Source organism: Gouania willdenowi (assembly GCF_900634775.1).
Source record: "Gouania willdenowi chromosome 24 unlocalized genomic scaffold, fGouWil2.1 scaffold_320_arrow_ctg1, whole genome shotgun sequence".
Taxonomy (NCBI): domain Eukaryota; kingdom Metazoa; phylum Chordata; class Actinopteri; order Blenniiformes; family Gobiesocidae; genus Gouania; species Gouania willdenowi.
The window spans coordinates 1,031,227-1,103,315 of record NW_021144848.1 but is presented as its reverse complement, the minus strand read 5'-3'; the positions used below and the strand labels follow the sequence as shown (position 1 = coordinate 1,103,315).

At 36.7% G+C, this 72,089-nt stretch overlaps 3 protein-coding genes and 1 long non-coding RNA gene across 6 annotated transcripts in view; 1 reads left to right on the top strand and 3 right to left on the bottom strand.

The window, feature by feature from the left end:
- vta1 (vesicle (multivesicular body) trafficking 1) overlaps window positions 1-13,229 on the bottom strand; it is a 54,769-nt gene extending 41,540 nt beyond the window's left edge. For 2 of the 3 annotated variants that reach the window (XM_028440477.1, XM_028440478.1), the window contains exons 1-2: window positions 13,139-13,229; window positions 6,102-6,196 (exon numbers count right to left, since the gene is read on the bottom strand). In XM_028440477.1, coding sequence (XP_028296278.1) covers window positions 6,102-6,196; window positions 13,139-13,229 — 186 coding nt within the window. The other variant, XM_028440479.1, reaches the window with a different exon arrangement.
- A 3,194-nt stretch (window positions 13,230-16,423) lies between these two features.
- gje1a (gap junction protein epsilon 1a) lies at window positions 16,424-25,168 on the bottom strand. Its single transcript, XM_028440715.1, has 4 exons — window positions 25,130-25,168; window positions 24,854-25,036; window positions 21,677-21,874; window positions 16,424-17,671 (listed from the first exon to the last, which is right to left on the bottom strand). The coding sequence occupies exons 1-4, from the start codon at window positions 25,166-25,168 to the stop codon at window positions 17,474-17,476; spliced, it is 618 nt and encodes a 205-aa protein (XP_028296516.1). The 3' UTR covers window positions 16,424-17,473.
- A 4,018-nt stretch (window positions 25,169-29,186) lies between these two features.
- LOC114458181 (uncharacterized) lies at window positions 29,187-53,658 on the bottom strand. The gene is made up of 3 exons (XR_003672995.1): window positions 53,626-53,658; window positions 46,534-46,536; window positions 29,187-29,296 (listed from the first exon to the last, which is right to left on the bottom strand). It is a non-coding gene; the product is annotated as an uncharacterized LOC114458181 (long non-coding RNA).
- nmbr (neuromedin B receptor) lies at window positions 30,987-66,892 on the top strand. The gene is made up of 5 exons (XM_028440476.1): window positions 30,987-31,607; window positions 40,363-40,504; window positions 44,658-44,873; window positions 60,974-61,212; window positions 66,745-66,892. The coding sequence occupies exons 1-5, from the start codon at window positions 31,207-31,209 to the stop codon at window positions 66,890-66,892; spliced, it is 1,146 nt and encodes a 381-aa protein (XP_028296277.1). The 5' UTR covers window positions 30,987-31,206.
- The last annotated feature ends 5,197 nt before the right edge of the window (window positions 66,893-72,089 follow it).

Here is a 72,089-nt window from a genome sequence, read left to right as displayed (position 1 = left end):
CAACCAAATGTTTAAGTGAATTAAAGGAGTTTTGTGAATTTCTGGACAATCAATCTAATTTCTACCTGATATGTATATGAATGTCGATGAGGTCATTGCAGAGAGAAGTGAGCTCATCTATATTATAATATAGAAAATGTGAACGTTCCGCTTCAGTAAGAAGTCCATTACTGTGTGAGTCCAGTTTTCCAAATGATCTAATATACATATATTTACTGAAATATATGGACTTACGTATACAGTCGAGCTCAAAATTAATCATGTTAACTGAGTCCAATGTTTTTTATTTAATATTATATTGAACAGGCTTTTTATTTATGATTCTTCTACGTGTTCACAAGCTTCCTGCACGTCTCCTGTAGGACGTTGGTGTTTCTTATCACACCACATTGTGTTTAATCAAAAGCTGTAATTATTATTGAAGGGATCTTCCTCTGTTTTTACAAATGTGGCCCAAAACTAGGGCTGCAACTAACGACTATTTTAAAAGTCGACTAGTCATCGATTATTAAAACGATTAATCGACTAATCAGATGACAAATCGCACAATTATTTGCTCTATGTTGCTACAATCTTTAAAATTTGGCTTTGTTCAAATTACGACAAATAAAAACAACAAATAAATAAATATAAAAATTCCCAATTTAAAGTGTAAACAGGTTCCTTGCAAACATAAATTTAACTGAATACATCATCACTAGAATGTGATTCATTAATAGCATTTACACATTAAAGAAAAGCTACAATATCTGCTGGGCTGATATTTTATGAAACATGTTTGTGCATACAGGTCACTCCATTAGTGTTATTGTATGTCATTTATTTATTTCCTCATTTATAATGAAATTATTTTCTAAATAAAAATAAGGCACATGAAAAGGTAATAGTGTTTTTACTGTTTAATATAAACTACTGCTGCTGAATCTAGTTTATTTTATATCTGATAATGAGTTACATAAATATCTCTGATTTAATATAATCAAACCAGATCAATTGATGATTTAATCATTAATATATTGAGAAAATTACTAATGGGATATTCTGGTGTAATAATCACAATATTTACATTACTGTCTAATGGGACCAGTTTTGTTTGTGAAAACGTGAAATATAATGAAAAATATTGTGTTTCACAAGTTGGGACAGATGAATAGTGACAATAGTTTTATGCCAAAATTTATTTCACATGACATGTGACATGTTAGCATTTATCTTTCCATAAAAGTGTTAAATCTGACCATTAATAAATCTGTGGCCCTTTGTGGTTTAATGACCATAAGACGTGGACTTTTTACTGGTCTCTTCCTCTCATGAAGTGGTTAGTATCCTGATACATAGGTCACGATACGATACGATATTTCCCAATATTAAAGTATAAGGCGTTTATATAATTTTTTTTATATATATATGACTTAAGAAACAACTAATCTGTAATTGTGTACACCTTTATGAGAACATTGTGGATGAAATATATTTTATTGGCATATTTTACACTCAAAACATTGGCTTTAACATGCCATGTGCCAACAACTTAAAATAAATAAATAACACACAATCTGCCTGTGGCTTTTGAATACAACTTTGACTTTAGTGCAACATGACTTTAGTGCAACTTAACTGAGGTATATGTCTATAACAACAAATAAATGCAAAAATTAGTACTTTCTTTTTAGATTTTATTGAAAAAACACAAGCTGGTCAACATGCCCAGGTTTCAGCACTTCTTTGTGCAGTTACAATGTCTCCTGTAGTGGAAGATTTTCCTGGTTGAATAAAGGTTAAAAAAAATGTATATACAGTATATATATATATATATTTTTTTTTTTATTTATTATTAATTTTGTTTTTTTTTTAAATAAAATAAATCAATTTGGATGCATCGATCTGCGCACCGCAAAATTGCGATATATTGCCAAATCGATTTTTTCCAACACCACTACCGGTTTAGAATTAGCTCTCAGCCCAGTCTTATGTGTCGGCGGATTAGCTTAGCTTAGTTAGCTTTAGTTCTCTTTCCCGGTAAGAGCGCTGAGCTCACGGTAAGAGTGACATATTCTTACCAATGGGAGTGTTTTTGATGATATATGTCCCTCTAACTTGCATACAGCTCTGAGCACAGATATATAGACGGTTGGATGAGCCACTCCTCATGAAAAACAATGTAAAGCTCCATCCGCAGCTTGAAGAAGACGGTGATGACATAACCGACAATTGTCAACAAATACATTTGTCAGTGACTAATTCTGTTATCAATTTTTGTCAACAATATCGACTAATCGTTGCACCCTTACCTAAAACTTTTGAAATATACTTATTAGAAGATCTATACCTAAGAACACTTCATTTTCAACCATATTTGTTTTATTAACTTTTAAAAATGGGACTACTTTACAGTTTTAGAACCTGTGTCAGCGCACTGTTTAAAAAGGGAGTTAAGGCCCCTTAGGAGAGCTTTTCTTCTCTGCTTCATTGTCTATTACTAAACCGCAAAGTTGGAACTGTTTTATAGCCTGTGTTGCACCATCTTGAAATGATGTGATTGTTGATGTCACACTGCCCCATTCACTGTAAACATCCCATTGTGACCCGAAAACAATTTTTGAGGTTTGATAATCGAGTATTAGGTTTGGTTGGACACACACAAGCATTAAAAAACACAAAATGAAAAAGAAAAATTTACAAAACAACAACAAAAACACAAAAAAGACCCAAAAAAGTGATACGCAAAACTAATACCAAAATAAGCAAAAAAAAAGAAACACTTAAAATGAAAGAGTCAGAGAAAAGCCTTTGTTTTTAAATATGTTAAAGTTTCATTTATTCACTTTCATTTAGTCTGAAACAAGGTTATCTACCTATCTACCTATTTAAACAACTGTTCTTCAGGAAATTGACTTTGATCTCCTGACCTGTTTCAACGGTCAACTGCCAGTCTTCTTCAGAGGCGTCTGCTGATCGCTTTGACACGTCCAATGACTTCCACGTAAAATTTGCAGCAAGATAATTTTGTCTTCTTGAAAAAAATGTTAAGGTTTCATTTATTCAGACAACTTTCTCTCAGGAAGTTTACTGAGATCTTTCAACTGTCAACTACCAGTCTTCCTCAGAGGTTTCTGCCGATCACTTTTTAAATGTGTCCGATGACCATAATAATTCCAGCAGGTTAATTTTGTTTTCTTTTTGAATAATATATTTTGGTTTCATTTGTTCAGAACATTTTTTTTTAAAGAAATTGACTTTGATCTTTTGACATGTTGATAAATATTTCCCATCACTGCCTGAGAAAAACTGACCCCATAGTGTTTTAACGAGTCCAGGATTAAAGGTTTTGATGTCTTGAAGCGTGTATTTTTGTCTTCACAAAAAAAAATGAACAGAATATGGAATGCTACCACCTCGGCGAGACGCAGTCGTTCCGACGAGAAATAATCAGAGTCAAATGTGAAGGATTTCAGCCACTGGAGCTCATGTTTATTCAGAGCTTCAGCTAAACGTGTCAGGAGTGAAAAACTTTGGCCTTTCACAAGTGATTTGTGGCTCTCAAACTTTCTCTACCAACTTCACAGTGAAGAACTTCATTGGAAATGTGGAAAATAAGAGGCCTTGTATGTAGTAGGAGGTGAGATTACTGCATCTTCTGCTATTTTGATGGAAATCAAAGCAGACATCAAAGGAATGACAATCATTCAGATAGACATTAAAAAAAGCAATCTTCCTCCAAGATGATTTATACTTTAATAAGACTTTCCACCTTTATTCAGGTGCTGATGGAGAAGTGGGAGCCCCTCGTTCTTGGTTTGAGCAGAAATCAATAGATAGGCAACACCCGTTTATAATGGGAAAGGTAATACATGGGACTTTGATCATGTCATAATCATCAAGAGAATACAATAATGACCAATCTGAGCATTAACACAAGAAACAACTAATGTGGGGTTTTTGAAGCCATTTTCTGTGTTTTGGGAGTCATTTATGTGTATTTTTGTGTTGTTTTTTTAATATATTTTAGGTGTTGTTTCATGTATATTTAGTTTATTATTCAGTTATTTAGAATAGTGACCAACAGAACAAAGAGTTTCTGTTTTTGGAGCCATTTTCTGTTTTTGTTGTATATTTTTGTTGTTTTGTGAATATTATACAAGATTTTCACTCATGTTTTGTGTTTCTTTGTCATTTCATGTATTTATGGAGTCATTTAGTGTATTTTTCTGTCATTTTGTGTGTTTTCAGTGTCATTTGTGATGCCTTGTTTCTGTATCTTTTCTCATTTTGTTTGTTTTTGTAATAATTTTGTGTATTTTTCTTTTTCTTTTTGTAGGTTATGTGTTTTCAGTGCCATTTTTTGTGTTTGTGTTGCCATTTTATTTGCTTTTGTAATTATTGTGTGCAGGGGCGGATCTAGAAAAAAAAAAAAAATCAATGGGGTGGCAAGAGGGGGGCAGGAATTTTATCGCGATAATCAATATAATGTGTGAAAATTAATCAACGATACATCACATTAACTGTCACTGAAAAAATTCAGAATTTATCTACTGCAATGAATCCATTTCACAGGAATTATAAAACATTGTCAATCAATTTCACATGAATGATTGTTAATGTTTGTGCAAATTAACTTTAAATCATTAAAAACAAAATGAACATGCTAATGCTAATATTATCAATTTCTCTGTCAACATGAACACATATCAGTGCTGTTTAACAAGCACATGATTATATTTTCTTCATCTGTGAGATCCACAAAGTAGCTTCACCATGTTTTCTTTAACAGACATTGATTTATAGACACACAGAAGTGAATAGACACGAACCTCCTAGACAATAGCTAAACACCGTTATTATCTACTGTAGTGGAGACTAACATCCACACAGAAAAACTGCTTCTGTCCATGAAAATAAACAGGATAATTATCACATCCATCACATTGAAGAACCATTCTGTAACATTTAACAAAGTGTAAGACTTGGAACTGTGTGAGTGATAAAAAAAAGTGTCTATTAGTTTTATTTAAATTACTACAGTGGAAAATGTTTTTAATTTTACAAAAATATGGCTTTAAAACAGTTGTTTTCACTGTAACAAACTGTAAGCAGATGGGGAAAAAGTGTCACTGGCTTGTTGTTATTATTACTATTATCATTTTAACATTGACACGTTAATGATGCCACACTGTTATATAACTTAGTATAATAACTTATTTTAAGGGACAAATGATGAATTTGTGTAAAGCAAAAATAACCACACCCTTTATTTGTTATTTTGATTTGGTTTTAAAACGGAATAACCAAAGAACGAAGAGTACACAGATAATGATGCTTAATATACAGTACATATGCTCCCCAAACCTGTGCACATTCAGCACACACTGGACACACACACGTCAGTGCACATTGCCTCACGCACACTCAAACCAGTGCACATCTGTGAACACACAAGCTGCAGTGCACAAAACACACTCAAACGAGCAAAACCTGAGCACACACACTCACCGCTGTCTGAAAGCAGTGGAACGTCAGTCACGGAGGGAGGGAGGGGAGAGACAGTCCAGGGCTGTTACTCCGTTTTAGAACGACTTTTTTTTCTGAAACAAATGTGTGCTCACTGCTCACGGCAAACGTGTAAGTGTTAGCAGATATGTTTTTACCTCTTTCCTCTCGTGCGCCAATGTAAACAACGTACTTCTGTGCCGCTCTCACGATACTTCTGTGTCTTCTTTGTTGGTGTTTTAGAACGTTGGCTCCGTAGTCAGGAAGCGTCAGCAGGGCATTACCGGTCAGCGCATAGTTACCGCGACCGCATAGTTCCGTGCTCGTGTGTACAAATTAGGGTGGCAAGGCTGCCACCTGATCCGCCCCTGATTGTGTGTACTTTTGTGGTCTTTTAGTGTATCTTTCTGTCATTTTGTATGTTTTTGGAGTCTTTTTTTGTGTACTTTACTGTATTTTTCTGTCATTTTGAATGTTTTAGCAGTTGCAAAAAGCCTCAAAGGCTCAGATCAGTAGCAATGCAGGTTTTGATTAATGAAACATTTATTTAATACAAACACAAAGTGAATCAGGCATGTATCATCACCATCACACCTTGTTTTTTTGCAACTCACCGTCTCCAGCTGGTCCATCAGTTTGAGCAGAAACTTCCTGCACTCGGGGCTTTTGCTGTCCAGCTTCATGCCCGTCTGCATGGAGTAGAGCAGACCTGCAGGAGAACAACCATTAAAAGATGGTATTCACAGAGGTCACTGTAACCAGGCTTCACCCTCCAATGTTTGCGTGTTAAGGACCGATCGTTTCTGGCCGATGTCTGTTAAAACAGATCGATCTTTATTGTTATGTCCATACAAGTTGCCATGGTTACGGGCACTTCGCAGTCTGCAGTCTGAGTAAAACACATTGAAAATCAAGGTTTAATGAAAAGAAAAAGACTGAAAATGTGGGTTCATTATTGCACGCTGAACAAAAAAGATTTCCCTGTGCCGTGTTTTATCAATTCATAGCAGCAGCTCTACAGGAGGATCTATTTAACGTAGCGGACTCATCAAAAGGTAACCTCAGGTTAGGATTAACAGTTTTCTTTGCAAAACTCTTTTAATCTAAATTATGTCAATTTTCGACCTGTAAATCCAGGTTGAAAACTGTAAGTTTGTCCATTTAATAACAATAATATAAAATGTAATTTATTTAAAAATAAAGCGAGTAGTAGTGAGCTTAATTGCATGAATGATACGCAATAATACTTACAAAATAAAGTACTTTTATTTAGCTTAATGTTTAAAGGAAACTATTTCTTACTGATTTATTTTGTTTCAAGCATTACTTTTCTACAGCTAAACATTTTTTTTATTTTTGATTAGTTGTGTATTGCTTTTTAAGTTAAATATAAAATGTTATTGTTTATGTGTTTTTTGTGTAGTTTTTAAAAATATTTTTGGTATACATATCTCAATTATTTAGAATAGTAACCAACAGTAAGAAGAGTTTGTGTTTTTCTTGCATATTTTGGTTGTTTTGTGTATTTTATACAGTATTTTTCTCTCATTTTGTGTTTTTGTTCTCATTTTATTTGTGTATGGAGTCATTTTGTGTATTTTTCCATCATTTTGGGTGTTTCTAGTGACATTTATGTATTTTGTATGTTTTGTAATCTTTCTGTGCCATTTTGTGTGTGTTAAGAACATATTTTTCTGTATTTTTCTTTTTTGTAATCATTTTGTGTAATTTTGTCGTCCTTTTGTGTGTTTTTTGTGTAATTTTTATGAATGTATTTTGTTGTTTAATTAATTGTGTCTGACTTTTTAAGTTAAATATAAAATGTCATTGTTTATCGGTTTGTTTTACTTCAAAATTGATCTAAAATGCACTGTTTATTTAGGCCTTTTTTTACGTAATACCTCGTGTAAAATAATTTTTTGTCAAATCCTCCTGTTTATTTGCTTTGTGACAGAGATTTTGGTGTCACATAAATCTTTTAGTTAAGCCTGAAAAACACATGATTTCTCTCATATGATTAATTGTTTAATCAATAGTTCTCTCTGTGAAGTCCTTTAAAGGCCTGACTTAGTGCCTTTGAGCATCCATCAGACACAGACAACATAGATGGAGAAGTGCTGATAATATGAGGTGAGTCTCAGCTCATTAATCACATCAGTGAAACGACGTGTGCCAAACGCCGTCAGTGGGAGAGTTACATCATCACCGCCTCAATAAAGTGAAACTAATCAAGACGTAGAGTTAACTCTCCGTTTCAGGGCGGAGTCCACGGGAAATATTGGCTGATTTGGACCTAACGCAGTGAAGTGGAGGAGAACGGGAACGATGGAAAAATGAAAGATTCTGATTGGAAAAAGACAATTGAGCCCCTTTATGGTCACTTAGAAGAAATAAAAAGGAAAAAGTAAAACATTGTTTTTTTTGAAGCCATTTTCAGTGTTCTAGGAGTCATTTATGTGTCCGTTTGTAGATATTTTTTCAGATTATTTAGAATAATGACCAATCTGATGATTAATACAGGAAAGAACAAAGAGTTTGGTTCTTTTACAGACATTTTTTGTCATTTATATTTCTCAGTTATTTAGAAAAGTGACCAACAGAACAAAGAGTCTGTGTTTTTTTACGACTCTTTATATTTGATTTTTCTATCTTTTCTACCTTGCACATACAGTATATTTCTTTATTACTTTTTAAATTACTATCATTATTGTTGTATGTGGAGAGCAAAGTAAGAAGTTCGTTGTACAGGGAAACATGTTTCCCTAATGTACACATGATAATAAACACTTTAAATTTCTCTTTGAATCTTTTGGAGCCATTTTCTGTTTTTGTCTTGTTTTGTGTATTTTACATAGTATTTTTCTATCATTTTTTTTTTGTTTTTATTGTCATTTTATTTGTTTATTCAGTCATTTTTTCTATTTTTGTGCCAATTTGTGTTTTTAGTTTAATTTTTGTTTGCTTTTTATAATCATTTCGTGTACTTTTGTGTATTTTTGTGCATTTTTGTTGCCCTTTTCTGTAACTTTCACTCATTTTGTGTGTTTTTTTGTAATTTTATTTGATTATCGAGTCATTTTGTGTGTTTTAGTGTTAGTTTCTGTTGCCCGTTTCTGGATTTTTTCTCATTTTGTTTGTTTTTTGTAATCATTTTGTTTGTTTTTTGTAATCATTTTGTATACTTTTGTGGAATCTTCTGTCATTTTCTGTACTTCCAGTGTCTTTTTTGTGCATTTATTTGCCCATTTCTAAATTTTTCACTCATTTTTTTTTGTTGTTTTGCTGTCCTTTTGTATATTTTTTCAGATTATTTAGAATAATGATCAATCTGATCATTAATTCATTAATACGGTTAAGAACAAATAGTGTGTCTTTTATTGGAGACATTTGTTTTGTTTGTTGTTCTGTGTAGCATCCAGTGTGGACAGCAAAGTAAGATTTTCATTGTACAGGGAAACATGTTTCCTTAATGTGTACATAATAATAATAAACACTTTGAATCTCTCTTTGAATCTTTTCTGTAATGCACTTATTATTTTATTTACAAAAAGTGATCGCATTTTAGAGGGCCTGAACATGTTCAAAAACAAAAATTTGAATGCATATTAGGACTGATGAAAACGTTGATATTTTGGGAGAATTACACATGTGAATGGCAAAATGACTCAATAGCGCCACCTTGAAAATGTACCTTTAGTGGAGTTAATACAATTAGTTTCACATACAGCTACAAAATTGGGTGCACATATGTATCACAAGACAAACAAAAATTCCATATCAACCCTTTACCCAAAATGCAACAGGAAGCCGCCATTTTGAATGAAATGTGAAGATTTTGTTCATTTTGTTTGTTTTTGTAATCTTTCTGTATAATTTTGTTGTGCTTTTGTGTAAGTTTCTGTCATTTTCTGTGTTTTCAGTGTCATTTTTGTGCATTTCTTTGCCCTTTTCTGTATTTTTCACTCATCTTTTGTGTTATTGTCATTTTGTGTGTTTTAGCAGTCCATTTGTGCAGTCGCTAAAATCTAAAAAGATGCTGCATAAATGTGTGTACACGTGTTTTCACAACAGTACTAACTTTCTTTTTGAGAACACACACCTAACTTTTTTGTACTTAACATAATCGAATAGAAATCACTTCCTTAGGCACCTATGAAATCTGCGTTAATGGAATTGCGGACGGAATCACCGAATCAACCAATAAAAACGGTTAAACGCGGAAATGGAGAGAATCGGCATGAAACACAGTCCGTTTCGTCCTTTAGTTCTGTTTATGCCAGCCTTTTGTCCGTAGCTACACATTCACAGTCAGCTAGCTACCTCAAGTACAACCGTTTCAGTGGAAACTTCCTGTTTACAAAATAAAAGTCTGTTAGAGCAAAGTTATTAAAATGTTACATTCTAACAACATCTCATCAGAGCTACAGAAGATAGGATCAATTAATGTAGGTTCATTTAAACTAAGTTGATCAAAACTTAATCATTAAACCTGATCAGATTCAGTAAACCATTGATCCCTGAAAGGAAATCATGTGACCTTAAAGCTGTTCTCATACATCTTTATATGACAAATAAATAATTAAAAAGGAGTAGTCAGAATAATCCATGTCACTACAACTTATATCTACTTTTTCTTTATTTTTGACATACGTATTTGTTTAATTATTGTTCTTTTTTTTATTATTATTAGTATTTATTTTGTTTCCTCACAGGAGTTAAAACCTATTATTTTCTTCAAAAAATGATAAATATTTCTAAAAAAATAAACGGAATTTAAAAAATTTAAGTGGAAAAAACGGAATTTGGGAAAAAATGAAACGGAATTTGGGAAAAAATAAAACAGATTTTATACGGCCTTACTTCCTTGAGCAGAACAATGAGCTGACTGACCCTTCAGTCCACAATAGGATCACAATTCACAAACGTCTCACACTGCTACGTGAAAAGGGCGCGACTCATTCCTCACCTCTGACACACACACGCACACGCACGCGCACACACACACACGTATGACTAATATCAGCTAATATTTAAAAGCACTGTTGGTATAAATGATGAGGAGAAAAGTAGCAGCCTGTAGAATATGTTTCATGCCATTACTCAGCACATTTACAATCTTAATGACTCGTGAACACTACAGTGTAACTATGAGCGTCTTTAATAAGACTCTATGGTGATTATAGCCTTTGATTTAATGATGCAGATAAATGGAATTTCTTTCTAACTAATCATTTGAATTTTTCTTGCCAGTAACCGTTTCATTAAAAACAATATTTTCTCCATTGAGTTTGACTTTTAGAACAAATCCAGGAAGTGTTTTTATGAAGCAATTTACATAACTAATGAGATATTAAAAATCCCCACCAGTTACAAATATGGATTTTCTCATTCTTTCTTATTAAATCTATTTGAATATATGAATATTTTTCTAAATTTGGGAGTGATTAGAGCCATTAAATACACGTGTAAAAAAATAAATAATTAATAAAAAAAAGAGTAATGGATTGTCTTAAAAAAAACGCTTTAAGGTCCCAATATTTAAGCTGTCAGTGACATTTTATGTAGTCAATAAGTGATTTATATTTATTTAATTTATATTAATCAAACAAAGATGTTGTTGTCATTGTGTACTTAGAACAGGACGTTGACAAAAAGTCAAACTTTAAATATTTAAGTGTTTAATCACTATTTTCTTGTTCTTTATAAATTTTAATGATTTTTCTTTGCTATAATTTTTTCAATTCAACATTTTTTTCCCCGAGAGTCAAATTAAAAGTCAAATGCAAGCAGCATTCACAGTGAAAGAAAAGGTATACGTAGATTATGGGGCGGGACTTTGAGTTTTCATTTGAAATGTTCCTGAATTCCATTTCAGGGTTTACCCATTTCCATTTTATCAGCTTTTACTAATTTGATGCAACTACTGACAAAAGAAGCGTCTCAAAATCATGCCAAAAATGCACAATAGGGATTAATTTAAGTTATATCATGTACATTATTTTAACTGTTGATGCTTCAGAAGTCAAAACAGAATACGCAAATCCAACTGAATCTTGCAAGATCGAGCACAAACGAATGGTCTCGTAGCGCAAAATTTTGCATTATATTTAATGAATAAATTTGTGGAAATTATAGTGAAAATGTGGGATATTCTCCCTAACATGTAGCAGTAAATGATGGTCCATTGTTCTATGAATCTGTGATAACCACATTTATTTATTCATCTGAATAATATCCACTGTTATCCAGGAAGTTTATTATTATTTGCTCAATATATATAGTCATCTTAAAGACCGAAATAATTGTTTTAATCAGAAAAACAAAAGTGGGTTTAAATTGACCAAAAATAGTGAAAACTGTGGTGAAATGGAATTATAAAAACCACAGAAATTAGTTAAAAGTTGCAAATGAGAGTGGGTAAAAATGGACAGAAAAAGTGGTAAAAAGGGTTCAAAGTGTCATTATTGGAACATTTAGTGATTAAATTGTGAACGTGATTAAATTGGCAAAAACAAAGCATGAAATACGTTGAAAAGAGTTTAAAAGTGACAATAATGGGTCAACATATGTGACATTAGGTGGAAAAGTGGCGGAAAGGGTTTAAAAAAGTCTTAAAAATGTATTGAAAGTGGGGGGAAAAAAAGTAGGAAAGGCATTGGAATTTGATTTAGTGTCAAAAATGAGAGTAATGTAGCAAAAAAGCATTAAAAGGAGCAAAGATATAGCAAGAAAATGGGATGAAAATAGGTTAAAATATGTCAAGTTTGGTGTAGTTGAAGAAAAAGGATGAAAATAAGCAAAATAGGCTAAAATAGTTCAGAAAATATTCTTAGATTCTTGAAGGCATAATAGTTAAAGAAAGTGTGTATTTGTACGATTGCCATACAGACAACCCCCAGTGCTGTTGGTACGTTCACCGAAGTACGTAGCGTCTTAGTATTAGGGTTATAATCCTATATTGCAAGATTTTTTAGGATTAGGGTTAGGTTAGGTCTAGTCTTAGTCACGTCACCTAAACTGGCCAATGAGGAGCGCTGCGTATGGATAGAATGTCGGTATATCTATACGTCTACCGCACGAATAGCCACTGTCATATTTAAATGGTAAGAAGAACCATAATTTTATCAGTTTTTTGTATTAAGTTTGTATTAATAACTAACTATGACAAATATTTCGATTAAAATTGCAAATAGATGACTGTTTTTACTTGTTTGAATATGTATGAATTGGTCTTTATAAACCAGAAGTTTATGACAAATGTTCAGAAACTGCCATTTTTATTTAAATATTTTCAGATATTAAAGGCAGAAAGAAATTAAAGCGGTGAAAGTGTAACACAGTTGTATTCCTTGCTGTTTTTGTAAAAACTTACAATCAAATACGTTTACAAAAAACATCAGGCTGTTAAATGTTAATGTATGTTTATGGGAGACATATTTTTATGGTGAGAATTAAAGTGTACGATAAAACGTGATTAAATGTCAATGAGACTTCAGGTAGACTTTAACTGGCTGGTTATAGACAAACTGTAAGTAGTTAGCTGTGAGTTTTAGGGAGTTGTGGGTTAGTTAGCAGCTAGCTCAGGTTTCAGGTACATTATGTTGACATGCTAACAGCAGCAGCTAACGCTAACATCAATGCTCAGACTTACAGTAATACGTAACCACCGGGTCCCGGTTTTCGTGCTCCTGTGCAGTCCGCATGTGGTGATGGATGGCTCTGAGTTGAGCCGGTACCGACATGGTTATACCGTGGCGCCGAAACGAAGGATCAAGAAGTCCGTGTGAAGTCTGTCTGTTGTTGTTGTTAGCGCAGAGATCACAACGCTACTTCCGCGTTGTTAGTCCAATAGGAGCGGTCAAACGGGTTGGGCTGTGACGTCACGAACCGGTGCAAAAAAAGTAACAGGAGAGACAAAATAAAATAAAATAATTTTAATTACACAAGGTTTTACTGTTTGGCAAAGAGTTAATTTAGGTCAAGTTTTTTCAACCTTGGGTTCGTGACCCTCTGTGGGGTCGCCTGAAATATCTAGCATTTTATATAATAAAATAAATATTACTGATTAAAACTATATTTTTGTAATTTTTCAAGTTATTATTCTTTCTGAAATTAAAACATCACACACTATCTCAAATAACAGTGTTCTATTTTTCACTTCCTCTAATATAAATCTAGATAAAAATGAATAAATAAATAAATAAATAAATAAAATCCAGTATAAAAATTCAATTATTCAATATTAAATTAAATAATAATAAAAATGATATGTATATTTTTGGATTTTTTTTTTTTAAATAATAAATATTTAAAACAGTCGGAAACAACTGTATTATATACTTTCACTTCTTCAAATATGAATCTGGTTAAAAATAATATTTCAAAAAAATCATGTATAAAATTTTTAAAATAATTATTTAAAACACCACACAATCTCAAATATGAATCTAGTTTAATTTTTTTTTTTTTAAATCCAGTATAAAAATGTAATTATCAAATATTTAAATATAAAAATATACATGTATATTTTTTTTATATTTTTAAAATAATTATTTAAAACACCACGCAATCTCAAACAACTGTATTCTAAACTTTCACTTTGTCAAATATAAATCTAGTGAAAAAAAAAAAAAAACTATATACACAGTATACAAATTTAATGACTAAATATTTAATTAAATAATAATAAATATATTAATATTTTTGGAATTTTTAAAATAATTATTATTAAAACACCACACAACTGTATTCTATACTTTCACCATCTCAAATATAAATTTTAAAAAACAGTATAAAAAATCTGAGCTGGTGCATCTCGTCACTATAGTGCTATGTCACAAATATGATCAAAAACTTCAAAAGAAAAGAAAAATAATTAAATAATGGCTATGGTTGCTTTTCGGTAAATAAAATGTAGAATTATGGACATAAAGCACAGCTAAAAACACTGAAATTTGGCTCCATTAAATCATTATCGCACACAAAGATGAAACAAATGCAGTTGTTGGACATTTTTAATGAATCATGTCAAGTGGACAAAATCAGTATTAACAGACACACGTCGATAATGGGATTGTCCTGGTAAAAATAAAAGTCAATAAACTCATTAAAAAAAAAATCATAAATAATAATGATAATAATAATAGATTTTTTTTCCTAGTGATCTTTGTTGGTTGAGGGGTTTAAAGATGATGATGTGTTTGATTGTACCTGAGATGATGATGACCTCATACAAGCGATGGATGGATGTCTGATTAAAGAAGAACACGAGCTGGAGAAAACATTTCTAAACACAGCGACAGACGGCAAACACCACTAAATGTCAAATCTAAATATCCATTAAGTCCTGGGTACACCTTAGCCACAACATTATGACCACCTAGCTGTCAAAGCACAGGCTGCTGTAAACTTCAGGGGGTGTGCCGTGGTATCTGCAGCACTAACTAGGATTTATTAGGTCCTGGAAGCACATCCCAATGATAGTGGCCTACAACTCAAAAAATGAAAACAGTATACATTTAATTTTTTGTTTGAAAAATCAAATAAAATAGCTTTTTTTTAATTTTTTTTTTAAAGTCCTTAAAACAAAAAATGCAATTAAATTATCTCCACGAAAAATGAAAAAGATGAAGAACTCCTTAAAGATCATAAAGGAAAATCTAAAAATGTAGCAAAATTGTTTTAATAATTTCTGAAAATTAAATAAATTATTGAACAATTTAAAACAATTTTTGGGTGTTTCGTTAAACAAATAACGACAAAATAATCATAATTGCTTTCTTATTTTAAACTACAATTTTTTTTAAACTTCACCAATAAAAATAAAATTAAATAAAATTAAGTAAAATTAAATAAAATTAAATACAAATTAAAATTAAAATAAATACAAATAAAATTAAAATTAAAATTAAAATTCTTAAAAAATTAAAAGTATTGTTTAGACGTTTTTTTTGTAAACAAATATAGACAAAATAATAATTATTATAAAAACATTTTTTTAACTACAATATTTTTTTAAACTTTACCTTCAAAAATAAAAAAATCAACTCCTATTAGTTTCTTATTTAAACAAACTGCTTAAAAAATAAAGAAAAAATATTTAAAGCAAAACAATGCAAAAATGCTTCTGAACCAATTCAGCCGTGGTTGGATTTTGTTCAAAGTAAAAAATGAGTTTACTGCTTAGGTGGTCATAATATTAAGGCTGGTCTGTCCAAATCCTTAGTTGTATGTCTCTGAACTAGTTAAATATTGATATTATTGGTAAACCTTGGGTTTCAAACGTCATCCTTCATCGTAATCATTTAAAAACACTGTTGAAATCCTTTAAAGAACTTTTTTGCTCAAAAAACAAAACAAATGTACAGTACATGTGTTTCTGAGTTATATTTGTTGCAGAAACTTAAATAAAACTCAGTATTGTTTGTATTGTAGTCTATGACAAAGGTTCTCAACACAGGGGTCGGGACCCAAGAAATATTCAATATCAAAGTACATCTAAACTGAATGTTACCTTTACAAGTTTTTGTTGGTATTGTTGTGGTTGTTTTATTTATTTTGTTGTTCTTTTGTGACATTTTGGAACAATTTTGCATATTTTAATTGTCGCTTTGTGTATTTAAGTTGTCGGCTTCTATGTTTTCTGAGTCATTTTGTGTGTTTTTAAATTATTTTGTGTTTTGTTGTCAATTCATGTTTTTTTGTTGTTTGTATTTTTTATTTTTTGTCATTCTGTGTGTATGTTGTAGTTTCGTGCCATTCTGTGCTCTTTTATTTGTTTTTGAAGTCATTTTAGTCTTTTATAAATTCATTTTGTGTAATTGTGTTGTCCTTCCATGTGTATTGTTGTGGTTTTGTTGTCCTTTTGTATGATTTTTGAGTCGTTTTGTGTTTTGGCTGTCACTTTATCTTATGTTTTTGGAGTCGTTCTGTGGGATTTGTTATCAAATATTGTGTTTTGTTGTCATTTTGAGGAAGTATTTTGTCTTTTGTGTGTTTTCAAGTTTTTTAACATTTATTTTGAGTATTTTAGTTGTCGGTTTGTATGTTTTGTTATTCGTTTCAGCTGTCACTTTGTGTTTCTAAAGTGACTTTAAGTGTTTTTGTTGTTGATACATGTATTGTTGTAGTTGTTTGTGAATTTTTGTAGTCATTCCTTGTGTATTTGTTGTGGTTTTCTGCACTTTTGTGCCATTTGAGTTAATGGTATTTGTTGCCAAATATTGTTTTTGAAGTTGTTTTGAGTTATTATTTTGTCCTTTTGTGTTGTTTAAAGTTATTTTGTGGGATTTGTTTCCAAATATTGCGTTTTTGTAGTAGTTTTGAGTTATTATTTTGTCCTTTTGTGTGTTTTTGAAGTCATTTGGTGGGATTTCTTGCCAAATATTGTGTTGTTGTAGTCGTTTTGTGTGTGTTTCTTTGTCGTTTTGTGTATGTTTTTAAGCCCTGAAGCCACAGTCGTTGTAAACTCCTTCTGTTGAGAAGGTCTTTGCATTTGAAGTGTTATATCTGCAGAGGGTAGAACGGCTGCTGTTGAAACAGAGGTTAAATCGTTTTGTTCTCACTCTCCTTCTGACACCCTTCATGACCCTGGGTGTGAGTGTGAGCCTGTCCGTCAACGCTTATCAGGAACTTGGAAGGTTCATTGACATTCATAGGAAATCATGCTGACAGCCTGCTGGCATGCAGCTGATCCGCTGCATCGGTCTTCAGTGCATGGTGAGGAAAAGGTGTCGAGGAAACACTAAAATGGTGCTTCAACACATGCTGCTTTTTCCCAGGTTGCAGTTTTTCAAGAGTCGGCCTCCAACAAATCCCATCAGTTACGGACATTTCTCTTCATACGTCACCTGCTGTGACGTCAGGTCTGAGCTACAGCAGCAGGGATCACCAGACGCCTCCGGATCAGGTCAGTGACAGTAACAGCTGAGGTTTCACTCCCTCCTCCTCAACATCATTTTCATATAAAAGTCCAGTCGTCAACACGTCATTGGTTGTTGAGGTAACCGAGTCGTCGGCACAGTATCTCAAAGATCTCGGCCATGCACAGGAGGATGGTGATGATGGTGAAGGTGTACATGGCGCTGAGGAAGATGGTTTTCTCAAAGTGTTCGGGCACCATGCACTTGGTCACGTTGAAGGTCTTCTCCAGAGCGCTGGCGTCGCACGTGTACAACGGGTGGACCTGAGATAGAGAGAGGGGAGAGGGACAGGAGTCAGATATCAGCTGTACAAGTACAACACAGTAGTATATCACTGTAGTACAGTACTGTAGTACATCACTGTAGTACAACACTGTAGTACAACACAGTAGTACAACACTGTAGTACAGTACTGTAGTACATCACTGTAGTACAACACAATAGTAAAACACTGTAGTACAACACTGTAGTACATCACTGTAGTACAACACAATAGTAAAACACTGTAGTACAGTACTGTAGTACAGTACTGTAGTACAGTACTGTAGTACATCACTGTAGTACAGTACTGTAGTACATCACTGTAGTACATCACTATAGTACAACACTGTAGTACAACACAGTAGTACAACACTGTAGTACAGTACTGTAGTACATCACTGTAGTACAACACAATAGTAAAACACTGTAGTACAACACAATAGTAAAACACTGTAGTACAACACTGTAGTACATCACTATAGTACAACACAATAGTAAAACACTGTAGTACAGTACTGTAGTACATCACTGTAGTACATCACTATAGTACAACACTGTAGTACAACACAGTAGTACGACACTGTAGTACAGTACTGTAGTACATCACTGTAGTACAACACAATAGTAAAACACTGTAGTACAACACAATAGTAAAACACTGTAGTACAACACTGTAGTACATCACTGTTGTACAACACTGTAGTACAACACTGTAGTACAACACAGTAGTACAACACAGTAGTACAACACAGTAGTACATCACTGTAGTACATCACTGTAGTACATCACTGTTGTACAACACTGTAGTACATCACTGTAGTACATCACTGTAGTACATCACTGTTGTACAACACTGTAGTACAACACTGTAGTACAACACAGTAGTACATCACTGTAGTACATCACTGTTGTACAACACTGTAGTACAACACAATAGTAAAACACTGTAGTACAACACTGTAGTACATCACTGTAGTACATCACTGTAGTACAGTACTGTAGTACTTATTTCTGAGTACATTGATGGTTTTTCTATTCCAGTATTTATTATTTGGTCTGTTTTCAGTGAAGTTTATGAGTTCTACAGGAAGTTGAAGGAGGAGGAAATAAGGAGCAGTGACATGAAGGCTGTGTACCACTCAGCTCATACAATAAAACATTTAGAACCATTTCATTTCATCCTTTTGTAGTCTATTTAAAGGGGACATATCATGCTAAATCCACTTTTTTAGCCCTTAAATGCATTTTGTTGTATATGTAGATTGTTTAGAAGTACAGAAAAGTTCAAATTAGTCTCTTCAGGTGCTCCATTGATATCTTTATATTCTGTTTGGTCATATTTTTCAGTCTGTTGCGATTTTTCTATTCTCGATTACGTTTTTGAACAATAACGTCACAGTATTTGCAGCAAAACTGCCAAATTAGGACATCGACGCCATTTTTATTTCTCGCTTTTATTTTGTAGTCCAAGCTCCAGGATGCAGAAGTTACGAGAGGATAAGTCAAAATGTTGTGTTGTTGGATGTAGTAACCCACACGCTTCATTACACCGTCTCAAAGCATCAGAACCTTTTCAAAGTGCCTGGTTGAGTTTTATTTTTAACGGAAATGTCATTTTTGTGTGCGCGAAGCACTTCAAGGATGACTGCTTCATCAACCTCCACCAGTATAAAGAAGGATTTACAGAAAGACTTTGTCTGATTGAGGGTTCAATTCCTTCTATCTTTGGAGACGATGAACAGAGCACTTCGGTAAGCTGTAAATAATGCTAAAAAGTGTGATGATAAGACGTCCCTGTCATTGTTTTGTTAGCATTAGCAGTTGCACCGTCTTTATATGTTAGCGCTATGCTCGCTTCATTTTCATCTCGCTCCGCCGGGTCCGACTCTGGCTGGAACATGAAAGGCTGGATGGACAAGTCTTCCGTTGTTGACATTTTGTAAATAACGTGAATAAAAAGTTTTGTGGCGCTATAACAAAGGTCAACGCGTTTTGGCCAATAACTCCCACACCGTTTGTAGCAAATTTAAAACCATCATATCCACAGATTCTTTGAATAGCACTGAATCACCTGGGCTAGGCCACGCCCATTTCCGTCTAAATTTTTCTCAGAGCAAAATTGCAAAAACTGGAAAACCTACTTTTTCGAACTCCTCCTTGGGGTTTTGTCCAATCAGCGTGAAACGTGGCACGTAGAGTCTTCAGTTGGACGTAATCTCCAGTTAACCCTATGAGTTTGTTCGGGTAAATTATGCGCAAATTATTAACGAGTAAATTTTTCTAGCTCGCTATAAAAATGCAAACTGGTGCATATCTCGGTCAAATTTAATGCTAACAACACCAAATCTGAGATCCATAGTTGGCATGTGACTGTGAGGAAATGCACCAAATTTGAACGATGTAGACCACTAGGGGGCGCTACAAATAATGAATATTTATATCTCTTAAATGGCAGACCAATTTTTACCAAATTTGTAGGGTTTGATCTTGGGTCCCTCCTGAGGCGATATCTCAAAGTTATTCACGATTGGTCAAAGTGGGCGTGGCTAATGAAATCATAACACATAAATAAACATTTATTTCTGTTGAATTATTATGTTGAGGGCAGTGACATTTACAGGGTAGATATAGAAGACCACACAGACCACCCATACCAAAAATTGCGCCACTAGGTGGCGCTATAATTGCAAAAACATTTTGGCCTTTAACTTTTACAATTTAATTCACATCTTCATAAAATTAATTTCCACATGTTCCCTACATAGAGTCGCATTTTCTGACAGAGGCCACGCCCACTCCCACAGCACATTACTCTTTGTAAGTCACGACATATCAAAAACCTACTTTTTCAAATTCATCTTTGGGGTTTTGTCCAATCAGCATGAGACTTGGCACGTAGAGTCTTCATTTGGACCTGATCTACAGTTCAGCAAAATTTGTTCGGGCAAAATATGTGCAAAATATTAACGAGTAAAGTTTTCTAGCTAGCTATTAAAACGCAAACTGTTGCATATCTTGGTCAAAAAAATTGCTAACACCACCAATTCTGAGATCCTTGGTTGGCATGTGACTGTGGGGGTTTGAGCCAAATTTGAATAAATTAGGCCTCTAGGGGGCACTGCAATTATGAGAAATGTATATCTCCCCCAAATGGCACAACCGATTTTTACCAAATTTGGTGGGTATGACCTTGGGTCGCTCCTGGGACCGTATCTCGAAGTTATTCGCGATTGGTCAAAGTGGGCGTGGCTTATTACTACATAACATATAAATAAACAAACCTTTATTTCAGCAGAAGTATTATGTTGACTCCAACTACCAGAACAACTTCCGTTTTTTTTGGTCCGCACCGGGACTTGAACCGACGACCCTCCTTACATCATATAATATTATATTATATTATTTTAAAGTTACATATTATATATTATAATATCATATCATATATTACATTAAATTACATTACATTATCATTAATTATATTGTTATTTTATATTATAGAATATATATTAAAATTACATATTACAATATCATTTCATATAACATTACTTCATATTATATAATTTAATAAAATATAATACACAACATCATATTATATTATATTAAAATTACATATTATAATATCAGATATTTGCATTATATAGTGTAGTGTCGTGTTATGTTATATTGTATTATATTACGTTACATTATATCATATATTAAATCATCATTATATTAGGTTAGAAACTATTTAATTAATAATGACAATTTCCAAACTAAAAAATGTCTCATGCACATTTTTCACTACAGTTTTATATTCCTTGTGTATTTTTCCAGGTTAGGGTTGAAGGAAACGTCAAGATTAATATTTGCTTTTCAGGTAATGTAGACGTAAATGTAAAGAACTGAGAGTAAGAACTAAATGTTTGGGTTAGATTAGCATGTATCATTTAATATTATACTATATTATTTATTTAGCTTCTTTTTTAATATAGATAAATATGAATAGATGCTGAGGATGTAGATCAGACCTGGAAGCCAAAGAGGTGACTCTGTAACCAGAAGGCGATGACCTCCAGAATAATACGCAGGAGAACTGAGATGATGTAGAAGACGGTGTATGTGGGTCGCTCCAGGATCTCCTCCTGGTCGATGTTTTTACAGGCGGCGTACAAGTGGAACACGGCCCCAGGAACCAGCACCGTTACCAGCTGTAGGGCCCAGAACACCTGCACATGCACACCACCCAGGAGAAGAAGAAGAAGGAAGAAAAAAGGAGAAGAAAGTGTTTAATTATGAGTTTCATCATTTGGTTATTACATTATCAACAGTAATGTCAGAAATATAAAGAGTACTGATATATTCTACACAAGTAGAACTACTGTTACTTGACAGAAAATGTGATCAAGTACAAGTAAGTCATACATAAAATACCCAAGTATAAGTAAAAAGTAGCTCAAATACATACAATACAATACAAAGTTACTAGTTACTTTTACCCAAACACAGTTATTTTTGATAATAAATCTTGGTACGGTTCCCTTGCATACAGTAAAAATCTCATGTATAAACTTGAAAAAAAAAAAAAGCAAAGAGTCTCTGTCTGTTTGTGTGTGTGTGGCTGAAATATCTCTGCGGTTCAGGGACAGACAGAGCTGAGACTTTCAACATGGCTGCTGCTCGGTTCAAGGGTGTGCAACGTTGGATTTGTTTGGACTGCGATGATACCGTGAATAAATTATTTCATAAAAGTGTCCACCGGGAGCGGACAATTTTATGAAATTTTAGAAAAAATTGTCCACCGGGCACTCCCTTGAACCAAGCAGCAGGCATGTTGAAAGTCTCAGCTCTGTCTGTCCCTGAAACGCAGAGATATTTGAGCCACACAAACACAGACATTAGCATTAGCGTTAGCATTAACAATAACCTAGCATTAGCAACAAATTAAAGAGGAATTAAACCATCCATGGAAAAGGCACTGCACTAGTCTGTATAAAATAAAAGGTTTGTCATAACACATTTTTTATTTATTTTTAAATAAAATAACACCAATGAATTCAATTCAAATTAAAAACAATTTTCAGGATCTAAGTATAGCTAATTTTTTTAACTCTAAAACTGAGAAAAATAATGTCATTTTGTGTGTTTACTGTCATTTGGTGAGTTTTTCTCACATTTTGTGTATTTCTATTGATTTGTCTACTACTAAACCACAGAGTTGGAACTGTCGCCCCCTGCGGTAACAGATTTTTGTCAGGTTACAACTGTTTTCACCCTCTTTCAGTAAACAAAAGAGGTTTACATCGACATCTTTAACTTTTACTGATTATTTAGATCAGGGGTCTCGTCACCAATGAGTTCCATCTAAAATCTGATTTACTTGCCAGGCTTTAAACCCACACAGATAAAAACAGATGTAGTTAGTGCCTCAGTAGAGTTACATACTGCTGCACTTTAAACATTTTTCTATTTAATGAACCTTCTTTAAATGTTTATTTTCACTAGAACTTTGTGACAAATGTTTTTAGGTGTTACAGATTTGGTGTATGGGTTGTGATAAGATATGCTTTTAAAAAAATGCAAAATATTACACAATGGTTAAATTGTACAATCAGGTTACGTGTTTTACGATTATCTAAAGTTGTTGTGAAATAGGAACATGAGGATTTTCTGTGAAACATAATGAAAATTAAACAAATGCATAAATTAGGCGAAATAAAGAGTTGTATTTTGAAACCTGAAGTGAAAACATAAAAATGTAGTATTTCATAAGTGCTTTTTAAACCGGTAGCCCTTCGGATTATTCACTAGATTTGAAGTCGCTCGCAGATTCAAAAAGGTTGGTGAGCCCTGATTTAAAGCAACCAAGAGCAGCAAAAGTTTTCATTTTGATGAAAAAGCTGCTAGATGAACTAAAACCTGCTAAATCAGGGGTCACCAACGCGGTGCCCGCGGGCACCAGGTCGCCCGTAAGGACCAGATGAGTCGCCCGCTGGCCTGTTCTAAAAATAGCTCAAATAGCAGCACTTACCAGTGAGCTTTTATATATATATAGATTTATTTATTTAGCTATTCTTGTTTAAATCACACTTACATGTAACTTAGAAATGACAATACATATATATAAACACTTAAAATGTAAAGTGTTTTTTGTGTTTAATACATACTTGCCAACCCTCCCGATTTTCTCCTGATTTCTGCCCGACATTGTCCGGGCGGACCATCCTTCACTGAGCGTTGTTTCCAGCCGGACAATAATAACGATTACACCGCATAAGAAGAGGAAGAAGACTCTTCTTCCTCTTCTTATGCGGTGTAATTATATTATTGTAATAATAATATTGTTGTAATAATAATAACGATTACACCGCATAAGAAGAGGTGTAATCGTTATTATTGTCCGGCCGGAAACGACGCTCAGTGAAGGATGGTCCGCCCGGACAATGTCAGTGAGGAAATCGGGAGAAAATCAAATCCAACCATGTGTAGGGAAGTGTTTCTGTTATGGTTATAGCCGTTGTTGTATAGGCTATGTTTAATTTTCCTTTTGTTGATTATTTTTATTTCAAGCATAAATTGCATAGATTGATGGATAATTTATGCAATGTATGCCTTTTTTGTTTAATTTTATGTTATTTATTTTATTTATTCTACTACTACCACCATTTACCATTTGCACGGGTACTGTGGAATTTGTTCTTTACTTTATGTGTTTTTCAAATAAAAGAACACTGTGAAATTGAATTATTTCATTTTCTCTTTAAAAAGCAAACTACCCCCCCCCCCCCCCCCCCCCCCCCCGCTTTATTTATTTAAGTGTGTATCAAACTGGTAGCCCTTCGCATTAATCAGTACCCAAGAAGTAGCTCTTGGTTTCAAAAAGGTTGGTGACCCCTGTGCTAAATGATCTAAAAATCAAAAAATCAGGCTGAATGTTTCACTCCAATAGAAAACAATGGGACGTTTACAGGCAGTGGGGCCGTGTGACATCATCAATCACATGATTTCAAGATGGAGGAACACAGGCTCTAGAACTGTAAAGTAGTCCCATTTTTAAAAGTTAATGAAACAAATATGGTGAAAAATAATGTTTTTTTTTATGCCTAGATCTACTAATAAGTACATTCCAAAGATCCCTTTATGTAGGACCGTTTGCCCCCCCTCTGGGGCGAGGCTAGGATAACCCGCTCATTGTTGTTTGGTCCTACCTGAGGAGTTATGGGTCTGAACTGGTTGTAACAGAACAGGTTGAGTTCCCGCCGGTCCGGGTCACAGCTGAAGTGCAGCGCCTCGTTCCCGTAGACGGCGAAGCCGAGAACGCCGAGGAAGAACATCCGCACCGAGCCGAAGAACAAGGTGTGAAACTGGCCGATCACCGTGGGAGGCCTGAGCTGCACACATACACAGAGAGAGAGAGAGATGGCGGGGGGTGGAAGACGTTAACGGCGTCCGTCAGCGCCGCCCTCGCCCCAATCACTACTCACACATCCTTCATAGAAGTTTTTAATGTAGTTCAAAGACATGGTCGGCCGCTGTGTTTAGCTCCTGGGCTCACGTAAACCACCTTCATGGCCACATTGTAAAAAAAGGACACCATCACACACACGCACGCACACACACACACACACACACACACACACACTGTTTCCAAAAGCCCATGTCACTGCATCTCTTTGGCCTTTCATCCGTCCACCGATTGACCAGAACAAGACAACAGAGACAGTGGGTGGGGGGGCAACAAAAGGTCGGGGGGGCGGGGCGGGGGGGGGTGGGCGTGTGGAGCCTGTGTTATAATCCCTGTACAACACTGTCAGCAAAAACAACACAACCATCACCTCACAATGCAGAGAGAGGTGGCAAACGCGCGACAATGCACCCTGTGAGGGCACACTGAGGGAAAAAAACCCATCAACATCTTCATTTGATCTGAATTATTGAACAGATACAAACACAAACAGTACGTCAGAAACACTTTTAATCAATACTATAAATTACAACAGTCAGTGATGTCATCCCTAAAGAAACAATGTGGATATTTGTACAGTAGTGTGGCTCATTCTTATTTTTATTTTTTTTTACAACGACTCTTTCAAAGGCTTTTTAAAGAACTTAAAACAATATATAAAATATTTGGACACTCTAATGTCAAATCCTTATTTATTGCTCAGAATTTAATATCTGAAATGTGTTTTTAAAATGTGAATTTAAGCCTCATTTATACATGGTTTAATATGTGTCCAAAAAAACAAACATTAAACATGTGTCTGAGGTAAAAATCACATAAACATCTTCATTTGATCTGAATTATTTAACAGATACACACACACACACACACACACGCACACACACACACACACATGCACACACACACAGTATGTCAGACACATTTTTAAACATTAACATAAACGAGAACAGTCAGTGATGTCATCCCTAAAGAAAAAAAAATGGATATTTGAAAGCAATATGGCTCATTTTTAATAATTAACAACTTTTTCAAGGCTTTTTAACTCTCTTATTATCCTCAAATATTACTAACAAATGTGACCCTTTAGGTCAATCTGACCCCAGACGAACACAAATGTGTGAAATATGTAAAAAAATGTCAACAAATTAGCAAAAGTCATGAAATAAAAAAAGTCAGCTATTATATTTTGAATGATGAAAATGGGGTCAAATTGACCCCTAAGATAATAGAGGCTTAAAAACTTGTATGAATATATTTATATAAACAATGTATGAAACATGGATGCCCTAATAATACTTTTACAAGTCAAATCCTTCTCTATTGCTCAAAATTTAATACCAGAAATGCTTTTTATTTATGCTGTTTACCTTAATCAAAAGTAATTAATAAAGGTAAATAATAATAATAATAATAATAATAATAATAATAATAATAATAATAATAAATATGTTGTTAGTTTTTTAAAAAAAGAAAAATTACTATCTTTGGATTTAATTAAAAATGTGGCGTGAGAGAGAATGTACTGTAATTATTAATAGTTTCTTCCACATTTTTTGCTTTATTTTGAAAATCAGCAGTAAAATAAATGATTTTTAAAATAAATGTCAAACACTTTTGCGCATTAATCCACAAATAAATGTATTTTACTCAAAGGTCATGAGGGGAATAGTTTGCAAAACTATAAGCAACACTCCGCGCCCGCGCGCACACACCTACACACGCGCGCGCGCGCAAAGTGAGAGAAATAGACAGAAGTCCAAATAAAGTCACACACCAACCGTAATCCTGGCGGTGTGTTGTTCATCCCCCCTCTGTGACCCTCCCGGGCTCCGTCAAGTCATGCCCGGTTTGCGGGACTTTGCGGCACGTGGAGAGAAAAAGAGAGAGAGAGAGAGATAGTGCGCGCGAGGCGACGTTTCTGCTGCGATCCTTCAAAATAAAGCCAGGCTGGATTTAATGAGCGCACACAAATCACAGCTCAGAAAAGTAGAGAGAGAAACACCGAGTTTTACACAAGAAGAAGACAAATGCACAGCAAAGTTATTACACAAAATATGATTTATATATACATTGATTTATTTTAATATTCATATTGTTTGTTGTTTTTTTTCTTTTACAAAAATATGCTTTTAAATGTTCAAAAACCTTCTGAAATATCTAATAGAGGGTTGTCACGGTGCGTCACCAACCCGGAAGTCGCCATTTTGGAGGTAAGCAGCAGGTTTACAAACAGCACACACACAAGCAAATCCTGAATTTTGAGATTAAATGGTGAAATATTGCCGTGTTTTTGGCTGTACCAATCGGTCGGACCATGAAAAACATGGAGTTTTATAGAAAATGTCTGCATTAGTTCTACATTAGCAGAGACTAGTCCCACTGAAACAGTGTTAGCCCCTCAATGCTAACCGCCACATCTGGAATGGATGTGAGAAACATGGCGCAGCAGTCCTTCATCTCCCGTCTTCTATTGAAATCCAGCTTGAGTGGATGTTAGAACGCAGGATGGAAGGAAGCGGCGTTCTGGGAGGATTCGCTTTTAGCTTGGTTGCTAGCCTTCTGATCACCGCTTACGTCTACGCTGGCAGACACCGCTGGTACGATGCTCCGCTGCTTCCTAGCGGCGTAGCAATCCAAGGCTCGAGGTCCAGAGTCGTCTCATCTAACGGACTATAACTGTTTGACTAGCCTGAATCTGAGATTTCCTGGTGGCCGTACTATTTTAGTGTTACTATTAGGGATGTAACGATTAATCGTAAGGCAGTTAAAAATCGATTCATAGGTATCACGGTTGATATCGATTTTCTGACAATTGAATCGCAGTACTTTTTTAACCAGCAGAGGGCGCTATCCGGAAGTGTTGGCGGCGGGCGGAGTCTGCTAATACTTTCTTTCTGGCTGCCTTCTACTCTTAAATATGTTAATAAATGATTCATTACGCCTTTAGCACCGAAAGAATATCTGTAATATTACTTGAATATCTGTAAAAGTCACGTTTTTCTATTAGCTCTGTCTGCTAGCATAGCTTATCTTCTTCACTGCAAGATATCTGCATGCCAACCTACCACTGTGTTACCAGCGCCCTCTGCTGGTCCAAACAAATATGACGTAAATCAGTGCAATGACGGTTTTTTTTTTTTTAAAGTCCAATTGTTAAGGCACAAAATACATTTTCAGTTGCACTTTTAAAAGAAAAAGAACTATTATGTAGTTTTGCATTGTTTATTATAGAACCAGAATTTAAATTAATAGGCTTCATTTTCATTCGTATTATTCCTTTATTTATTTAATTCAAGATTTATTTTGAGTTAAATTGCATTGTTTTGAATAGTTTATCAAGGAATTCCTTTGACAATGAAAAATATAAGGAAAATAATACAGTATTTTCTAGTTTTTTTCCCAAAAAAAAAATTTGTCTACAGTCCCATTTTGTAAATGAAAAAATCGTGAGAGAATCGTATCTTGAACCCAGTATCGTGAATCGAATCGTATCCGGAGTTGAGTGAATCGTTACATCCCTAGTTACTATTGATGATATCAGGATACATAATAGTTGGAAGACTCTCTGGGTCGTCATTGATCTCGACTCGTATGGATCTGCACCACCAATAAACCGTATTTTTCCCAAATATCGCGTTCTTTCCTACAGACCAAGTCCTTCCCTGTACGCCTTTGCATCTATAATGTATTTTGAGGAGCTTTTCTGTGATTTATCCATCACACAGTACATCTCTGTGAGCCTCCAACATGTAGTGTCAACATCTGCTTCCCTCCAACATGGCCGCACATCTGGGTTACTGCCCAGAAAGTGACGTTGATGAAAACCCTTTATAATGATAATGACTTTTATATAGATTTTATACTTATAGAACATTTTTTTTAAATATACAACTAAGATAGATTTTTCAAAAGAAAAGAAAACATTTACAGAGAGCACTTACATTTATTTTTTTCTGGGGAACTTTTTATAAAACACTATTTTTCTCGACTGTGTATGATTGAAGGGGAGATTTTTGGTCATGTTGTTGTTGATGTGATGTGTTTGTTGATGATTTTAAATGTTTTTACTGATGATTTTGATGTTCTTATTGATTTTAGGCTGTTGAACGCTTTCTGTTTTTGATCATGTAAAGCACGTTGAGTTGCCTTGTGCGTGAAATGCGTTATACAAACACATTTGCCTTGCCTATATTTTAAGTGAATTTAAAAGAAGAATGAATTGTCTACATTTTTTTTAAGATGATGAAACAGAAACTAATGGATGGAGCCTGGTACAGATGTTCTCAACCTGAGGTTAGTGAGACACTAGGAGGGGTTTGCCAGATGCCTTCAAGAAGCTAAGGACATTTTTTGAACAATTTGAGCCCATTTTTGCTCATTTCTACCCTTTTTCTTGCCATATTTTGACCTATTTTCATCACTTTTTCTTGACATGTTTTGCTTTTTTTTCGTGCATTTTTGCTACATTACTCCCATTTCTGCCACTTCATCAAATTTCAATGCCTTTACTGCACATTTTTTAACTCTTTCCACCTAATGTCACATATGTTGACCCATTATTGTCATTTTTAACCTCTTTTCACCATATTTCATGCTTATTTTGGCCAGTTTTTGGCCACTTCAACTTACAACCAATTTCTGTGCTTTTTAAAATCCAATTTCACCACCTTTTTCATCATTTGTGGTAAAAACAATAATTTACGTCTTTAAGATGACTATATACTATGGCCCAAATGATAATTAACGTTCCTGGATAACAGTGGATATTATTCAGATGAATAAATAAATGTGGTTATCACAGATTCATAGAACAATGGACCATCATTTTACTGACTTTATGGATGGACCCCAAAAATCTCTCCCCTTTATTCCCCCTTATAGATGGTCCTGTCTCCACATGACTGTTCTTCAATGTTCATGTCTGTTTATTTTGGGGGTTGGGGGCTGAAAAGATTGGGTAACCACTGATCTATATACTCTGAAACAGGTACATGCAGAATGATGGTTCCACCTCATCATGTGTGTGAATATTTGCTCCTTGAATGAATCACAAATGCACAGTATTCGTTTTGAGTGGTTGGTTAAACCCCGCTGACCTGTGGAGGGTCTCCAAGGAACGACAACAGGAACCAATCACCATGGCTGAGCACTGTGCACACCTTCACGCACGCATATAGCCATGAACGGTGACTCAGAGCAGAGGGTGAGCATTCATGAAGTAGGTCGACAGACAGAATCTCAGGTGTGAGCACAGACACTGACAGTGAAGTGATGGAGGATGTGAAGGAAAAAGGCTGAAAGGATGAATAGTGAGAAAATAAGGAGAGGAAAGAGACGTGTGAGTGTGAGTATTTGTAAAGGATCACAGGGTCTACAGGTTTCTTTCATAAGAAGCTTCGTTTGAGAGTTCATGCTTTTATTTTGAAGGTGTTTTGTTGACGCACATGAGCAGCAATTCTCACCTCTAACAACAGGAGGTTATTATCACTTCATTTTCCATGTTCCCCTCATCATTTACACACACACACACACACACACACACACACACACACACACACACACACACACACACACACACACACACACACACACACACATACATTACTTTGACGTATTATTATTATTATTCATCTACAATAATTTTATAATTTAAATAAAGCCCCTTTTTCATTTAAAATTAAAAAAAAAAAAGAGGTTGAAATGAAATGGAAATGAATGCATCGTGTCGGTATTTAACATTTATTTCATATTTTGTGTTCATGCACAGTGTAAGGAGAAACATCTCAGACAGAGAGAGAATCAGCAGTGGCTCTCATCATCATCCTCATCTTCATCTTCCTCCTCCTTCTCTTTTCTTGGTGCTACAGCGCGTTTTTCTTCCTCTCCTCCTCTGATCCAATCAGACCCCGATGATCGGATCAGACCCTGATGACCAGATCCGACTTGGATAATCCGATCCGTGTCTGATGATCAGACCCCACACCAGCAGTGGTTGTAGAAACTTCTCCAGGTCGGTGGATTTGAGTGGAACCCGCACCGGTTGCTGCGTCTTTACGCACGGACTCTCCTCTGGATAAACCCACCGCAACGCGTGCCATGGAGGACGATCTGCTCCCCGGTGCGTCCACCGGTCCCAACAACACGGACGAACCCGGCTGGTGGGCGTCCTCGGACGGAGGGGAGACGGTGCACCTGGCCGTGCGCTGCGTCATGACCTCGGTGTACATCCTGATCGTCACTGTGGGTCTGCTGGGCAACGTGACGCTGGTGAAGATCTTCATCACCAACAGCGCCATGCGCAGCGTGCCCAACATCTTCATCTCCAGCCTGGCGGTGGGAGACCTGCTGCTGCTGCTCACCTGCGTGCCCGTGGACGCCTTCCGGTACTTCTCAGAGGAGTGGGTGTTCGGAGAGGCGGCGTGCAAGCTCATCCCCGCCATACAGCTCACATCCGTCGGTGTGTCCGTGTTCACGCTCACGGCTCTCAGCGCGGACAGGTAGGAGTGATAGGTGGAGACGCACACCTGAGACCCCCCAAGATAAAGGTCCTAGAGAGTGGAGACCCCCACTGTTGAAGGTGGTTAAACATAGACAAGAACAGTCATGTGGAGACAGGACCATCTATAAGGAGGAATAAAGGGGAGAGATTTTTGGGGTCCATCCATAAAGTCAGTAAAATGATGGTCCATTGTTCTATGAATCTGTGATAACCACATTTATTTATTCATCTGAACAATATCCACTGTTATCCAGGAACGTTTATTATTTGTGCCATAGTATATTGTCATCTTAAAGATATAAATTGGCAAAAATAAGCATGAAATATGGTGAAAAGAGGTTAACAATAAAGGGTCAACAAGACATTAGGTGGAAAAGTGGTTGAAAAGGGTTTATGAGTGCTGAAAATGTTTTGAAAGTCAAAAAAATGTGCAGAAAAGGCATTGAAATTTGAAGGAGAAGTGGCAGAAATGGGAGTAATGTCACAAAAATGTATTAAAAGGAACAAAAAAGTGACGAAAATAGGTTAAAATATGGCAAGATTGGTGTAGTTGCAGAAAAGGGTCAAAATAAGCTCAAATTGCTCAGAAAATATTATTAGTTTCTTGAAGGCATCTGGAGACCCCCTCTCAGTGTCTTGCGACCCCAAATGGGGTCCTGACCCCAAAGTTGAGAACGCCTGTTTAAGGTGATGAGTAACCATGGGCAACTTTAATGAGAGCAGGGCAACAAACGTGGTTATATCTGATGGTCAAATCATTTAAAATATTGACCAATCTGAGCATTTTTACATGAAAGAACAAATGGTTTGTGAGTTTTTGTTACATTTTTATGTGTTTGTCTTTCATTTTTATTTCTTTCATTTTGTTGTAAACCTTTTTTCTGAAGCGAATTCTGTGTTTTTCTCAGCTTGTGTGTGTTTTTGTTGTTTAGCGTACATCTTTTAATGACTTTGCTTGTTTTCCTTGCATCATAGTCTCGATATAATCATCTGAAATTTTGTATATGTTTCTGTTATTTTGTGTTTTTTTAGTCATTATTTGTGTTTTTATGTTATTTTGTCATTTCGTGTGATTTTCTTGTTTTTTGTGTAATTTTTTGTCAAATTTTTGGGCATTTCTTTGTGTATCTCTATGTATTTGTTGTCATAATGTGTTTTTAGACTTATTTAGTCTATTTTTGCTGTTCTTTTTAGTTTTTCTGAGTTATTTCAGAGTTGGCATTTTTTCTTTACAAAAATCATTGTTAATAAATTTCAGATATTAAAGTTGACTCAAACGAGAGGCAGGAACAGAATTAATTCAATCATATTGATCTCATCATTCAATCACTCTTAAAGTCATGGATAGTTTAGATTTCATTCATACAACACTAGAGAAACCCCTTTTTAAAAGTCTCCATTGTCAATGTTGTATTTACTGTGACCACAAGAGGGCGCCAAATTATACCTTAAAACCAACTCGTTAGATATTGTCTGAGTTTTTAACGACATCCTGTCCATGCAGCTGTTGTCTCGCTGTGCACTTGGTTTGTAGACGATGGAGGTGAAGAGAAACGGAGCTGAATGCAGAGACAAGTGCATTGATTATGATTATGATTAAATCATCCACTGTCTGAAGGAGGATTAATAGAGATTATATAGACTTTGATGCAGGGAAAAGAAGCAAGGCTGGGAAGGATGATAATGATAAATTATGATCATTATTATTATAAATTATGTAATACATTGTTTGAGTCAACTGTATTAATGAACATTTATGAAAAAAAAAGGTTTTGGTATGGGAAAAATGACAACTATATGACTTTAAAACACACAATATAACAACAAAAATACATAGAATTATTCAAAGAATACACATAAATTGGCCGAAAGACGCACATAATGACAAAAAACACCTTTAACGTACGCACAAAACATGCAGAAATGTAAAAAATAAAATTTTAGTAAAACAAAGACATGATCATAATTAGAAGGAAACATTGGTGCAGTAAAGTAGGGAGTTGAGTGCAGGTATGGTATGATCAAGTTCAACAGTATTACAGACTGTTGTGAAAACACAGGTTTTTCAAAGAACAAACGTTGATGTTTCTGTCTTTCAAAGTCTGAAAAGCTTGAAAAGAAATGATGAATTTCTCTGAGCTGCTGCGTCTGAATCCTACGAAACGCCTGAAGCTTCGTCTGCATCAGCTGCAGAAAATACATCATGGCGTCATTCAGACAGAGAACATGACGTGCACTGTCGATCATTCACAAATAACATGATTCACTCTGACCACGACCTGTTCTTCATCTGCTGACTCATTACGACACCTCTCTGACCAATCAGAGCTCTTTAAAGTTTACACTTTCTTTCACTCTCGTAAGGACAGCTACCCAGTGTGACATTTCACTGTGTTGTATGGCTGTATTGTTGCTGAGTCACTGTTTGAGCAAAAGTCTTGTTGCTGATTCGCAGTTTTGGCACAATATTGGTGCTGAGACATGGTTTAGATGCAAGTCTTGTTGCTGAGTCATGGTCTGGGCACAATTCTTGTTGTTGAGTCAGGATTTACACACAAATCTTGTTGCTGGGTCATGATTTGGACACAAGTCTCGTTGATGAGTCATGGTTTGAACAGAAGTGTTTTGGCTGATTCAAAGTTTTGACACATTTCTTGTTGCAGAGTCATGGTTTGGGTACGTCTTATTGCTGAGACATGGTTTGGACACAATAATTGTTGTTTAGTCATGGTTTGGACACGTTTTGGTTCAGCATGTACACACATCTAGTTGCTGAGTCATGATATGGACACATATTGTTGCTGAGTCCAAGTATGGACACAAATCTTGTTGCTGAGTCATGGTTTAGACAATTCTTGTTGCTAAGTCAAAGTTTGGAAACATCTTGTTGCTGAGTCATGGTTTAGACAATTCTTGTTGCTAAGTCAAAGTTTGGAAACGTCTTGTTGCCGAGTCATGGTTTTGACACAATTTGTGTTGCCGAGTCAAAGTTTGGAGACAAATCTTTGTGACTCATGATTTGGATACACGTCTTATGCTGCCTCATGGTTTGGCACACATCTTGTTGCCGAGTCATGGTTTGAATCCAGATGCAAATGTTTTGTGTAAAAACACAAACAGTGAAACAATAAAAGTAAACGACACAAACATGAAATTGTAATATAAGGAATTCTTATTGATCTCAGTGATTGATTGGTTTTCCTTAGTCGGCATTGTACGGTGGAGCGTTGATCATCATTAGTGGGCGGAGCTCGCCTTCATTCCTCTTCCAGAGACACATTTGTCTTTGAGCTAAACTATCCTGTTAACCTTTCAGTCTAAAACCTGATGGAGGACGCCACGGTTTTATAAATGTCGTGGTCACTCACAGACTGAGTCTCTGAGTGGCCCCTGAGGGACCCCCAGCTGTCAGCTCCACTTTACATTAACACAACCTTTTCTTTTCCCTGCTGTTGATCCTCGCTTCGTGTTCGGACTGAAGTGACCATGTGAATAAACGGTGAGGGGAGTGAGTGAGTCAGCGTGGGATAAATATTTCATACGGCATTAGACGGGTAATAAGTCATTTCTTAGTAATCAAAGGAGCGTTTAATGATCGGTCACACAGCGTCTCATTGGTTATTAGGGATCCTGGGTTTCTGTGCATCACAGAGACGACGCCCTTCACGGTTCTCGCACTTTGTCTCATGTTGGAGAACAAGAACGTCAGAGAACCTGAAGTGATCACAGTGACAGTGTATCAGTGTGTAGGATGCATAGATGGATGGATGCATGAATAGACAAATGGATGGATGGATGGATGGATGGATGCATAGATGGATGGATGCATGAATGGACAAATGGATGGATGGATGGATGGATGGATGCATAGATGAGTGGATGATGGATGGATGGATGGATGGATAGATGGATGGATGCATAGATGGATGGATGCATGAAGGGACAAATGGATGGATGGAAGGATAAATGGATTGATGCACGGACGGATGGATGGATGGATGGATGCATAGATGAGTGGATGATGGATGGATGGATGGATGGATGAATGGATGGATGGATGGATGGATGGATGGATGGATGCACGGATGGATGGATGGATGGATAGATAGATAGATGGATGGATGATGGATGATGGATGGATGCATAGATGAGTGGATGATGGATGGACGCACGGATGGATGGATGGATGGATGGATGTATGGATGGATGCATGGATAGATGGATGGATGCACGGATGGATGGATGCACAGATGGATGGATGGATGCACGGATGCATGGTTGCATGGATGGATGGATGCATAGATGGATGGCTGGATGGATGGATGCATAGATGGATGGATGGATGGATGGATGGATGGATGGATGGATGGATGGATGGATCATTTAGATTATTTGTTTTTAGGTGTTTTTAATTTTTCTGTCTCTCAGTCAATCAATCAATTAATTAATCTTTGGTTCCAAAAATAAAATAAAGTAAAAAGTTAATGTAGACACCTCCAAAATAAAACATAGTTATTCTAACACAATGATGTCAAACTCATTTTAGGTCAGGGGCCAAATACGGACCCGTTTGAGCTTAAGTGGGCCACAGACTTTAGGTTGGAAAAAAAAGCAAAGTTAACATTAATTAAATTAATTCGATTGGGCTTTTTTGCCTTTATTGGTCATATTTACAGTATGTTGTTATGCATATATGAAATTTGTCCCGTCCCTGAGGAGCAGTTTGTGGTTAAGGGACTTGCTCAACATCCCACAGTGATGGCACAGGTGAGGTTTGAACCGGCAACCCTCTGATTACATTACTGTTTCCTGGTTTGCACTTGCACATATAAATGATATATAAATGATAAAGTATGTGAGTATATCAGTCGCTGCAGAATCTTCACTGAAATTTACCTGGTTTTGGAAATTTGGGGAAATTTAAAATTTGCTATATTTTGGAATAATTCAGGATTCTCTCAACAATTTCAGATTGTGGATTTGTTGTCGTTTTGTATATTTTACCCACATTTGGTGTATTTCTTTAAGTTATTTTATCTCTGTAAATAATTTCAGCATTTTTTGTATTTTCATTGTTATTTTCTGTATTTTTGTTGTAATTTTGTAAATTTTTATATCATTTTTGAATGAAAATTTGCCAGATTTTGGAAAAATTTAAATGAAAAATGACTGCTGCGGAAAACTGAGCTCTGCAAACATTGTGGATTTCTTGTCGTTTTGTATATTTTACCCACATTCTGTGTATTTCTTTGTTGTTTTGTCTCTTTTTGTGAATAATTTCAAAATTTTTTGTATTTTCAACATTGTTTTGTACATTTTTCTATCGTTTTTGAATGCAAATTTGACAGATTTTTGGAAATTTTGGAAAACTGAACTCTGCAAACGTTGTGAGTTTCAGTGGAATTTTTGCATTGGGAGGGGCTGAGATATCTACAACTGAATTAGATGATAATTTACAAAATGTTTCACGTTTTTTCTGTCATTTTTCCTTTCTCGAGCGGGCCGACTTTGATGCTCTAATGGGACCGAGGTGGCCCCCGGGCCTTGAGTTGGACACGTGTTTTAGCACAAACAAAGCTTCATTAGAGTCATTTACACTGCTCACATGTGGGAAAAAAGTGTGTGTGCGTGCGTAAAAGGTCACGTGTCATTCTGCAGCTGAAGCTAAACAATCAGAACACATTTCTACCTAAATCCACTGATTGACCTTTACATGCCAGCAGCTCCATCGTCATGGAATCGCTTTCACATCCTCCTTATAGTGCACGTGCACGGACAGCGAGGAGGAGGAAGACAAGGTGCACGTCGGTGCTTTTAGACCCACTTCCTTCTGCCTTTCTTGTCAGGGTTAATATATGATGAGAATAAATTACCCAGTGGAAATGGCAAAGGTCTAGAAGGTCTGCACCATGAAATCCTCACCTGAAGTACAGGAAATAAAGAACACTATTGTGTGTGTGTGTGTGTGTGTGTGTGTGTGTGCAAAGTAAATAATTACACCAATATCAGCACATTACGAGTAAAATCACACCTCAGGAGAGAAGCCAGCCTCCTCCTCCTGTAGCTGACCAATCACAGGCTAGGTAATGAGCTCTCTGGGTGGTGAGAAGGTCTCCAGAGCCTCTAATTGGTCTGTGAAATAACTCAGTTAAGGTAGAGAGTCCATGTGGTCGCTAACTGGGGAAAAAAACCAACCCAACAGATATGTGATTCTTGTGTGGAAATAACATCAGCAGGAAGAGTACGTCTCATACCTCTGATGATGAAACGATGGAATGGTGTGATTTCCTCCAGGAGTCACAGAGAACTTCTCATGTCGGTTGAAGCACGTTGTGTCAGCATCTAGAAATTCAGCAAGAGGATCAAATTTGTTCCAAGAAAGACAAATTCTGCACAGAAACAGAGAGACTCTGCAAAGACACATTTTTGAAGAAAATTTACACAAGAACAAATTTTGCACAAACAAAGAAACATTTTAAAAAGACAAATTTATTGTAAAGAAGTAAAAACTCATTCACTATAAAGACAAATATTGCACAAGCAAAGACACATTATGAAGAAGCCAAAACAAATGAACTGTAAAGATACATTTTGCACAAGCAGAGAACAGTTGAATGTAAAGACAAGTTTTACACAAGCAAATAAACTTTGCACAAGCAAAGCAGAGACACATTTATGGTAAAGACAAACACAAATTTAGCATTAAAAATGATCATTCATTGTAAAAAAAAAAAAATAAAATAAATAAAAATTGCATGAGGAAAGACGAATAATGGGCAAAAACATTTTATGCAGCAAAAGCAAACTTTTCATTAAAAAAAAAAAAAGGAAAATTATTATGTAAGAAAAGTTCAACGCGAGTGACAAAAAACGTGTAAACAAAGACCGAGGACTGAAGGTCGTCTCATCGTGAAAGATGGAACAAAATAATCTTGCAGGTGTGAAAAAAACAAACAAATAAATTCAAAGCTGAGCTGAGGAGAACATTGTGGTCGTTGTTGGTGGGATTGTTTTCTCTGTGCTGGAGTTGATCCTGTGGTGAAATGACCCTATGGAGAGGAGTGCTTTAATGGTGCCTTCACAGACCTAAAGAGGAGTGTTTGGTGCACTTCTAGATCACCACCTTCCTCTCGGGAGCTCACTTTCCGTCATCGTAATGAGGGCCATTCCATCCAGGCTGTGCTAAAATGACAATCCTGCTGCCCGCTGAGATCACAAAGTTTCCAGGGGTCGCCATGGTTACGGATGCAGGGTAAAGGGGGATAAAATACATTACTTTTTATGTTTTTAAGGAGATTTTCACTCTTCAGGGATTCACAAACTCCTCATAAAGTTTATTGTCATATAAAATAGTCATTTATTCTTCGCACAGTGAAGAAACTCAGGTTAAAGCAGCAAAGTTAATCAGACATGTTGAGCTAAAGTCGTTTTATTGAAACCTGTCAGAGTGTCTGTAGGAACAGACGCTGCAGACCAGTCGCTCGTCTTCTCGTCTAATGAGGATTTATAAATGCAGCGCGATGATAACATACTAAGCATAATTAGCAGTGTAGCATGGACGCTTCCTTTCACAGTCACTCATTGTCCAAAGAAGAGTTTTTCATGAGCTGTAACAAAGAAGTCAAAGCTGTCACGAGAAACAGACGGGTTCATTATTGGATGATTTATGTCTTCTTTCAGACAAGCTCGCCCTGTTATTAATAGATACATGTCTTCATTGTTTCAAGTCGTGTTCAGATTTCAGGGTTAGATTAAACTGTCTTTGTTCGATAAATAAATGCACTGCAGCAATGCACTCTGGGAGCTTGGTGCTTCCTGATTAATGCTTGTGATATTACCTGATTTCTGCTTGTGTTTAGGTGATTATTCTTGATTTTTATTAGTGTTAAGGAGATTTTTCCAGATTTCTAATTAGTGTTTAGGTTTTTGCTGATTCTTTATCTGTGTGAAGGTGATTTTTGCTGATTTCTGATTAATGGTTAGGTGATTTTTCCTGATTTTTGACGAGTGTTTGTCATTTTTCCTGATTTTTCATCAGTTTTTGTGATATCTGAGCAGATACAGCTTGCAATCAAAACCATGTTGTGGCTGCTTTTGACTGCCTTAAACCACACTGTGTGTGCATGTGTTTATATGGAGTGTGTGCATGTGTTTATATGGAGCGTGTGCATGTGTTTATATGGAGCGTGTGCATGTGTTTATATGGAATGTGTGCATGTGCGTGTGCATGTGTTTATATGGAGTGTGTGCATGTGTTTATATGGAGTGTGTGCATGTGTTTATAACGAGAGTCTCTGTGTGCATGTGTTTATATGGAATGTGTGCATGTGCGTGTTAATGTGTTTATATGGAGTGTGTGCATGTGTTTATATGGAGTGTGTGCATGTGCGTGTGCATGTGTTTATATGGAGTGTGTGCATGTGTTTATATGGAGTGTGTGCATGTGTTTATATGGAATGTGTGCATGTGCGTGTGCATGTGTTTATATGGAGTGTGTGCATGTGTTTATATGGAGTGTGTGCATGTGTTTATAACGAGAGTCTCTGTGTGCATGTGTTTATATGGAATGTGTGCATGTGCGTGTTAATGTGTTTATATGGAGTGTGTGCATGTGTTTATATGGAGTGTGTGCATGTGCGTGTGCATGTGTTTATATGGAGTGTGTGCATGTGTTTATAACGAGAGTCTCTGTGTGCATGTGTTTATATGGAGTGTGTGCATGTGTTTATAACGAGAGTCTCTGTGTGCATCAGGTACAAGGCCATCGTGAACCCTATGGACATCCAGACGTCCAGCGCTGTGTTCTGGACGTGTCTGAAAGCCGTGTCCATCTGGCTGTTGTCCATCCTATTGGCTGTTCCTGAGGCCGTCTTCTCACAGGTCGTCTCCATGCAGGTGACACCATCCAACCATCTGTCCGTCCATCTGTCCATCATTGTTCTCTTTCATAAGATTTATTCCGATATCTCACTATGGGGCAGTGACGCGCAGTCAGGGTAGGCAAGGTAGGCAGTGCCTACCCAAGGGTGAATTGATATTTTCATTTTTTGGCTTAATTATAATATAATTATGAATCATTTATTTTTCCATTTCCAATAGCCTACAGTACCTATAGGTTTGAAAGTGTCCGCATTTTGTACGTTTCATAGCCCAAATTACTAAACAGCGCTATTTCCTGGAACAGCTGCACAGTTTCACTCCGCTGTAAGGCAGAGGGAGGCCACGCCCCCTCACAAAGGCACGTTGCTCCTCTGCCTCTTTTCACATTGCGTGTTTTTACTTGTTTGCGCATGAGCAGTCAGGTCCCCAAGATGACAACCATTTGCGTTCAAAGGCAGCGTAGAGAGCTGCCTTTGGACGTAACCGCGCTATGCTAAATGCTATATGTAAGTTCACAGCCTGCATAGCCTGCGAAGCACACCCAGGTCTGAAAAAGGAAGAGAGCGGCCTAAAAAACGCGCTTCTCCGATGATGCAGCTGGATGTTCCCCTGTTCTCCAACTCCGCCTGTGTTGCTTCGAACGTGCACCTGAGTGTCTCCCACGCCTCCGCCTCCCCGCTGCCACAGCTCGTCCCAAAGGCTACCGGGAGGAATGGACGTCTTCAATGGAGGTTTGGCTGTTGCCCTTCTCAAAAGTGTCCAAAAGCGCGTATATTTCACACACATAGTTCACCATAAATAAAGTGTGCCCGCTGTCACACACAAGCTGAAGGCTGGGGGCACAGCAAATAAAACACTGTGCCCCCCCGAGCAAAGGACAGTGGGGTCTCCGCAGTCACTCTGGCCCCCAAGGAAGAGCAGGACGTAAAACAGAAATGCTCCACTCTCTCCCCCAAGAGGAGGAGATAGGTTGGGAGAGCCAGCCCATGTTTTACGGGTGGAAACCCTCTCATTGTTAAACAAAAGAGTGATTTCTGTCTCAGGGTGGCTCTTACTCCTGGTTTGACGTTCAACTCGAGGTTTAGAAACTTCCTGGGCCTTGTTCAGGGGAGGATATTTGTGCTCGCCCTTCACTTTTGTCTGATTTTTACTGTCTGGATGTTCCCGCTCCGTATGTGGCACGGTGCTCGGTACGGTGCTGCCCTGCAGGCTGGTGTAGCATGTGATGAGCTTGTCTGCAATACGGGAGCTACTATATCCCATAGTGAGACATTGAAACGAATGTTATGAACTCTAGGTTATTTACATAACCCTGGTTCTCTGAGTAATTGTCACGGTCCGGTGTGGGTGTGGACCCAAATGCAAGGAGAGATGGAGGCAGGATAGACGAGTAGCGTTCGTGGAACCAGTCCATGTTTATTCTTTAAAGCAAATTCCAAAATCCAAACTAAAATCCGAAAACAGGGGAGCAGGAACAGTGAGCAAGACCAGACACAAATGTACACGAAGAGGGAGACAACGAACCTGACATTACACACAGACATCACTGGGAGGTGGAGCCACAAGCAGGAACACCTGAAACACAGACAAGACTCAGAATAAACAAAGACCCAACAGAACATAACATAACCCCCCCTTTAAGGAGCGGGTTCCAAACGCTCCTAAAAACAAAATTCAAACCACCCCAAAAACCAAACCCGGGTGGGTGGACGGGGGCCCGGAGGAGGGTCGAAACCCCGTCAAGGCAGCCTCCCATGAGGCCGGGCAGGCGAAACTGGACCAGGAGTCCGGCGACCTCCCATGAGGCGGAGCCGGCGAGGCAGGGGACCAGGAGTCCGGCGGCCTCCCATGAGGCGGAGCCGGCGAAGCAGGGGACCAGGAGTCCGGCGGCCTCCCATGAGGCGGAGCCGGCGAAGCAGGGGACCAGGAGTCCGGCGGCCTCCCATGAGGCGGAGCCGGCGAGGCAGACGGGAAGACCTCCGGCGGGCCGGGCGAAGAGCGCTCAGACGAGGCAGACGGGAAGACCTCCGGCGAAGAGGGCTCAGACGAGGCAGGCGAGAAGACCTCCGGCGAAGAGCGCTCAGACGAGGCAGGCGGGAAGACCTCCGGCGGGCCGGGCGAAGACGGGACAGGCGGAGTTGGCCCTTTCTTCTCGACCGACCTCTACCTCGTTGTAGGCTCCGGGGTCCTCCCAAAGCCAGTCGAGTTCCCCAGTAGGGATCCCTAACAGGCTCGTCCTCCCATCCATACAACAGATCTTCCCTGGCCTCCAGAAGGTAGCTCTGCCAATATGAAGTCCTTTCAGCCAGGTCCATCTCTGCCATACACAAATGTACACGAAGAGGGAGACAACGAACCTGACATTACACACAGACATCACTGGGAGGTGGAGCCACAAGCAGGAACACCTGAAACACAGACAAGACTCAGAATAAACAAAGACCCAACAGAACATAACAGTAATATGAGTGAGATGTCTTACAAAGTGTGAGAGAGAGAAGAGGTTTGCTTATTGAATGCCAATGTATTCTCCGCCCACTCTACTTATAGTAGGTGGGACTACCTGTCGTAGATGAATACATTTCACCAGCCAATCAGGGTTGGCTTTATGAGAAAGAGCTTCTGTGATATGACGTGGAGGCGTATGTCCCATAGTGAGACATCTCACTCATATTACATATTATAACCAAGGTTATGTAAATAACCTATAGTTTCTCATACCTTCACCAAAGATTTCATATTTTCACCAGTGTTTGTTTGTTAGCAGGATTACGTCAGTGCTTACTGGCTTTTGACAAATTATTAACAAAGACAGACCTTAATAAATAAATAATTTTAGTTCAGGGGCCAAATACGGAGCAGTTTATCTTAAGTGGGCCGCAGATTTAAGACGGGAAAATAAAAAATGTAATCATTATTTTGCTCTAGTTTGCACTTCCACGTATAAATAAATGATAAAATATGTACGGCACCGATAATATCAGAGCAATAAGTGACATATCATTCAATGCAGAATTGAATTTATTTGATTTTGTGACCCATTTTTATGTAATTTGGGGAAATTTTGTTGAATATTTTGAAGAAAACTGCAGGATTTGGCAAAGATTTAAAGTTCTTTTTACAATTTGAGATTAAAAAGGACTGCCATGTGATATAAGCGTGGGGAAAATGTGAGCCCTGCTAATATTGTGGCGTTTCATTGAATTTGTGTATTAATTTGGAGACATTTACAGCTGTACATACTGTAAGTATTTATGGTTTCTCTGACTTTTTTGCTTTCTGACGCGGGCTGAAATGGATGTGCTAAAGGGCTGGATTTGATCCCCGGGCCTCGAGTTTGACACGCGTGCCTTATGCCATGGTAGATTCCATTAAAGTTTTGGTGATCTGGATTAATATACTGATTCCAGATCAAATCCCTATCTTTTATCATTGGTGAAATTTCAAAAATTCATATCTTGGTTTGTAATTGACCAATCTTTATTACATTTGACTCAGTTGGTTCTTCAGTTATCCCACCAAATTTAATCTGGATCAGATCCTGATCAGGGTTGTCCATACATTGTGACCTACTGGTTATTAGTGGGGAGATAACTGCACATGGGCAACTAGCGACCCTTGATCTAATTTTATGTGGCCTCAAAAGTAAATGTAAAAAATGGCAGAAAAATACACAAAATAAAAGCAAGAATACATTCAAAATACTAAGAATTACAACATTGCAGAAAAATGCAATAAAAGATTAGAAAAAAAACACTAAAAAAAACACAAAACTGACAACAGTAATACACAAAATGACTCCAAATAACGCAAAACGACAACAAAAATACACGAAATGACTCAGAAGATAACTTTAATTTTGAAATATTACGACGTTAATCTAATAAAATTATGACTTTATTCTTGAAATATTACAACGTTGATCCAAAAAATGTGGCTCTAATCGGCCGTTGTAATTATTTTTGCATTTAAAAAAATATTATTATTATTATTATTGCTCCTTTTTTCTTCCATCCATCCCCACTATTTGTCTTGTTGTTTTTGGTGCATCGTCTCTGTTTTATTGGCCTTCCTCTGCTCTCATGGTCAGTTGTTTTGTTCCTTTTTCCTCCGCTGTCATTCTCCTGTCATGTCACTGTATTGTTTCCTTCACCGTTTCTTTCTCCAGGGTCACAGAGACAACATGAACGTCTCCTTCGTCAACTGCGTCCCGTACCCGCTGTCTGACCCCATGCACCCAAAGATCCACTCTGTGATGATCTTCTTGGTTTACTTCCTGATTCCTCTGGCCATCATCTCCGTGTATTACTACCACATTGCCCGCACGCTCATCAGGAGCGCCCACGACATGCCGGGAGAGATCAGCGACCACAGCAGGAGACAGGTAAGAATTTATTTCTGTCAGATCAGCAGACGCCTCTGAAGAAGACTGGCAGTTGACAGTCGAAACATGTCAGGAGATCAAAGTAAATTTCCTGAACAAAAAGTTATTGAAATAAATGAAACCTTAACTAATTCCAAAACAACTTTCTGGAATTATTACACAGAAGTCAAGGGCAAAGCAATCAGCAGATGCCTTTGAAGAAGACTGGCAGTTGATAGTCGAAACATGTCAGGAGATCAAAGTAAATTTCCTGAAAATAAGTTGTCGGAATAAATGAAACCATAACATGTTCCAAAACAACTTGCTGGAATTATTACGCGTAGGTCAATGACACATCAAAGCAATCAGCAGACGCCTCTGAAGAAGTCTGGCATTTGACAGTCGAAACATGCTAGGAGATCAAAGTAAATTTCCTGAACAAAAAGTTGTATAAATAAATGAAACCATAACATATTATTCAAAAGGAAGACAAAAAAAAAACTTGCTGGAGTTGTTACGTGGAAGTCAAGGATACATCAAAGCAATCAGCAGGCGCCTCTGAAGAAGACTGGCAGTAGACAGTCGAAACATGTCAGGAGATCAAAAGTTGTTGGAATAAATGAAACCTTAACATATTCAAAAAAAACTTACTGTAATTTTATACATGGAAGTCAAAGACTATATCAAAACGATCAGCAGATGCCTCAGAAGAAGACTGGCAGTTGACATTAAAAAAACGTATCAGGAAATCAAAGTACATTTAGTGAAAAAAAGTTGACTGAATAAATGAAACCATGATATATTATTCAAAAAGAACTGGAATGAAGTTACACCTGGTTTCCATCTTTGCTTCGTGGTCGTGGAAATCAACCTCTCAGCTTCAGCTTTTGCTCTTAAATGTTGAAATCTTGGAAATTATCTTCCAAATCATTTGAGAGGAATAATACCATATAAGACACAAATATTGTGATGTGCCTTACTTTGATTTTTTGCCTTGAAAGAAACCTTTCAAAGTGACTAATGAGCTGAAACAGAACATTGATTCATCAAAACATAAAGCCATTGGACACGTGAGCTGCTCTGGCTGTCCTCAGAGAACCTCACTCTGTGATATGAACTGTTGTCCTGCTGCAGGTCAAAGCGTCACCACATCCCCAATAACTCACGGCCTCTTCTTCTGCAGATGCATCGCTGGTTACCGCGGCAGCAGCATGAAAGCAGTGCTGAGTGACGCATTAATGTGAAAGTGAGGGAGGAACAGCCCAGTGTATGTTCAGCTGTGCACCAGAATTACCTTTTTTAACTATATTTTTACAAATCTGGAGGCTTTTTCAAGCATTTTTAATGAAAATTACAGAACATTTGTGTACTTAATGTGTTCAATATGAGAAAGGACTAAAGAAAGAATCAAATATTCACGTTTACGATTGATTATTTGAAAAATCTCAACAACATGGATATTTTCTATTGAATATTCACCATAGAAGTTTAGCTATCACTGATTAACCTACATTAACATCAACTCAAATTGAGTTTGTTCTATTTTAGCAATATTGAATACAAATTATAATATTACCTATAACAATATATTTTATTATTTTGTATTAAAACACTTGTTTTAGGAGTCGCTGCTTTTGCTACTTCTCAGAACAGCATGAAAAGCTGAGCTACACACTCACACGTGCTGTCCCTCAGACCAGTTCTAAACCTTTTCAGCCCGCGACCCCCAAAATGAAGGTTCCAGAGACTGCAAACCCCCAACTGTACCCGAAAGTGGAAAATTCACAAAAGGACAAATTCATTCGAAAGATAAATTTGCAGAATTTCAAATTCAAATTGACGGAAAGAGAGATTATTAGCAAATACAATTTTTGAATGAACACTGTTACAATTTGTCCGGGAAAGAAATTTTACATGAGGACAAAAGTTGCAGAAAGAAAAACAAATTCATTGTAAAAAAACAAATTCAAATTTTAGTTATGACAAATCCACGTGGTATGTGGAGTCCCATAGACAAATGCAGAGAAGTGTTCAGTAGCTTTATGAACTAAGATGACTGTAATTGATTTATATATAGTTGTGTACATGTGGAATTGCAAAATTGGAGGAGGGTATTGTTGTTAAAAATGTACTAAAAACTAATTTTTATTTTACCCCTGAACAGAAATTAGTTTCAATCCCCTGCTTTAAAAGTCCCATATCGGGGGGCGCTAGCGAGCTCGATGGAATAAAGACGCACTGCTCAGAGCTCTTGCACATTTCTGCTTAAATTTCATACTTAAAGGACACTTAAGTTACCAATTTATTTTCTAAAACCTCCTTAAATGGTATTACCATCGACAACACATCAAAGAGTTGGTCATAGGTGCTTTTATGGCCGCTAATCTGCGAAAGTTTAAATACGAGGCCTCGTCGAACACAAGGTCCAGTGCAGCCGGGGGAAAAAGTTCAAACAGCACCGCCGAGAAGGAGATGCCAAAGCCTGCTACTCCTCCGAAGCATAGCATGGACGCAACGGCAATCAAAACGGACATCCTGGTCTCCATACGGCAGGATATTTCCACCATTATCAAACAAGAAATTAAAGACGCCATGGCTGACCATTTCGAATCACTGAAAAGGGAAATACAGGACGTAAAGACCGAGATTAACAGCAACACCGCCGCCATTCGAGCGGAGCTGGAGCAGGTGAAAGCTAACGTCAGAAGTGTTGAGGATGGCATGTCCACCTGGTCTGATGAGATGGTGGCAATGCGAGGAACTGTGTCTACTCTCCAAAAAGAAATGAAGGTGGTTACAGACAAGTGTGAGGATTTAGAGGGGCGAATGAGAAGATGTAATATCCGGATTATTGGTGTGGCTGAGCTCAAGGGATCCAGCACACCGGAGGCTGTCTCCTCACTCCTAAAAGAAGTGTTTCGGCTCGACAGGGAGGTGTGTGTGGAGCGCTCCCACCGTGGTCTGGTTCAATGGAAGCCGGGTGAAAAACCGCGCGCCATCATCGCTAGACTGAGCAGTGAGAGAGACGCCGCGGACATCCTGAGGAGAGCACGCAGCAGCGGAGGCAAACTTGTCTACAAAGCTAACCCCATCGCTATATTCCCGGACTACACCTCCAGCGTCGTAAAAGCTCGGGCCGCCTTCACCGATGTCAGGAAGATGCTCCGCAACAGACCTGGAGTTCGCTACGGGATCATCTTTCCGGCAAAATTCCGCGTTACTCACAACAACGTGGAAAGGGAGTTTGTGGATGCTGCTGAAGCCATGGACTATGTTAAAGGAAACATCCTTCAATCAGCAGATGAAGACATGTGACTGTCACGAGGTAACGCAAAGCGCTGTATGATTACTATGTTCAGATGTGTCTAATTTTCAACAAACTGTGCAGGAGCCTGGACTATACACATTGTTATTTGTTGGTAGTTCAACCTATTGCGTGCGCGCACGTGTTTAGAGGTGCCAGGACCACTCGCTCAGCCGTTTACCCTGAATCATAACGTGTCCGCTTTTATTGTACACAATAATGGAAGCTGTTTGGATACATGCTCAGGGGGTTTGTGAGACTGTTTGTTGTTGTCCCTGTTCAGATCCCACTGTTCCCCGGGGATCGTTTAAAGGGGAAAAAAATGCAAATATTTTTTTTGTTCATGTTTCTAGTTTGTTTTTTTGTTTTTTGTTTTTTTTGTTATGTTACACTATGCAAACAACATTGTGCTGGTATAGGAATAACTATACTGAAGGAACTCTCTCTGATTTTATTTAATTTTCAAAAATGGATGCTCTCAGAGTAATAAGCTATAATATTAAAGGAATCCATAGTCCTGTAAAACGAAAGAAAATTCTTGGTCAGTTAAAAAAGTATAATTGTCATATTGCATACCTGCAGGAAACACACCTGTCTGATGTTGAGCATGACAAGTTAAAGAGGTCCTGGGCGGACCAGGTATTTTATTCCTCTCATCGGTCTGGCGAAAAGAGGTGTTGCTATTTTAGTGCATAGGCAGGTGAATTTCACTCCATTGACCATTCATAAAGATCCAGAAGGGAGGTATATTTTAGTTAATGGAGTTATTGATGGTGTACTGGTCTCCCTTTTCAACATTTATGCTCCTAATGAGGACGAGCCAAACTTTATACATAATATTTTCAATGTTGTGCTCCAAAAGAGCTCAGGTATATTACTGTTAGGAGGGGACTTTAATTGTGTCATGTCGCCACACATTGATAGACAGACTAGCTCCAAAAGCCCTGTCTCTCAAATGAGCAAAGCTTTAAAACAACTTTCAACAGAACTCGGTCTAATAGATGTCTGGAGAAATAAGTTCCCTCGGACGAGAGATTTTACGTTTTATTCACACAGGCACTCATCATACTCCAGAATAGACCTTTTTTTCACCTCTAAAACTGAATTACATAGAATAGAAAACACTGAAATTTTTCCAATTACCCTATCTGATCATGCACCTTTAGTAGTAACATGGAACTTGGGACAGTTACCAAAAATTAAACACTGGAGATTGAATGCCTCACTTTTAAATGATAAGGAATTCTGTAATTTTATAAACACTGAACTGGAGACCTATTTGGAGATAAATACTACACCTGGAATGTCACCCCTCATTTTGTGGGATTGTGCTAAGGCTTATATCAGAGGTCGAATAATATCATTTGCGAGTGCCAAGAAAAAGAAAAAAGAGGCTAGACAGTGTGAATTGGAAAACCGTATACGTCTGTTAGAACAACAACATAAAAGGACACGAGCTGCGGATGTGCTCAGTGAGCTTAAATCATTACGCAGAGACCTTGACAGCCTGGTCACTGAAAAAATAGAGGGTAATTTAAGATTTACTAAACAAAAGTACTATGAAAATGGCAATAGGGCAAGTAGACTATTGGCGATTAGGCTTAAGAAACAGCAGTCTTCAAGCATAGTCCAAAAATTAAAATGCGATCAAAAAATAATTACTAAACCAGGCCAAATTGCAGACTGCTTTGCAAATTTTTATAAATCTCTTTATAAAAATAATGACACATGTAACGATGACAATTTAATATCAGATTTTTTAAAGAGTATCCAGATAAAAACTCTCCCTGGATCATTAGCAACACAATTAGATGAACCAATCCAAGAACAGGAAGTTAAACAGGTGATATCAAATTTAAAAAGTAATAAAAGTCCAGGCCCAGACGGCTTCATTAATGAATTCTATAAACTATATAAGGAAAAAGTGACTCCCCTATTGTTAAGGGCTTACCAACATGCATTGCAAACCGAAACCATGGCGCCTTCCTGGAATGATGCTTCAATTGTTGTAATACATAAGGAGGGAAAAGATCCGACAATTTGTCAATCCTACAGACCAATATCATTACTGAACACCGACTTACGTATTCTTACAGCGATATTAGCCAAACGTCTCAGTAAAATTATTACAGAGGTGATACATCCAGACCAAACAGGATTCATGACAGGAAGACACTATGGGGACAATGTTCGTAGGCTTTTGAATTTGATGTCCTATTCAAAAACGAAACAAGAAGAAGCTATGATATTGTCTCTAGATGCCCAAAAAGCATTCGACCGTGTGTCCTGGCAGTACTTAAGACACACACTGGAAAGATTTCAATTTGGCCCAAATTTCATTAAATGGATACAGATTTTATATTCTAACCCATTGGCTGCAGTAAAAGTGAATGGAACAATGTCTAACAGATTCACACTGGAACGTGGCTGTCGTCAGGGTTGCTCACTGTCGCCCCTGCTGTTCAATATAAGTATTGAACCTTTAGCACAGTTAATTAGAGACGACAATGATATCCAGGGATTTTCAATAAATGGTCAACAACATAAGTTATCGATTTATGCTGATGACATACTATTATATATCTCCAATCCAAAAGCAACAATTCCCCATCTTAAGGACCTAATCAGTAATTATGGTTATCTTTCAGGCTATAAAGTCAATATTGATAAAACACTGGCAATGGATATTGTAGGAAATATATCACAAACCGTTAAAGACCAGAGTGGCTTTAAATGGCCTAAAGATGGTATTAAATACTTGGGCATTCAAATTCCTCCATCACTAATTGATCTGTATAATACAAACTACAAGGTGATAATAGGGAAAATTAAAAAAGACCTGGAACGATGGACAGCCCTGCCTCTATCTCTCTTAGGTCGAATAGAAAGTATTCGTATGAATGTGCTACCACGACTCTTATACCTCTTTCAAATGCTGCCGATAAATATTCCAAATTCTGTTTTTGATGAGGTAGACAAGATGTTTTCCAAATTTATATGGCAATGCAAACGACCTAGGATCAAATGGCAAACTCTAAAAGTATCAAAATCTCGAGGGGGACTTGCTGTCCCTAATCTTAAACACTATTTTTGGGCAGCTCAAATGAGACCCCTGATTGTGTGGATGCAGGACTTGTCTGATACCCGTTGGCTCGATATTGAAAAAAGTTTGTGTAGCAGACCGTTAGAGGCTCTCCCTTTCTCTGACATTCCATTTAAAGATATTCGAATGGGTGAATGGACCATGATCACACTAAAGATCTGGCGTAAAATAAAGCAGTCGTTTGGCTTGCCAAAAGAAATTTCAGCCCTTTCTGATGTTTCTTCCCTCCAAGGCTTTGCCCCGTCTACCATCGATATGGGCTTTAAAACTTGGTCAACTTCTGGTCTTAGCAAACTCCATCATCTTGTGCATAATGGTTGTTTGAAGTCATTTGAACAATTAAGGGGTCAGTTTCGGCTTCCCTCCTCGGATTTCTTTCGATATCTACAATTAAGAAGCTTTTTGACAAAACATAAAGAATGGGTAAAAGTGTTAGAACCATCACCTGTTGAGGCTATTCTTATGAAAATACAACAAGGTAATCAACCTCTAAAGACTATCAATCATTTTTACAAGGCTTTTCTAAATTTGAATACAAACAATATATCTAATATAAGGATAAAGTGGGAGGCTGAGATTGGCACTGAAATTACTGAGGAGAGGTGGGATGAAATCTGCTCCGAAGCACACCTGGTGACCAACTCCAGTTCGTGGAGAGAGTTTAAATGGAAAATATTAACAAGATACTTCAGGACACCAGAAATAACTTCAAAAATGAATCCAGTAAATCCTGATACTTGTTGGCGAAATTGTAGTACTGAGCTTGGGAGTCATACTCATATTTTTTGGACTTGTCCAAAGATTAGTCCTTTTTGGAATAATGTCTTCACTGCCCTCAACACAGTATTCGGTCAACCATTTTCTAGAGAGCCACAAGTGGCTATTTTAGGTACAATTCCTGATGGGTTTGTAGGAAATAGCAGAAAATATCTGCTAAGAATTCTGCTGACAGCTGCACTCAAATGTATCACCATCAAGTGGCTGCAGTCGGACCCACCTACTTATTCTAATTGGATTGAGAAAGTGAGAGAAATTTATCGGATGGAAGAAATTACTTATTCTCTGAGGCTTCAGAAAGAGTTGTTCATTAAAAGATGGAGTCCCATGATGGATTTGCTATCTTAAAAAGATGAGCATAGTGTGGATGTTTGTTTTTGTTTTGTCTTTGTTGTAATGTTCTGGTATATATGTATTTTGTCTGATTATTTGTACAATAGTTTCTGTATAGTATTGGCATGCACTTACAGTATATAGTGTGATAAATGTGATTGTATTGTACAATGTTATAAATCTTAATAAAAATTGAGTTCTAAAAAAAAAAGTCCCATATCATGTTATTTATCACCATCATCTCCATTTGTTAAGAACCCCAAAAACATAATATTTGAGGTTTATTTTCCCTAGAGTTTTAGCCTCTGAAAAGTCACTTTCTGAGCAACTCTACAAACAGGCTGATTTGTGGCCTACTTATGCATACTCATGAGTGGGCGTGTCTATAGATGGGACACTGACTTCCTCCTCCCCGCACGGTGACATAGGGCCAGAGGACGGCCCACCCTCCTCCCACCCACTCCGTAGCCGAGCTCATGCTGTTTTATAAACACGATACAGAGCGTGGGGGCGGGGCGTTCACCGGTACATACATAGACTGTAGAAAATACATACACAGCACTGTGCGAAGGACGCTGAAATACTCACCTTCATGGGCGTGTCTGTTTACATGTCAATCATGGCACAGAGCATCCTAGAGGCGTGGCTTCTCCAGCTTAGTGCCACGTCAAATTCGTCATCAAAGTGGGAACGCGTCATCAAATTGTAGCGAGGTGTTTGGACTCACCCTGTAGTAAGAAAGGAGCAAATCATCCTCTAACTAATGATTGAGGGAATCAATGAAAAAAACACTTTGGACATGTGTATGAAGCCCTAATAGCACTTTTATGATGTTTAAAGCACAGAAAAGTCCATTTAGCGTAACATGGGCCCTTTAAGGTTAGCAGCTCAAGAGAAAAATTTAGCCTGTGCTTTTATTTTAAAGGGGAAATAGCAGCAAGGTTTTACAGTGTTTATTTCTGTTAATTTCACACTTTTTCCCCCCCATAAAACTGTGTAATTGCCAGTTTGTCGTCAAAGGTTTAAGGTCGGTGCTGAAGTCGTGCTGTTCACATTTAATAACGTGTTTTCTCCACCAACAGTAATTAGGATTCCCACAGGAGCTCATCATCACGACTGTAGATTAACAGCAGAAAGTTTCTGCTGCGGAAAATACGACAAATCTGTTCGGTTTTCTAGAGCTTTCACCTGATCCGTCATTCACAGACAATTAAAGGATTACAAGAGTTTGGTCTAAAAACACACAAAGGATTAACTCTGCGTGTGTGTGCGTGTGTGTGTGTGTGTGTTAATTAATTGGTTGGCCTGGATGTGGAACAGCTGCTGCTTTGCTACTAATAGTAGAGCTTCAACAGCAGCCGACGGCCATAACTCAGTTACCAATAATATAATAGGCAAATAAAAACAGGCTGATATCATCATCACTCTGAACTCCGTCACGAGCTAAACTAAGGAAAGACTCAGGCTGTGTTGTAAATGTCACTCACATTACAAACCCAATGAGTATATACTGTCTACTATATACTCAGGGTTCTCGCTGTTGAGCGTAGGCCTGGGGGCACCCAACGTTTTAATTTTGCTCCCCCACTGAGCGATGGTAGAAAAAAACAACAGAAAATCCCCCCAACGCTGCTGAAAACGGAGCATAGGGCAGATTTTCTGTTCTTTAACTTTTTTTTAATCGGTACAGTCGTAATAATTGTTGCACACTTGGACACAAAAGGGACTTTCAGGCGTGAACGTGTTGTTTGAACTCACTTTTAAATCTGAATAACCCAGAAACACACACATCAGCCGCACCGTCTATTTGATACCAGCAATTTACTATGATGCTCCCGTCTTTACACGAGGACCCCTGCCCCCACTTAGCTGCCCCCGATGCTGCCTGTGTGCACCATAACCATAACCATAATTAGTAACCATAACCATAACCATAACCATAACCATAATTAGTAACCATAACCATAACCATAACCATAACCATAACCATAACCATAACCATAATTAGTAACCATAACCATAACCATAACCGAAACCAGTAACCATAACCACTGTCCAATATAAACCGCGTTCTTCAAACAGACGTAGTATGTAGTGACACATGAAACTGCTCGTCATGTTAATAGCTTGCAACGAATCATTCTACATGGGCGCCGTGCACGGATGTGAATACCGTCTGGTTGAAACATGTTCGGGCTTAAAGAGACATCGGCTTCATTCTGGTTGAACAGGTTCGGGCCGGGGCTTCGTTTTTAGGTCCGATTAAAGCTCTATTGTGCGCATCTTCCATGTGTGTGTGTGTGTGTGTGTGTGTGCATGTCCTCCGCGCGTGTATGTTTGTTCCAAAATTACTGCCGGTCCCACATAATACCTCATTTAAATTTGAAAAGCGCGGCTTGGAATCAGTCTTTTGAAACAAATGTGTTTTCTTGTCTCTACAGTATTTATTAGTGAAGGACCTATATATATATATATATATATATATATATATATATATATATATATAGTCATCATCACCAATACAACAAATAACTTTTAGCGTTAAAGTACGGCTGGAATAAAGACAAAGAACAACAAAAAAACCCAACACCAGCTTGACGTCACTAAATTTGCCCCTCAGAGAGTTGTACATTTCAAAATTTTCCACGCCGGTTGTGCTCGCTCGCGTGCCACACAATCCTCCTATGCTGTGAAAAATTCCTGATTACTATGTATGATTACCTTGATGAGCGTTCCCACTGAAGTATACTTCCAAGTTTCCCAAGATGCATTTGGACCCTACAAGGACAAAAACCTGAATGACTGAGGCTAAATGTCTCTGTTGATTCTCCACCTTTACTTTGAAAGTTCTGAAAACATTTTAAATGAGAAAGTGACCAAATAGAATATCAACATGTGCTCATTTAAGGTTCTATTCTCCCGTCTAGACTTGCGCTTTTTTGCGCGCCTGCAGTTACGCACTTCTCTCCAACGCGTATTCTCCGGTCCAGGCTGCTGACACGCCCACCACGCGTATGGAGCCACAAAGCATGTATGTGTGAATGAAGGCGGGCTGAAGGAAAGGAGGTGGTGATGTCATTTTTTTGGGCTGTCTAGAAATCACGGAACATGGAGTTTTCCCAACGCTTGTAAATGTCAATGAAATCTGTGAAAATTATAAAGTTCACTTTTAATTTGAGACGCCTTCAATGATAAACAATGTAACAGGTTGACTTGATCAGATCATTGATAGTAGTACGTTAGCATTAGTAGTACGTTAGTACGTTAGCATGAGTAATACGTTAGGATGAGTAGTACGTTAGTATCAGTAGTATGTTAGGATGAGTAGTACGCTAGTATCAGTAGTACGTTAGGATGAGTAGTACGTTAGTATCAGTAGTACGTTAGGATGAGTAGTACGCTAGTATGAGTAGTACGTTAGTATGAGTAGTACGTTAGTATGAGTAGTACGTTAGGATGAGTAGTACGTTAGTATCAGTAGTACGTTAGGATGGGTAGTACGCTAGTATGAGTAGTACGCTAGTATGAGTAGTACAGTACGTTAGGATGAGTAGTACGTTAGGATGAGTAGTACGTTAGTATGAGTAGTACGTTAGTATGAGTAGTACGTTAGTATGAATAGTACGTTAGTATCAGTAGTACGTTAGGATGAGTAGTACGTTAGTATGAGTAGTACGTTAGGATGAGTAGTACGTTAGTATCATTAGTATGTTAGTATGAGTAGTACGTTAGGATGAGTAGTATGCTAGTATGAATAGTACGTTAGTATCAGTAGTACGTTAGTATGAGTAGTACGTTAGTATGAGTAGTACGTTAGTATGAGTAGTACGTTAGTATGAGTAGTATGTTAGGATGAGTACTACGTTAGTATGAGTAGTACATTAGTATCTGTAGTACGTTAGTATCTGTAGTACGTTAGTGTGACATCACGGCTTTATACTTCAATACAAATAAATAATTAATTACAAAAACCAAACAAAAAACTACAAAATAATTATGGACTTTTTATCTTTAAATTATTCAATAATTATTAAAAACTCCAATTTCAAAAGAAAAGAAAAAACATGACGTATATAAAATGAAAATATAAAACTTTTTCATCTGTTGCGATATTAACATACTCTCTAGTATGTATGTAAACAGCCGTCCACTGTACGGTTTGATAACATTTGTTATAAATCAAATTTCACTGTGATTTGCTCTCTTTTCTTCACCCAGCTGTTGTTGATCTTGGATTCTGTTGCCAAAGCAGTTACAGAAGCTTAAAGTGTCCAAAGTTTAATTTGATTGAGATTAATTTGATTGTATTTTAACATTAAAAAAATTATAAAATCAAATCAAAAATATATATAAATATGTTGCTGATTATACTTTCCATATTTCTTTTAAGTCGCCTTTATTTTCCTAAAAAATTATCAGGAACAGCCTTGACAAGGATCATTTACCTCTGATTTATTGCCTTTAATGAAGGAAATGTAAATCAGTTTAAATGTTCCTGATATTACTAATGCCTGGAGTATTTAAAGGAAGAGAATATTCATTTAAATAATATATACATTTTCTCTTGTGACAAAGAAAGGCAGAGACTAAACGCTGAAAAATGGGAGTTATTAAATAAATCAAATAACTATGAAATGGGATTTAATTTGTACGGGAAAGAACTTTGACAAAAGGACACATTTTGCACAAACATAGACACATTCATTGTTAAAACACATTTGCAGAATTTCAAATTCAAAATCACAGGAAGAGAGGTTTTTTGCAAAAGACAATTTTTGAATGAAGATCAATATTAAATATGTTGTTGGTTACAAATTCCATATTTATTTTAAGTCACCTCTCTTTTCCTTAAAAAGTGTTACCTCTGATATATTGCCTCTAATCAAGTAAATGTAAATTAGTTTAAATGTTCCCAATATTCCTAATGCCTGGAGTAACTAAGGACTCTATTCTCCCTGCAGTGGCGCTGTTTCTGACTGTGTGCTATTCTCCTCCTGTACTTGACAGTCGCTGCGCGCCTTCATCCCAAATGTGGGCGTTCCCATTCAAATCTGGCTTTACGCGCATTCTCCGGTGTGCGTAAGTTCTTTTCCTCTTACGTTCTTCTAACCCTGGAATAAGTGCAGCGCCCCCATAAGGTGAAACATTATATTGCACTAGAAATGTGGACTTAGTTACATTTGAAGCCACACGGACTTGTGCGTCGTGCAGCAGCAGCTGTGATCACTCAGCTGCTGCTGCGCCATTAATTAAAACTCTGACAGACACAGACTTCTGTCCACGTTGGTCACATTGATTCAACTATTTTTATACGATGTCCAACGTAAAGTCACAGTTTGATCCACTACAGAGTGAAGCAAGCTGTCATATGCAGATGAGGATGGAACACAAACTGTTCCCACACATAATTTAATGAGGCTCAGCTCAGGTCACTTTAAACTATTTATATTTAAAACTGTTTATTATAGAAGTTAATAATTCTGTTTCACTGTAAACATCCCTCTGTATTAAAGCAGGACGCTCTGTGGACGCGTTATTTCCTCATATGTCCATCATCTAACTCTGTCACGCTTTACAGTGATGATGGAGGAGAGATATTTTAACTGTGACTCAGTCACTCTGCAATAATCTGATCAAATCAACCTGTTACATCGTTTATTAATGATGGCGTTTCAAATTAAAAGTGAACTTTATCATTTTCACAGATTTCAATGACATTTACCAGCGTTGGGAAAACTCCATGTTTCGTGATTTTTAGACAGCCAGTCTATCACCGCCTCCTTTCCTTCAGCCCGCCTTCATTCACACATACGTGCTTTTTGGCTCCTTACGCGCGGTATAGGCGTGTCAGCAGCCTGGATCGGAGAATACGCGTTGGAGAGAAGTGCGTAACTGCAGGCGCGCAAAAAAGCGCTGAAGTCCAGACGGGAGAATAGAACCCTAAAAGAAGAGATTTATTGGAAAATATATGAATTCCCTCTTGTGACAAAAAAGGATCAAACTCTGAAAAATGGGAGTTATTAAATAAATTGAATAACAATAAAATGGGATTTATTGGATTTTCCCTGCAGCTTTAAATCACGAAACGATGATCCCAAACATAAATTCCCTCTCAGTCCTGGCGTTCCTGATAACTGCATCGCTCCCTCTTCCTCTGTGACAGGAGTATTTAGTGCAAGCGATGCAGGGTGAATAATCTCTTCTTCATGGCTTTTGTTCCCCGTCACGTCCACTGCACGCTGGATGTTTGCTGCAGATTGTGCATTATCTCCAAGGAGGTTAATTTGTGAAAACAAGAGAGATTTTAGAGGAAATGCAGTGTTTATCTGTGACGCTGAAAGCATCAGTGACGTGTGCGTTCCACTCTTACATGCTGTTAGTGCTGAAGACAGTTGTGCTAACTGTTGAAGAGCTAAAATGACTCTTTTCCTAATTTTATAATAGTTTTAATAGTTATCCTACAATTTTCTTTATACTTTAGTATAAGTTTATATTCGTAACGTTGCCCCCTACAGTGAGGCACAGGTACGGGTTTTGACAGTTGGTCTAAATCAAACATTGGCAACTGGCAACATGCGTAAACACTGAATCATTCAGTCAGTGTTGGGACATATTATGAAAAATCCACTTTTGCAGTTTTTTTGATCACATATGAGGTGACTTAGTGTCCACCATCCAGTAAAACCATCCAGTTGTTTGTTTGTGGTCTGTTTGAGTCTCATAACACAGAGAAAATAGCTTCGTTTAAAATGTTCTAACTTTGTGACATCACAAGCTGAATTAGGAAAGAAAGCACCCTCCCCTCCACCCTTGGACTCCACCCCCAAGCTGATGAAAAGTTTTGCGAAATTCCGCCATTGTTTTTCACATCGAACGCGACTGTAGCGACTGCAGTCGCTTTAACATAGGGGTGCTTTTTTGTCACTCCATCACTTTATCGCTCCAGTGAACTGTGTGTGTGTGCGTGTGTGTGTGTGAAGGGGAGAGAGAGGGGAAAGCACTGCTTTTACGGTTTAAATGATCAATTTTCAGAGTTACTAAAGGATGAGTTCACTCAGAATGTAGACCTTTTCAACAAGTTAAAGCTGGGGTACTCAAATTATTTTCTTTAATTAAAAAAAAGAATCTTATTAGCATCATATAGTATATTGTAAAAGTAATACTTTCTGAAAAAAACGTACGTCTGCGTGCTGTCTGTTTTATAATTAAGAATTTTAGTTAGAGGAAGAAGGGGTGAGCAGAGCCCACAAAGGAGCCTCCTCATTGGCTGCCGAGATATATGGTGAAGCGCGTGCACGGTGTGAACTTCTTTTCAGTCTTGGACTAATTTCGGACGAGCAAGTGGCTGTTTTCCTTCTTGACAGATAATTTAATGTTTCATTTTCCTATATTTTGTGTCCATCCTTTTGCGTGGCGATGTGTTTTACCGGTAGTGCACGTTCAGCTCTCGTGCGCACTTCCAGAGAGGAGGAGACTGGGAGGGATTACCAGAGTGGGGGGTGGGATTTACGGTTCGAATTCAGCCACGCCCCTCTGTCATGGGTCAAGATTTAAGTAATGCAGCTTTAACCGCTTTAATTTTGCCACGGTAAGTTTAGGAAGCCTCCCACTGCAGCCGTGTCACTGTAGTGGGAGGGAGGGAGGGGCTGCTGCCTCGATTCTACAGACAGTGAAGGATGGGGGAGTTGTCGCTTGAAAATTTCAAATTTTTCAACTTTGAGCGACTCGGTCGCGCAGGATCTCTCATGTCATTTACATTGATTTTGAATGTAATCTTGTCAGTTCAGGTGCGTTGGCATGAATAGCACCTTTAAGGTGTGCCACTTCACGGAAGACAGGGGCGGGGAAGGGGGAGGTCTATGCAAATCCTGGGACACACCCCTCAAAACAGAGTGCTCTCACAGAACTTGTTTTTACAGAGTATTAAACGTCTTCTGTTGCTTAATATATGTTATGTTTTGACCAAACTCCAGCACAGATAAGTCATTTAGACCACAGGGAAGTGTTTTAAAAGGTGAAATGCTTGGCATTTTTCATGTTTTGTACCTGCAGAGAATCTGAGGCTTTTATTTTTGTTTTTTATTTAGTAATTGAATTTTTTTTTATTACACTTTAGCATTTTATTTTGGTGTGTGTGTGTGTGTGTGTGTGTGTGTGTGTTTACATTTTTTCTAATTTATTTTTTATTATTCTTTTTGCATTTTACTTTTGTATTTCTTTTTTGTATTTTATTCAGTTATTTTATTTTGTATTATGCTTTGTTTTTTATTTTGGTATTTTTGTGTGTATTTTTATTTTATTTGTGTAGTTTTATATGTATATATTTTTTAAAGTTTTTGTAATTTATTTGTGTATTTTTGTTACTTTTTATATTTTATTCTTGTTTTTTATGTGTTTTATTCATATATTTTTTCTTTGTATAGTTGTTTAATCCCGTTTTTTAAAAAATAAAACTAATATGTCAAAATGCATAAACAATGGAGGGTAACAATAGAAGCAGGTTGGTTGTTCCAAAAGTGATTTAAAATGATGTTTTCTTAAAAGTTCTCTGGTCTTGTTTGTGAAATAGGTTGAATGTTCCCGCTCTGAACTTGTGTGTTCTAGATGGAGACCAGGAAGCGTCTGGCTAAGATCGTGCTGGTCTTCGTGGGCCTGTTTGCTCTGTGCTGGTTCCCCAACCACGTGCTCTACATGTACCGCTCGTTCCACTACCAGCAGATGGACCTGTCGCTGGCCCACCTGGTCGTCACCCTGGTGGCCCGCGTCCTCAGCTTCTCGTCCTCCTGCGTCAACCCCTTCGCCCTCTACCTGCTCAGTGAGAGCTTCCGCCGCCACTTCAACAGGTCAGTCCCATGTGACCTCCAGATGTCACTCAGCACTTATTTCATTTATTTTTTATTTTTCAGCACCTCCTTTGCTTTTATGTGTTTTAATTACATTTAGAAGTATTATATTTGGACATCTGTGTCTTTTATTGAGTTGAAATCACTGGAAATTTCATTGTAAACACGAAATTAAAGGTAAAAACTGACGGTGAGTGAGAGAGAACAAAGTCAAGCCACGCCCACGTTACATCTTAAGTGTGATTTTGTGCAAAAATAGTTTCTCCGTCCGTTTGGAAGATGGTAGATAATGGTTAAAAAGAGTTGGATTTAAAGCTGAGCTTCAGAAGTCCAAGGTTGTTTCTGTTTTTTGGCTGTTGTGACAAATAAAAGGAAACATTTTATTTTCATTTTCTGCTGCTGCTGATTCATTAGACGAGTTATGGTGTCAATGTTTAGTATTTGTAGGTTTTTGTTTTCTTAAAGTTTAGTGACTATTGTGATGAGTGGCTAAATTAGCGCTGATTTAGCGCTGACCTTGGTGGTGAAACATGGCAGATTTAACAGCTGTGACTCAGAGTGACAGACGGATGCTCCGTAACCGTAACCGTTTCTTTAACGCCGAGTCATCATTCGTTATTAAACATTTAGGTTTATTGGTTGTTTGTGTTCATGTGATATTATTGACCCGTTTAGTTAGCAACATGCGCTTTAAAAAATGTATTCTGTGACATATTTCAGAATCAGATTCAGAATCAGAATGCGTTTATTGTCATTATACAACGACATGTGTTTGGCTTCACTTTAAAGTGCACACAGCTAAAAATAAAAACAACACAAGAAGAATATAAATAGTAACTCAAAGGTATGACGGGCTAAGTATGATAGGATAGCAGCGTCGTGGATTATGAATTGATATTGCAGAATATGAAAATAAATATTTGCACAGTATGTAATATAAAGTATTGAAATGTATGAAATGTAAAAACTATTGCAGGAATATTAAATATAGTTACTGCACAGTATGACGTAACACTATGGCAGAATTATAAATATTGCACAGTATGAAATGTAAGCTATTGAAGAAATTAAAATATATTTAAAAAAATAAATAAATAAATACTGTAAATAAATAAATAAATAAATAAATATATAAATAAATAAATAAATAAATAAATAAATAAATAAATAAATAAATAAATAAATAAATAAATAAACACTTGAAGTGTTGCTATGACTAAGTTTCACCACATGATCCTTTCTTTACCTAAACCCTAAAGAAACTGAAAACCTTGTGTGCCATTACACCCCTGATATATAACATACATTATGGCTATAAATATATGGAATGCTGGGCTTAGGCCGTCCCTGTGCGTCATCATCATCATCATCATCATCATCATCATCATCATCATTATGTCAGTGATTCATTCGTGGCTGTCGGTCTCCTGTAGTTTGGTGGGCGTGGCTAACATGTCAGTCACCTGCAGGTGCTCAACATGTCAAAGAATCAGTAGAGGTTTCAATCATAGACTAGACAGTGGCCACATAATGAGGCTCTCAAAGTAAACTAATAAAAACATAATAATACACAAAATACACACTTATTACAAAATCTACAAAAGAAACAAAAAGTGAAAGAAAAGTCAACAAATAATAACCAAAGGAAACAAAATAACAGAAAAATACATCAAAATGACAACAAAATACACAGTTACTCCAAAAGCACAAAACTACAAAAAACCCACAAAAATAAAATAAAAGTGTAAAAAACTGCCAGAATATACAAAATGACAGAAAAATACACAAAAGGACCAAAAAATTAATACACATAATTACTCCAAGAGCATGTATACAAATAATCACCAAAGTACAAAATACACAAAATCACTCAGGATGACAACAAAAATACTACAAAACTGAAAGATAGGTAAACAAATAACAACAAGAATACACACACTGACAAAAAAAATACACAAAGTGTCAACAAAAATACACAAAATGTCAACAAAAATACACAAAAGGACAATCAAACTACAAAGTATGCACACCTAAAACTCCCACAAAAATAGAAGAAATGTATACAAATAACTACTGAAATACACAAAATGACAGAGAAATACTCAAAGGGACCACAAAAAATGACAAAATACACAGAAATACTACCAAATTCAAAGATAGGTATACAAATACAAACCTACATAAACAAAATGACACAAGGTGACAGATAAATACATATAAATACAAATACACAATATGTCAAGAAAAATATACTGAAAACTACTCCAAAAACACACAAAGCCTCTTCTTCCCTGTATTAACACATGTGATTATTAACACTGTGATTATTAACACTGTGATTATTAACGCTGTGATTATTAACACATGTGATTATTAACGCATGTGATTATTAACGCTGTGATTATTAACGCTGTGATTATTAACGCATGTGATTATTAACGCATGTGATTATTAACGCTGTGGTTATTAACGCTTGTGATTATTAACGCTGTGATTATTAACGCTTGTGATTATTAACGCTGTGATTATTAACACATGTGATTATTAACGCTGTGATTATTAACGCATGTGATTATTAACGCTGTGATTATTAACGCTGTGATTATTAACGCATGTTATTATTAACGCTGTGATTAATAACGCATGTGATTATTAACGCATGTGATTATTAACGCATGTGATTATTAACGCATGTTATTATTAACGCTGTGATTAATAACGCATGTGATTATTAACGCATGTGATTATTAACGCTGTGATTAATAACGCATGTGATTATTAACGCATGTGATTATGAACGCTGTGATTATTAACGCTGTGATTATTAACGCTGTGATTATTAACGCATGTGATTATTAACGCTGTGATTATTAACACGTGATTATTAACGCATGTGATTATTAACGCATGTGATTATGAACGCTGTGATTATTAACGCTGTGATTATTAACGCTGTGATTATTAACGCATGTTATTATTAACGCATGTGATTATTAACGCTGTGATTATTAACGCTGTGATAATTAACGCATGTTATTATTAACGCATGTGATTATTAACGCATGTGATTATTAACGCATGTGATTAACGCTGTGATTATTAACGCTGTGATTATTAACGCTGTGATTATTAACGCATGTGATTATTAACGCTGTGATTATTAACGCTGTGATTATTAACGCATGTGATTATTAACGCATGTGATTATTAACGGTGTGATTATTAACGCATGTGATTATTAATGCATGTGATTAACGCTGTGATTATTAACGCTGTGATTATTAACGCTGTGATTATTAACGCATGTGATTATTGACGCATGTGATTATTAACGCTGTGATTATTAACGCATGTGATTAACGCTGTGATTATTGATGCATGTGATTATTAACGCATGTGATTATTAACGCTGTGATTATTAACGCATGTGATTATTAACGCTGTGATTATTAACGCTGTGATTATTAACGCTGTGATTATTGACGCATGTTATTTGTAATGCTGTGATTATTAACGCTGTGATTATTAACGCTGTGATTATTAACGCTGTGATTATTAACGCTGTGATTATTCACACGTGATTATTAACGCTGTGATTATTGACGCATGTTATTTGTAATGCTGTGATTATTAACGCTGTGATTATTAACGCTGTGATTATTAACGCTGTGATTATTCACACATGTGATTATTAACGCTGTGATTATTGACGCATGTTATTTGTAATGCTGTGATTATTAACGCTGTGATTATTAACGCTGTGATTGGTCATAATTCCATCAGATGAAATCACATGTTGTGGTCTCGCTGTGATAAAAGTTTCCCGTCTCTGTCATTGAAATGAAAGTTTAATTCTTCTGAGACGCTGCAACAGTTGGTTGAGGTTCTGAATGAAACGATGAACAAATATGAACAGATATTAGGGCTGACAGTTGATGAATGGCTCTCACTTCTCATTATCGTACCATCTGTTTGGTTTCTGAACAAACTTCATGAGCAGCGCATGTGAGTTCCTGAGTTATTAATGTTTGCCTCACAGCTGTTCACCTCACCTTCCACATGTGGCTCCTGTTTTTCTGCAACAAAAATGCACCTTTTTAGTAGTTTGACCAGTTTTTTGTCTTCCTGTCTTGTCCCTTATTAAATAGATATGAAACCACTTTGAATCACTGTACAGCTGTCAGTTTCTGAAAAATAAAAATAAACAGGTTTTTAAACCGTACAGAGCATTGCACCATATTGACCTACTGTATTTCTATTACAACATGGGTTCTCAACATGTGGGTCAGGGCCTGAAATTGGGTCACAACTCTATTTTCAGGGGGTCGGAGGTAAGAATGTGCAATATGTTAACGTCTACGATATATCGTCAAAAACATTCCCACCGGTAAGAATATGTAAGTGCGCGCAGTGTCGGAAATTAGAGACAGCCACGGACCATTTGTCCCACAATTTAGCCAAGAATTTATAATTCTCTGGAGCGGTGAGCGCGACACACACACGCACGCACACACACACACACACACACACACACACACACACACACACACACACACACACACGCACACACACACACACACACACACACACACACACACACACACACACACACACACACACATGCACACACACACACAGAGATGAACCTGCAGCAACAATTATGAACTGGAAACGGGACTAAAGCTAACTAAGCTAAGCTAACCCTTCGACACATACTGGGCTAAGCGCTAACGCTAATGACCTCATATAAGTTAGAGACCATTTAACACTTGTATAGAAGAATAAAAGCTAAACATGTCACACGTCGTGTGAAATAAATGTTAGCATTAAACTAACGTCACTATTCATTGATCCCAATTTGTGAAACACAATATTTTGTGATTATTCTACTAAAATATCCTGTTATTACTGCTCTCAGTAATGAATCATTAAGTCTGATCTGGTTTAATTAGAGGAAATGTGAGTCATATGTATCAACCATAACTTTATGTAACTTTATGTAACTCATTATCAGATATAAAATAACAAGATTCGAAAAAGAATGTCATTAGAAATGAGGAAATAAATGAATTACACACAATGATAATATAATACACCTACATGCATAAACAGATTCTGTAAAATGTAAATGTAAAGTGTTTTTTAAGGAACATGCCTGTTTACACTTTAAGTTAAGAAGTTTTATTTACAGTTTTTATTTATTATAATTTTTATTGTTAACATGATAAATACCAGAAATGATCAGGATACATTTTTTTTGTCTGTATTGCCCATTTTTAGTCACAGACTGTCGTCCAAAAGGATACATTTTGATTTTCTGTACATTATTATTAAATTGCACTTTTTGATTAATTTATTTGTAATTCGGAGTTAAAAACTTCACTTTTCTTGTGTTTTTCTTTTTTTGCTAATAAATGAGTGTAGAGTGTTTGCACTAATACAGGAGTTTTCTATGTTTTTTTTTTTTTTTTTAACTCCTCCCCCTTGACCTTCTTGAAGCCACGCCCCTCACTCTCCTCTCCTCTTCCCCAGCCAGCTCCGCTGTGGTCGAGGGCCCCGCCCACAGCGCCAGGCCAGCTACCTGCACAGCACCTCCCACATCCGCCTCACCTCGGTCAAGAAGACGGCACCGGCAGCGCCCGCGGCCAACGGCAGCCACAGACAGGAAGTGGCGCTGTGAGCAGCTGCTAACGTCTAAAGGCCGACCATCTTTTTGTTTTTGCTTTTTTAATCACCAAAAAACAGAAAAATGAATAGAATGAAGAGATCAGGACAGAGCGTCTGAGCCACGATTATCTACCAGGAAGGATGAAGTATTGACTCGGCTTACGGGATCTTTCTCTCTCTATCTTTACTCCTGAGATTTATGGAGACACAACTGTTTGGTATTTGTCTTATTTGGTTGATTACTTCAGTCTAAAGCTTTGTGAACCACATTCTCAGCATGGACACAGTGTTTGTGGATAAATATTTGCTTTGTTGCATCCGCCAAACGTTCAGTTTTGACCAAAACATAGAGTTTATGGCAGAGGTGTAAAGAGTACAGATATACGGCTAATAGTTACTTTCACCCTCTCCATGGTTATTGTTGGTAATAAATCTTAACACGTTCCCTAACATACAGTAAACATCTCATGTATAAACTTAAAGAGGAAAAGAGACCAAATCTACATTTATTTTCCACAAAGGCATCTGTATATAATAAAAGGTTTGTCAAAATATACAATATACATTTGTTTTTTATAAAATAACATCAGGGTTGGGATCAATTACATTTTTCAGTTACAATTACGTTTTCAATCATTCATTGTTCAATTACAATTCAATTACGATTTCAGTGACCTGCATTTTTTCAAATTACAATTAAATTACAATTTTTTTCTATCCTCAGAAAATCAATTACAATTACTTTCTCAATTACATTTAATGATAATTACTGAGCCTTTAATAAATAACCTAATAAAAGAGAAGCATCTCTAATGTCCTAAATCAGCTGTAAAATACTCTAATAACAAATATCTATCATCTAATTTATTTCCTATTTATTGGTTCATAATCAATGAAAATATAGGGTTTAATATTTTTTGTGTCAGTATACCCCTAGATTTATATTTTTTAAATGGTAAAATGTAGGAAGATTGATATGAAACATGCATTAACAATTGTTAATTACATACAGTATGTATAGGACTGTAACACGGTTCAACAGTTTTGAATTATAATTGACAATTTTCATAGAATTTCCATGTAAATTATAATTACAAAGTAAATTATCGAAACTCAATTACAATTTATTACAAACATAATTACACCATAATAGTAATTAACTATCAATTAACATCGATTAACACCAATTAATTCAATTAAAAAATAAATAAATAAAAAAACTCCTCAGGCTCTAAGTATAGATACATTTATGAACTGTAAAACAGTGCCATGTGGGGAACAACATAATAGGTAGAAGCACCCCCCCACTCCCTAGCCCCGCTGCCATCGTCTGCCCCCTTTGCCGAGGGTCGGCATGGCGACCGGGATCAGGGCGGACGGGTGCCGGCACCCCTGGGTACGCCGGCGAAGGGAGCCAATAACGGCGGTGAGGCCAGGGAGTAGGGAGGAGGCGAGGCGAGATGCGGCGAGGCGGGCCGACCAGATTCCCAGGTGGTAGCGGTGATGGGAAGAGGAGGAGGGGACGGAGCGTCATTCAGCACAAACATCCTGGAGAATAGAGAGATAAACCAGCCTGGAGACTGCTTACCCAATGACCCAAAGATGTTTACTGAAGGCCCAAACATGTTCCACACCCAAACCCCAACAAACTTTTTTTACCAATTTTGAGGAGCTGGCATGTCCACTATATAGGATGTACAGAAGATGTTTTTACACACTTCCGTTGCGGAAACCCGGTGGCCGGGAAGTGTCAGGTGAATGCATTTAAAGAAATGAACACAAATGCAAACCGGCCACAACGGAAGTGTTTCCGACGGACCGGTATTACAGACGGACACGTTTCTGGCGGATGTTTTTAACCCACCAGAACAGTTAAGAACAAGAAGACATCGAAACGCGTATGAAAGTAAGTGAAAGTTGATTAGGATACTCATATTTTTCATATCAGGCTATGATATCATAATACCCGTCCGTTTGTAATACCGGTCCGTCGGAAACACTTCCGTTGTGGCCGGTTTGCATTCGTGTTGTGACCTGTTTGCATTCGTGTTCGTTTCTGTAAATGCATTCACCTGACACTTCCCAGCCACCGTACATTTCAGTTTCACACGTGATGTAGTTTCTGAGATGTTGGAAGATGAAAATGGAAGAAAAATAATGACGAGCAAATATCGACTCAAACGTCCTTCACTAAATTGGTCATATCTGGAGTATTCATGCGGTCAAACTAAAGTAAAAATGTACAGTGTGACTATTGAATATTCATGGAACAAAGTGAATGTTTTGAAACCAAAGTGTGTGGGGCATTTGTTGAAATGACTCACAAGGAAACTTGAAGATGAGTCGGTAGTTTCCGTAAAGAAATTTCATACCAGCGGCCGACATGTTTGGGTTAGCTTAGCATGTAGCGTCGCTGGCAGAGCAGGGTCAAAGGGTAAAGGGGCGGGGCTGTAGTTGTTGTGAGATCTAAGTTTGCTTTATTGGGTCAATTGAGTCGTGTAAAATACTCCTATCAGTGGCTGAGTTATCAGACTTGTGATTAATGAGTTCATGAGTTTTGTTAAACACTGTTTCTCCGTCTGTATTTCACCAACACAATCTGATTAAATGTGAATATGGTACAGTGTCAGATTGATGCTCACACCTGATGCATGATGTTTTCAGCTTTGGTGATTCAGTAGCCATCACGGCTGTGTGTGTTTGCTGCTAAACGTGACACGCTGGAGGGCTGCACACACAAACAGAGCCGCCCACTGATGCTTGGTGCTGCTGCTTGAGCATGAACCCACAGATGAAACGTGTGTGCACAAATTGACCCTCGGACGACGCTGTGATCTACTTCCCATCCTGTTGTTCCTCTTCACGGCTGTTGATGTTGCCGAGCATGCCAAAGAAAGAAAAAGACTTCAAAATAAAGTGTTGACATGCAGGCAGTCACATGCACAGCAGACGTCTTTCTTTACAAGTTTTGTAGTTTTCATCAGTGTGATGTTTAGAGGTGGCTAACGGCCAGCTGTCGCCTCAGGCTGTTCAAACAGGAAGTTAAGCAGGTTCAACTCGGATGAAACAACCAATCAAACTCCATCAATACTCGCTCCATCAGAAGCAATCCAACAGTTTCTGAAAGCTACAATGTTGTACTTATGAAACATTAAGTCCTTAAAAGCACCTGCTTTAAAATGGATCCTCCACTGTTTTTTTTTACAAATGTGGCTTAAAACCTTTGAAATGTACTTATTAAAAGATCTATGTCAACAAAACACGTTATTTTTCATCATATTTGTTTTATTGCCTTTTAAAAATGGGACTACTTTACAGTTCTAGAGCCTGTGTTCCTCCATTTTGAAATCATGTGATTGATGATGTCACACGGCCCCACTGCCTGTAAACATCCCATTGTTTTCTATTGGAGTGAAACATTCAGCCTGATTTTTAGATCATTTATCAGCTCTTTAGATCATTTAGTAGCTTTTTTAAATAATTTAGCAGTTTTGTAGATCATTTAGTAGTTTTTGTAGATCATTTAGTAGTTTTTTAGATCATTTAGTAGCTTTTTAGATATTTGAGTCGTTTTTTAAATCATTTAGTAGCTTTTTAAATCATTTAGTAGTTTTTTTTTAACCATTTAGTAGCTTTTTTTAAATCATTTAGTAGCTTTTTTTTTAAGATCATTTAGTAGTTTTTTAGATAATTTAGTAGCTTTTTAAATCATTTAGTAGCTTTTTGTAAATCATTTAGTAGCTTTTTAAATCATTTTGTAGCTTTTTAAATCATTTAGTAGTTTTTTTTAGATCATTTAGTAGTTTTTTAAATCGTTTAGTAGTTTTTTTTAAATCATTTAGTAGTTTTTTTAGATCATTTAGTAGTTTTTTAAATCGTTTAGTAGTTTTTTTAAATCATTTAGTAGTTTTTTTTAGATCATTTAGTAGTTTTTTAAATCGTTTAGTAGTTTTTTTTTAAATCATTTAGTAGTTTTTTTTAAATCATTTAGTAGTTTTTTTTATAAATCATTTAGTAGTTTTTTTTAAATCATTTAGTAGTTTTTTAGATAATTTAGTAGCTTTTTAGATATTTTAGTAGCTTTTTAAATCATTTAGTAGCTTTTTAAATCATTTAGTAGCTTTTTAGATAATTTAGTAGCTTTTTAAATCATTTAGTAGCTTTTTAAATCGTTTAGTAGTTTTTTTAAATCATTTAGTAGTTTTTTAAATCGTTTAGTAGTTTTTTTAAATCATTTAGTAGTTTTTTTTAGATCATTTAGTAGTTTTTTAAATCGTTTAGTAGTTTTTTTTAAAATCATTTAGTAGTTTTTTTTAAAATCATTTAGTAGTTTTTTTTATAAATCATTTAGTAGTTTTTTTTTAAATCATTTAGTAGTTTTTTAGATAATTTAGTAGCTTTTTAGATATTTTAGTAGCTTTTTAAATCATTTAGTAGTTTTTTAGATAATTTAGTAGCTTTTTAGATATTTTAGTAGCTTTTTAAATCATTTAGTAGCTTTTTAAATCATTTAGTAGCTTTTTAAATCGTTTAGTAGTTTTTTTAAATCATTTAGTAGTTTTTTTTTAAATCATTTAGTAGTTTTTTTTAAATCATTTAGTAGTTTTTTTTATAAATCATTTAGTAGTTTTTTTTAAATCATTTAGTAGTTTTTTAGATAATTTAGTAGCTTTTTAGATATTTTAGTAGCTTTTTAAATCATTTAGTAGCTTTTTAAATCATTTAGTAGCTTTTTAGATAATTTAGTAGCTTTTTAAATCATTTAGTAGCTTTTTAAATCGTTTAGTAGTTTTTTTAAATCATTTAGTAGTTTTTTTAGATCATTTAGTAGTTTTTTAAATCGTTTAGTAGTTTTTTTAAATCATTTAGTAGTTTTTTTTAGATCATTTAGTAGTTTTTTAAATCGTTTAGTAGTTTTTTTTAAAATCATTTAGTAGTTTTTTTTATAAATCATTTAGTAGTTTTTTTTTAAATCATTTAGTAGTTTTTTAGATAATTTAGTAGCTTTTTAGATATTTTAGTAGCTTTTTAAATCATTTAGTAGCTTTTTAAATCATTTAGTAGCTTTTTAAATCATTTAGTAGTTTTTTTTAAATCATTTAGCAGTTTTTAAGATCACTTAATAGCCTTTTAAATCATTTAGTAGTTTTTTTTATAAATCATTTAGTAGTTTTTTAGATAATTTAGTAGCTTTTTAGATATTTTAGTAG

Coding starts and splice junctions, on each gene's coding strand:
- gje1a (XM_028440715.1), bottom strand. CDS start 25,168: ATGTCTTTGAACTACATTAAAAACTTCTATGAAGGATGT. Junction 25,037..25,129: donor AAAACTTCTATGAAGGATGT/GTGAGTAGTGAT, acceptor GTATGTGTGCAG/CTCAGGCCTCCCACGGTGAT. Junction 17,672..21,676: donor GTCACCTCTTTGGCTTCCAG/GTCTGATCTACA, acceptor TCTCTATCTCAG/GTCCACCCGTTGTACACGTG.
- nmbr (XM_028440476.1), top strand. CDS start 31,207: ATGGAGGACGATCTGCTCCCCGGTGCGTCCACCGGTCCCAACAACACG. Junction 31,608..40,362: donor ACGGCTCTCAGCGCGGACAG/GTAGGAGTGATA, acceptor TGTGTGCATCAG/GTACAAGGCCATCGTGAACC. Junction 44,874..60,973: donor GCGACCACAGCAGGAGACAG/GTAAGAATTTAT, acceptor TGTGTGTTCTAG/ATGGAGACCAGGAAGCGTCT.